General features: G+C 42.6%; 1 long non-coding RNA gene across 2 annotated transcripts; it reads right to left on the bottom strand.

Annotated features, from left to right (window-relative positions):
• Positions 1-35,993: 35,993 nt before the first annotated feature.
• On the bottom strand, positions 35,994-60,866 carry LOC128327653 (uncharacterized). Of its 2 annotated transcripts, none has more exons than XR_008308723.1 (3): positions 60,802-60,866; positions 37,061-37,163; positions 35,994-36,207 (listed from the first exon to the last, which is right to left on the bottom strand). It is a non-coding gene; the product is annotated as an uncharacterized LOC128327653 (long non-coding RNA). The 2 variants fall into 2 exon arrangements; XR_008308722.1 differs by lacking the exon at positions 60,802-60,866 and adding an exon at positions 38,342-38,450.
• Between the last annotated feature and the right edge of the window lie 11,223 nt (positions 60,867-72,089).

Below are 72,089 nucleotides of genomic sequence, written 5' to 3'. Positions count from 1 at the left end.
TTTGAATCAAGCAGCACTACAATGCCAGTGTCTTTTGATAAGAATGATGAAGTTCAACCCAATAGTTGGATATGTTCCAGGGGGAAAGCTGGTACTTGCAGATGCCTTATCACGTAGTCCCATACTGCAGGGAAACTCCTATGACCGAGATGAGGAAGTACAAGCTATGTTGATGCAATACACATCTTCACAGAAGCATTTGACAAGCGGCTTCTTCAGATCAGAACAGCTACTAAACATGATTCAGAACTTCAAGAGATCTTACAGTATATCAGAAATGGGTGGCCTGAATATATCAATGACACTTCAGAGCTATCTAAGTGATACTTTGGTGAATGTGGCCAACTTAGTGAATCAGATGGACTAATAACAAAAGGAAATTGTATTGTTGTGCTGCAAACAATGAGGAAAGAAATCCTAGACCATATTCACCAAGAGCATCAGGACTTAACCAAATGTCTGAGTGTGCCAAGCAGACAGTATGGTGGCCCAGTATTGGAAAGAACTTAAAGACCAAGGTCTCATCTTGTGATCATTGCAGAAAGAATAGACCAACTCAATGAAAAGAGCCTTTAATTACCTACCACACCCTTGCCTACTAGACCTTGGAAGAGACTTGCAGCAAACCTGTGTGAATTTCAAGGCCTTGGTCATCATAGACTATTTTTCCAGATATATTGAGATACTTTCCTGGTCCATAATCACATGTCACAACATAATTATACAACTGAAGAACACCTTTGTCCATTTTGGCATCCCAGAAGATCTCATGACAGACAATGCACTTCAGTTTACAGCAGCGCAATTCAAACTCTTTAGCGTGTTATATAACTTTAACCATATTACTACAAGTCCTCACTACCCTCAGGAAAATGGGGAAGCAGAGAGGGAAGTACAGACTGCTAAGAAAATTTTGCACCAGGATGATCCACATCTTGCTTTCCTGAGCTACAGATCCACACCATTGATAGTTACTGGATATAGCCCCGCAGAACTGTCAATGGGCAGACAAATCAGAATACCTGTTCCAAACCTAGAGAAAAATCTAACCTCTACCCAGCTCTGGTCACACACATAATGGAGGGAAGCACTTCAATCTGTGACTGTAATTTTAATAAGTATATTATGGTGGAGCATCATTACTGTACTATGTAAATTCCTTTGATTTTTTAAAAATGAAAATGAAGATAAAGGATAAGGCAGTTGGTAACTACCTGTTCATCAATTGCTTTGAATTGCAATCACATTTAAGATATAGAGTTGTATGGACATAAATTTGATTCAACATTCTGAATGGTGCGTTCAAAAGCCACACTTAACAGACAGAAAATACACATCCTTTATTTATTATTTCTAAGATCTGAAAGGGGAATGTTGTGTATGACTGAAATTTACGTCCCAAGTCATCTACAAATTCACTTGCCAACTCATTAGTGGTGAGTGTCCCCAACCCTCTGGGAAGCAGCACACCCAGCACCAACAGATCTCCTCACCAGAGGTCCTATTTCTGCTGCCAATTTTTGAGAAAGTAAGAAACACAGGACTCCTTTCTGAGCAGTAGAAGAGGGCTCCCACTCTTTCTTACCACCTCCATATCCCAGTGCAAAAGACCCACCTCTGTCCCAACATTTCTCCCTGTGTTACAGAAAAGGATCTGAGCGGGGTTGGTGGTGACCACAAATAATGGCTGGCTGGTGAACAAAGCCTAACTTTGTCAATCCCTGTCCCAAATCCACCGAAGTATGATGAATTTCTTTACTGTTGAAAACATTAACTGATTCAGGAACACATTTCTGAGAGTTGTACAATGTACTCTACATAAAATTTGCAACAAAGCTGGGGGGGAAAGCTTTAGCCAGACTATTAAGAAGCAAAACATATTTGTATTTAAAGCCTTATTTGTGCTCAAAATACCAGAGGAAATTTGAAAACAGAGATGAAAGTAGCATCAATGTAGAACTGGCAGTCATATTCATGGCAAGGTGATTTGCACCGAGTTTAATAAAGTGTTTAACAATGAGTGATCAACACTGTTTGACAGTGAAATCCATTCTATTATGGAGCTGAAGGTAATGTTAGTTCAGAGAGAATGAATACTGACTGAATTGTATTAGCTAAATGGGAAAAGATGATCCCAATATATTAGTGTCAAAAACAATCACCTCAGAAAATGAGTGACTGTGGCTAGGTTCAGCCAATTTGCTTAGCCTATCACCAGGGGGAAAACTCAGCTTTGATAAGAGGTTGTACCACTCAGCCCAAGCAGTGAGGGCTAGATTCTATGGGAGATTGCTGGTAGTATGTTGGCAAAATATGGCCTGAAAATGAGTGATAAGAGACTGAGACATTTACTTATAACTCAGGATACTGATTGTCCATATATAAGCCATGGGGTTTGGGCCAAATATCCTCTGTAGTCTTCTGAAAGAATTGGAGCAGACAAATAGAGGCAAATGCCACATTCAAGTATTTTCTCCACTTTTCTTGGTTGCCTGAAGGCTGTGACTCTTCCAACCACCTGTGTTCTTTTGTGGTGTATGTTGCTTTCCTTAACTTTCACCCTCAATTGCTTTGCTCAGTAACAGCATTTAGAGGCCACCTTCAATAGAAAGGATAAGCATATATTTCTGCTGTCAGGAAATTGGTGAGTCTTGAGACAACGTGATCATGCACAATTCATTTTCTGGGGTGAAGGTAGGGGTGGATTGCAGTACAGTGGAGCTTTAACTCTTTCCCCCAACAAAAATCCCCTCTCAAGCCACCATTTTTTCCCAGAAGGAAGGCTTTCCCCCTCCAAGGTAAATGGTTTCAGAGGGGGGCAATTTTCATTGGGATCACAGTTCTGCGGGGAGGATTAAAATGTCATCCCCTATACTGGGGGTCCTGATCCAGACTGAGGCACCTCACTGTTGCTATTTTTAAAAAACCAAGATGATGGAAATTAGGAATGGCGCATCTGATGTCACATCTAGTTTGATGTTCACTCTTCAGAGCATCAGGGATGTTAAGAAGTGGACACAGGCTGAAAGAAATGAATGCACCACCACAACAAACATGGCAGGGAGCATTAGTATCAGGACATATGAAGTAGTGGAGAGAATGTGGCCATACAGAGTACCAAGGGCTCTGAATCTGCTTGGAGAACAGGTTTCAGACCAGATAGACAAAGTGACCCAATTTGGTTTGATTACAGATATTATCTGATCCTTCTAATATGACAACAGACACATATATCCTGAGGTTTAATGTATCTAGAAGCTCGTGATATTTTTTTTGAAAAATAAGAATTTTTATTAAGAAGTAAACCAAAGAAGACAGAGACAAATCACCATAAAGACAATATAAAACCAATCATTTTTCATAATGAAAAATCTCATTTTTCTAATTAATTACATCAGTAAAGAGAAAATATCTAGAACAAGATAAAGCAAAAGAAATTCAGACTCTTAAAATTGTAAAATCTAATCTTATCAGTATCTTGTAAGTTACATATCAAAAACACTATAAGTCAAATCCAGAAAATGGGAACAAAGTTTGACCATAATGGATATTATAATTTATAAAGGGTTCCCAAACAGACATGAATGATTCAGTAGACATACCATGTACATAAGCCGAGACTTTTGAGATTGAAGCATAGTCCCACACTTTCAAAAACCAATTGTTTAAGGAAGGGATTTCCAAAATACGCCAATTAGATGCATATATAATCCTAGCCTCTGTAATCATATATAAACACAATTCGTTTGATTTGGCAGGAGAAGCTCGTGATATTTAAAGTTGTGAAGTGCCAGTATTAGTTACCGTAAAAGAAAAGAGCTGAAAGCACCAAATTAACAGTGTAAAAGATCTGGACTATAGTACATAAAATAAAAGAGATCCAATAACGTAACACCAAAAAACCAAAGAACCAACTAATAATACAATTTAATACAATTAATTTAATTTAATTTAATTTAATACAATTTAATGAATTGTATTAAATGTGAAACAAAAAATGTATATAGTGATATGGATTGTTTTATGAGATTGTTTTTATTGTGATTTGTGGATTTTTTGTTTTTACTTTTTAATATTTTAAATTTTCACCACCTAGAGATGTACATATCAAGCAGTATAAAAATTTGACAAATAAATAAAATAAACAAGATTAGCAATTGTTTAACATATCAGAAGCATCCTACCTTTTCCTTTTTTGTTCTGTTCCTGCCTAAATATATCCAATCCCCTTTACCTTTCTTTATATGTTTTCTCTCCAGTGTCCCACCAAATAGCATTAATTGTTGTCCTTAGTTGGAACATCAGACTTTACTCTGAAGCAAGCTCTTGTGTTTCAGAGTGTAGATGCTAGCCATCAGGGGCGTTACCATTATTGGGTGGATGTGTTCTAAGAACATGGGCCCAGAGGCATATCTAGGGAAAATAGCACCTAGGGCAAGCACTGAAATTATGCCCCCTAGCCAAACATCTGACACCCAACTTTCAGATAACTTTACCATAATATCAGCTGAAAAATACAAGTCAAGCTCATTAATCTTTTAATATTTCAAGAACTATTTAGCAGTGGATGTAACCAGACCAAAAAATGCTAGAAAACTACAAATTTCAGTATGCTAGGGCTTATGAAATACCGAAATACTAAGTGGAGGTGTACTTGGAAAACTAAACAGAAGTGCCTGTCTAATTCTCTACTATGCATTGTAGCATCACTATTACATACGTTTTAAAAATAAATGGAGAATTGGAATATATTCTAATATTTCAGAAAGACAGTTAAAATGAGAGAAAGATAGCAAGAAACTCCAAGTAGGCCTTAATACTAAGGATTTCACACTGATTCAAAGACCAACTCACTGTTAACAGCCATATTATTAAGACATCAAATTTAACTCACTTATCACAAGAAGCAAACTAAGAGCAAATGAATACAATCCTAGTTCATAAGCTTCAGCTCAGTATTCACAAGCCCTAATTCTCTGTACATAGTGCCAAACTGAATATGTGTACAGTGACATATTATATTAAATTTTTTACCTGTAGCCCCTTCGGGCGGCTTCCTAAAGGCTGGGGGGGGGATCTGCAAAGGTTCCCCCTCCCCCTGCTTGCCTCTAGGCCCTCACAGGGACCATTTGAGCCTGTGCAGTGACCATTTTTAAATTTTTTTAAAGGGCCACTGAAAACAAAATGACCTCCGTGCATGCTCAAATAGCCTCTGTGAGGCCTGGCATGGCCTAGGGCCTCACAGAAGCCATTTGAGCATGCGCGGTGGCCATTTTGTTTTCAGTGGCCATTTTTTAATTTTAAAAAATGGTGCCCCCCCTTCAAGTGGCGCCCGGGGCACATGCCCTGCCTGCCCGACCCCAGATACACCCCCTGTATGGGCCACCCCAAGAAGAGGGTCCACCAAGGTCCTCTCTCCTGTCACCCCTCCTCCTCCTCCTGCTGCTGCTCACCTGCTGCCATTTGTAGCTGTCTCATACAGTGGTAAGAGGCTGAACAGGCTCTTTCCTCTTTTGAGTGAATGAGACATGAAAGAGGCCAACCAACCCCTTTCTGCCCAATGGCAGTAAGTGACTGTGGGGGGAGGGCACCAAAAGGTAAGCCTCAATAAATTTCAGCAGAACCTATGGTACGGCAAAACAAAGGGGGGGGGCAGGAGGGCAATATTCATTATACAGAACTCAGGGCCCTTTTGACCTTCTACTCTACTATTACCCATTCTTATTAAAGCTCTTTTCTGAATCTCCTTCAGCTTCTCCATATACTCTTGAAATATAGTGTCTTGGACACAGTATGCCAGTAGTAGATTTATGTAGTAGTAGCCTCTGTTCACTCACCATAACCACATAAGGGTCACCTCTAGCCTCCAGTTATATGGTTAATCCCAGCATTATGGTTAATCATTCATTGAAACTCAGAAATCTGGGGACATGATTTGTGAACCGCCCAGAGACATGAGTGTGGGGTGGAATAAAAGTGTCATGAATGAATGAATGAATGAATGAATGAATGAATGAATAAATAAATAAATGATGATGTCGAAAAACCACATGGGTAGAGGCTATAGCAACAATGATCTCCCTGCATGGTCATGGAAGCTTTTAAGCAACCCCTGTTGTTTTGTGATCATCTTAATCCATGTTTGCTGTAAAATTGTACTATTTGAGATTCCATCAATGCTGCTGTGATGGTTCCTGAATCTGCAGCCACCATTTATCATCAACAGTCTTCTTCCATAATATTTACTGCTCTTGACAGTAATGGAATGCTATAGAGCCAGCATGGTGTAGTGGAGACCTGAGTTTGAATTCCCATTCAGCCATGAAACTCACAGGTTACTCTGGGCCAGTCATGTATCTCTCAGCCTAACCTACCTCACATAGGTTAGGCTGAGTGTTGTTGTGAGGGTACACATAACCATGTACACCATTCTGGGCACCTTGGAGGAAGAGCGGGATAGGAATGCAAAATAGGCGAAATAGCATTCTTTGTAATGCCAGTTCAGTCCAAAACAAACCAGTGATCATCCATGATTTGATTTTGGATGAAGGAGTTGACGTGCTATGCAGTGTGGAGACCAGTTTGGTCTCAGCTTCTCCCAGCAGGATACTCTGTGCTGGAACAGGTGAGAGGCTATGGGCAGAGAGGTGGTGAGGCTGTGGTCTATAAGGGTACTATCTCCTTATACTACAGAGAGGAGGGGAGAATGGCTGTGCAGGCTTCCTTCATCCATGAAGGACAGCCTGTGGTTCTGAATTCAGACAACATGCAGGCTGTGTCTAATCTTGGGTTGCGGTGACTAAACTCACAACTACCCAAGGGTTCAGATGAGTTCCAAATCTGAACCCTTGGTTTCATCACTGTGCCAAATTATATTTCCCCGCATTCGGATGTAACACCCACAGAACCTCTGGCCCATTCACGTGTGATTCTGAATTACATGTGAATGTGGCCAGCGAGAATTGTTTTCAGTCAATTGTCTTCCCATCTTATGGTAGTTTCTTCTAAACTTCATATTACAAGCTGTTTTTGCAGAGTGCCATGTGAATTAAGCAAAAAGCCTAGTTGACAACTATACCTGTTACATGACCCATCTATGATATATATCATTGTCCATTAATCCCATTACTCTATTAAAGAAAAACCTAGGACAGTCACACATAATGTTCCTTAATAAAACCACAGTTATCACTGTTGATCACTGAATTTTTCCAGTCTAAATGTAAAGATTTATTACTTTAATTTATTATGTATGGCATCCTGCAAACAATTAACATTGATAGAAAATTTGCCATTGAGTTTTGTGAAATCAGGATTTAATTTTGATTGAATTAATCAACTTTCACAATTAATTAATCACAATTAGGAAGGGGGGGAAATCCCTCTGTTTTATGGAGACAAGATCAGTCTGGAAGCTATACAGCTGAATAACAGAGAAGCTGTGGGTAAAAACATGCTTTTCTGCTGCCTTTACTTCAGCACACTTGAGCACAGACTATTCAGATGTACTTTCTTATTGCTGTTCTGCTGGGAATTGGTTCTGTTCATTTGAAGTGTGTTTTAATTAGCAATATAATTAAAATAATGAGCATTCTGACAGCTTCCTGATGCCGTTTTGAAAAGGCAAGAAACAAAAACAACCATTGCTGCCACAGTGTAAGGTATAAAACTCCTACACACCTCTTCTATTTCGCACTTCTCTTGTTCTCTTGCTCTCTCTTTCATATTGATGAAACAGCTCAACATTTGTGATTAGGCCAATTACTTCTTAGCAGTATCTATTTTAGATTATCCACCACTTTCCCTTAAGCCCCCATTAATTACAGAAAAGGAAATGAAGATAAACAAAAATGGCTTTTGGATAATAAACTGAAGTGGGTATTGTAATTTGTAGTTGTGTCAAGGTCAGAGGTGGGCAACCTACAGCCAATATGTAGCCTTTGATCACTTTGATCACTAGGTGCAAAGATGAATCACCACAGATCTTTCCCATGTATTGTAATGACTCACAGGAGTAGTTTGAGGGGGAGATGGGACTTGGGAATCTCATTATTGCCAATGAGTCTCTAGTGTCCTAGTTCACCTGTAATTAATAATCTTGTAAAATATTTCACATGAGCATTAAAACCCATCTGTATTAAATCAAATCCTTGTTGCAATGCATTACATGGTCATTATGGCTCATGCATGGTATTCCTAAGTGAGAAAGAGTCAGAATGAAATCTATCGCTCTTTCAGAGCTGATTTTGGAAGTTGTTCAGTTAGCAAGTTATTTACAAAATATGGATTGAAGCTAAAGAACTGGGAGAATAATAGCTGCTCATATTATTCTACAAAAGCATGCACAAGACTACAGATAGTGCTTGTACAGGTAAATTCTAAGCAGTTCTTATGTTTCTGCTTGTACAACAGGTTGAAGAAGCTATTCTGCAAACTCTTGTGGAAGAACATTTGGATGTAGACTCCTTTTTCATACACAGCACTGATAAAACAGCTCTTCTGTGCTTGGAGGACACCTTCTTTATTTGTCTATCTATCCATAATATCCGCCCACCTTCTATGTGAGACAAATCTCCAAGGCAACTAACAACATGATTAAAAACAACGTCTTAAAACAACTAAAAAGTAGACAGATAAAAGTCAATCACCAATATATAAAGAGAACAATGGAGATGCTAGTCAATCAAATAAAATCAGACCAAATGCTGCCAAAAGCCTGAATACACTGAAAGGTTTTTAACACATTCTTATTTTTCATTTGTTACTATTTTCAAATATTGGAGGTTGTCAGGAATAAAGAGGCAAGTTTGAGGTTCACAATAATCCCTCATGCTTCTGGGGGTTGAGAAAGACCCTATGATTTAAATGCTATCACTTCTCTTTTACCAAGCAAATCCTCTTATTTGGATTTTGGGACTAGTTTAGCAAAGATATTTTAGGTTATTTCTGGCATCTTCTTTTATGACAAGTGCCTATTAACATGTGTACTGGTTGGGGAAAACATTCAGATGCACAGGTGCTTTGCTGGAAATAGTGATCCTCAGTCCTGATTTGTGATATGAAAAAGAGATTGGGTTCAGATACAATAGCTATAGAAGTATTATTGGGATTATCATTCTAATTCTGTACTTCCATTTCATCCATGTTTTGCACACCTGGCATAATTTTTGTGCAAAATAAGTATGTAATAGTAGCACCGTTACTAGCATGGCAAAGGAGAAAGACAAGGCTCTATACTTTATCCTTATTTATTCAACTTATATGCGGAACATATCCAGAGAGAAGCTGGATTGGAAGATGAGTGTGGTTTTAAAGTTGGAGGAAATAACCTGTCCTATGCTGATGACATCACTCTGATAGCTGAGAATGCGGATGATCTGCAAGCTCTAGTAATGAAGGTCAAGGAGCATGGTCTAAAAATGGGACTACAACTAAATGTAAAGAAGACTAAACTAATGACAACTGGTACAGCAACCAGCCTCAGAACTGATAATGAAGACACTGAAGTGGTGGATAGTTTCTGCCTTTTAGGATAGACCATCAACAGTAAAGGATCCAACAATCAAGAAATACACCACAGACTAGCACTTGGTAGGGTTGCAATGAAGGCCTTGGAAAGGATATTTAGATGCCATGATGTGTTTATACCTACAAAGATTAGAATCGTTCAGACAATGGTTTTCCCTTTAACACTCTACGGATGCGAAAGCTGGACTTTGAAGAAGCAAGATAGAAAAAGCATTGAACGCTTTTGAACTTTGGTGCTGGAGAAGACTTTTGAAGAATACCATGGACAGCCAGGAAAACAAACAAATGGATCATAGAACAAATCAATCCAGAATTTTCATTCAAGGCACAAATGACCAGGCTCAAACTATCATATTTTGGACACATTATACAAAAACTCAGCTCCCTTGAGAAGTCTATAATGCTGGGAAAAGTTGAAGGAAAGAGAAGAAGAGGACAACCAACAGCAAGGTGGGTGGACTTGATTATGACAGCAATGAATGCACCACTGAGAGATCTTAAAGGCCAAGTTGAAGACAGATCACCCTGGAGAGATTCTATCTATGTGGTCACTAAGAGTCAACACCGACTTGCCGGCACTTAATCAATCAATCAGTAGCACAGTTCTCTCTATCTCTGTCTCTATCTCTGAAGCTGCTTGGACAAGAATGTCCCAGACCAAACCACATAAGATAAAAACATGTGGTTTTCACAGTTAGGTTCCAGACCTCATACAAATAACCAGAAAAATAAAAATCCCAGAACAAGTTTTAATTTCCCAGAAAATGCGGGTGGGAAATCTCTCCTGTTTGAAAGGCATGGGAAATGATACCTTCTGATGAACTTTGTTAGTTTTCTCAGGTGTTTTTAGAGAAAGAGAGTCTGAACGTTCACAGAATTATGAAGAAATGTTAAGGCTGTTCAAACAAGCAGCCCTTCCTGGGTAGGGCTGCCCATGTCAAGTGCCAAGATCGAGGTTGATTCTGCTGCTGCCCTGCCAGATAGCCCTGGGGTTTTCCTCAGGCTTTTACCCAGGTAAAAGGGCACAAGTGTGCCCTTCTCCCTGGGCTCCCAATCATGTGTCTGCTCAGGCTGCAGGTAGCCTGAGCAGATGTAGAGCTAGGAACCTAGAGTGCCCAGCTTGGGGGGGAATCCTTGTGTGCTGCATTGAGAGATATCTAGAGGCCAGTCTGCATTCACCCGGCCTCCAGAACGCCCTGTTGCTGGAAGCAGTGCTGCTCATGTGGGCATGTGATCTTCATGTCCCACAAAAGAAGGAAGATCGTCTGGGGGGAAGGTAGGTTGTGTGAACGACCTTGCTATGTCCCCCCCCCCCCGTTCTCTGCATTTCAATCTGTGCTGGATTTCCACAAAAATGCTTAAGAAAACCCCCCCACAAAAAATATTGCAACAAAATTATATCCTCAAAACAAAGTACCTCTTCTACCATCAACTAGCAAGGAGTGAAGGGAGAGTGCCTAGTCATTTTATGGTACAGAATGAATGTTTGCAAGATGCAAGCCGTTTTACTAGTATTAAACTACAGCCTCTTAATTACATCTTTTACCAAGTGCCTATATTTGCCAGACAAATTCCATCCTTCAAACTGAACTAGGAACAACAGAAAGAAAAGAACCTCAAAATGCTGAAGTTGTGGTGGTGAAGATGGGGAAATATATTAGCATTTAACTGTAATTGATTGTTCTACTGAGATTAGAATGGTAAAATTCTGAATTCAAGCCTCCATTTATCAGACAAAAAGCTAGTGGGATGGAAAGGAGCCAAGTAATTACCTCAGCAACTCATCTGTCAAACCTTTCACAGTACTTCAACAAGGGTTTACTGAAAGAAGAATCCATTGCACAGCAACAAATAATTCCAGCATGGGAGAGGTAAAGCTTATTTGGGTGAAACTACAATTTACATGGTTGCATTTAAAAAAAACAACAACCCCAAAACCTTTATTCCTATCATATATCTCAATTTAATCATGACATAAATTGTGAATGAAATATTCACTATATTACCAAATTTATCTCTAGTCACATAATGAGGCTATTCACATGCGTGGGCGAAACCGGGCCATGGTGGCAAACTCGCTTGTGGAACCTCCCTCAAAAATGAGGTTAGGAGAGTGAGGGGCTATTCTCACGATCGGCAAAAATTGGGCTAGGAGAGCCTAGACCGATTTTTGCTGATGGTGTAAACCACCGGGCTCGCAGGTGAGCCCGGTGGTTTACACGCGGGTCACCTGCTTCTGTAGCCCTCCCCTTAGCCCGGGTTTGTGGAGCGAGTGCATGAGTAGCCACGGTTCAGATCTGATCATGAGTAGCCATGGTTCAGCTCTGCACCCTGGCTACTCGTGAGTAGACCCCCAGAGGGGAGGCGAAAAGCCACCTCCCTGCTCTGGAGGTCTCCCCAGTATGCCCTGAGCACTCGCGAGGGCATACTGGAGCTTCCCCAGCCCCCGCCGGCTCCATCTTGGAGCTGGCAATCGTGTGGGTGGCTGATCCGGCTGCCCAGGGGTCTCTCCCCACTCATGTGCGGAGAAAGCGGGCTTAGCCCGTTCTCCCCGCTCACAGTTCTAAACTGGGTCTCACTGATCATGAGACCCAGCTCTGAGAGTTCTCCTAGCCTCGATTTTTGGATGGTCTATCAGCCGCGGCTGCTTGTAGCTGTGGCTGACAGACTCATGCTCTCATGGTGGGGGGGATCCCCATAATGTACTGTACATTTGTGTGGTGTATTATTGGTGCTCCCGGGGACGAGGTGACATGGGGCAATGCGCCCCAACACCCTAACCCTCAGAGCTACCAGCAGCAGCCAGTGATTGTCTGGGTGGGTGATCCACCTGCCCAGAGGCACGGACCTGCTCGTCTGCAGGGGATGTAAGCTTTTCGAGGCTTCCTCCCCTCGCCCTGTTGGGACCCTTTCTCTGCTCATGAGAAAGGGCTCATTAGCTGCAAGACGGGATAGAACTTGCTGTTCTGGATGAGGAACACTCCCCCAGAAAGAACACATTTCTAGCCTATGAGTGCTCTTGTGCCCGGGTCTCACCCTGGTGCCTCAGGATGAGGCTGTGGCCAGGAGCGCTTTTTACCAACTGCGATTGATTCGACAACTATGCCCATTCCTTGAGAAGAATGAGTTGAAAAGAGTGGTACACCAGCTGGTAACCTCCAGGTTGGACTACTGCAATGCACTCTATGTAGAGCTGCCTTTGTACACAGTTTGGAAACTTCAGTTAGTTCAAAATGCGGCAGCCAGATTGGTCTCTAGAGTATTCCAGAGAGACCACATTATGCCTGTTCTTACAGTTTCACTGGCTGATGAAATGTGTCCAGGCAAAGAAGTGCTGGTTATTACCTTTAAAGCCCTTGATAGCTTAGGTCCGGGTTACCTAAGAGAGCGCCTTCTCTATAAGACCCCCACCACTCATCAAGATCATCAGGAGGGGGTCCATCTTCAGTTGCCACCGGTTTATCAGGTGGCGACCTGGGATCGGGCCTTCTCAGTTGTTGTCCCAGGTTGAGGAATGTGCTCCCCATGGATATGAGAAGATTATCTTCCTTGGAGGCCTTCAGGAGAGCCTGAAAGACCTTTTATTTATATCTAGTGTTAATCTGGTTTAAATGTGTTCTGATTTTTTCAAAATTGTAATTTAAACTGCCCTGGGCCACTGTAGAAGGGGTGGCATAGCATAGTGGTTAGAGTGTTGGACTAGGACTGGGAAGACTAAAGTTTGAATCCCCATTCAACCATGAAACTCACTGGGTGACTCTAGTCCAGTCATGTATGTCCCAGCCTAACCTAACTCACAGGGTTGCTGTGAAGACAAAAATAACCATGTAGTCCACTCTGAGCTCCTCGGAGGAAGAGCGGGATATAAATGTTAGATAGATAGATAGATAGATAGATAGATAGATAGATAGATAGATAGATAGATAGATAGATAGATAGATGTGCTCCAACTGTTCCTTTATACCAGGGATATTCCTTGTTTTGTAATAACTATCCTTGGTAAATTACTCGCTGTTTATTTGGCAATTTATAGCTCACTTCTCAACAGTTGTTCTCAAAGCAGATTGGAATTAAAAGAAGAATGAAATACTGATAAAATCACAGCAGCAACAATAAAACATAAAAGGGACAGATTAAAGCAAAGAGCCAGCAATAAAACAACATTTTTTGCTTTTTGAGGATGTCCTATTAAAAGGTTTTTGTGTCATGCACATATGCAGGGGCATAACTATAATAGGGCAAGGGGAGACAGTTGTCTGGGGCCCCACTGCCTTAGGGGGCCCCCTAGAGGCAAGTCACATGATGGACTCCCCCAGCCACACACCCACCCGGGCTTCCTTCAGTTGTATTCATCCTCCGAAACTGATGTGAGTGTTAAGACCTGGAGCTACCCGAACAGCATGTCTTTCTCTAGTACCATTAAATGACTTGTATCATCCACAATGTACAAAACCTTTTAAAAAATAATTTAGGATGATGTTCTATTGTGGCACATAGGTTATATATAGGATATATATAACTATGCTTTTTGTTACCACTATACCACTATTCAGCCTCATTTAAGATTTCTTTACTTCATGAGCTGAGCTTCAGTGAGGGGGGCCCATTTCAAAATCTTGTCTCTGGGCCCACTCCAACCTTGCTACGCCCCTGCACACATGTAAACACTGAGATGCTATGATAATGCCACTTGCCAATTCACATGTTGGCAAGACTCAGTGGCAGCCAGTGAGGGCTCCACCAGGGAGCCAGCAAGAGGCATCTTAAAGCATAAATTAGTAGGTGTTTACCTCCAGCACCACTACACCTGAAAGCTGCTCCAAGCAGTGGCATGCTGCCCACAACCCCCTCTGGTGGGGGATTGGCTCTGCCACTCACCTGGCCTCCGTGCATGCATGGAGGCTATTTGTGTGGCTAGCAACACTGTGCTGGCTGCTCACCTGGTCTCTGTGCATGCATAGAGAGGAGAGCTGGTCTTGTAGTAGCAAGCATGACTTGATGTCCCCTTAGCTAAGCCCAATCTGCCCTGGTTGCATATGAATGGGAGACTAGAAGTGTGAGCCCTGTAAGATATTCCCCTTAGGAGATGGAGCCTCTCTGGGAAGAGCAGAAGGTTCCAAGTTCCCTCCCTGGCATCTCCAAGATAGGGCTGAGAGAGATTCCTGCCTGCAACCTTGGAGAAGCCGTTGCCAGTCTGTGAAGACAATACTGAGCTAGATGGACTTACGGTCTGACTCAGTATAGGGCAGCTTCCTATGTTCCTATGAGTGGTGGAGCCAATACCACATCACTGGGCTGCTGGGTGGCACACCGCTGCTCGGAGCAGGTTTCACGTGGGATGGTACTGGACATAAACACCTACTAATTTATGCTTAAAAGTGCCTCTCGACACTCCACCCTCACAGCACCCTCACTGGCCGCCACTACATTGTAAGGGGGTTTTTTTAGGTGTGAGTGTACTTGTGTGTTAATTTTTAATCTGTTGTATACAGTGCTATTTTAACTGCTATTGCACACTGTAGAATGGCAAGATATAAATTTGACATCTTACTGCCATTCCAGCGCCCCTTACCTGGTAGGTGCGGAGGCAATTCCCCTGTTTAACAGAGCGCCCAAACAGCAACAGCAGTCAACCCCACCCACTGCCATACTGAGACATAGGATATGGCCTGGCTGCCTCAGCAGGAATGGTGAGTCCAGCAGGAAGAGGTGTGGAACTTTCCCTCACTACAGATGAAGATTCCTACAAGGGATATATAGGTAGTAGATATAGATACAGTGGTCCCTCGACTTACGAAGTTAATCCGTTCCGAATGCACATTCGTAGGTCGAAAAGTTCGTAAGTCAAAAAGCGGTTTCCCATAGGAATGCATTGGAAACGGTTTTATGTGCAAAACTCTTTATCAAGTGCACTTTAAAGGCATGCAAAATGCAAACTCCGCAAACTCTGCAAACTCCTGCGGAGCATTGCTCGCCATGGGGCAATGACCACATTATCAAAATTTGTAAGTCGAGGAAACCGCATCTAAAATTCGTAAGTCGAGGAAACCGCATCTAAAACCGCCAACGGTTTTCCGTTCGGATGTCGAAAAATTCGTAAGCGTGCGGCCACTTTTTCCTTTGGTAAGTCGAAAAATTCGGATGTCGAGTAGTTCGTAAGTCGAGGGACCACTGTAGTAGCTGGTGAAAGGGAGGAGCAACGGCCTAGCAGATGGGCAAAAGCCTTAACCTAAGTTTGGCATTCTAGCTTTCCATTTCCTGGGAAAGTACTTCCTCTTAAGTATGCATCTCACCTCCAGTCCTGAAGCTATCTGAGGCAAGGGCAGGCCAAATCTTCTTCTCTATGAAGCTCTCATTCCTTCCACTCCTTTTCTTAAAGCACAAGAAGACACACCCTGCTGGGAGCCACACAAAGGTCCTCACCATTGCCAGTGGGACCTGCAGCATTCAGCCCCACTGTAACCTCCAGGGGGATTCTGAACTTTGCCTCCCCTGCTCTGTGGGGCGTGTTCTCGGACATGGCACATCATGCACTTACACTAGGAAAGAACATCTTGACAGTAATAGTTGGCTAGAGGGGGCAGTTGCAGAGAAGCTACATTTTTGTTTTGTTTTTTGTTTGTTGAATTTTGTGATGGTGATATTGCCAAAAGACTGCAACGAGAGATCAATATCCCATGCTACCAGATACTTTTCAAAGACGTATCTCAGACATTATTTCCCTGCTGAGCTTTCACTCTTAAAAGGATAACAGTTTCAGTAAAGGCTCTGGAGGGATGTGATAACGGAAGCAAAATGGGAATTCTCATGTCTTGCCCAGAAACATTAAATGTCCCACATTGCTGTCAGAACAAAGTTAAGATGTAGACAGATATCCATGACTTTAAAATAGAGTATGAAATTAGAAGAGAGTGTGATAAGAATAGATCGTGTGTCTTGCTTCTTGTACAAATCCTCTCGTTCGATAGGAATCTAACAGCAGTGTACAATAATGCTGTTGTGATTGTGTGATTCACAACATATTTTCAAAGTATGCTTGAAAAATAATAAAGGGGTTTTTTTTTAATTCACAGAAGAAAAAGAGAGACTCTTCTATTAGATATTTTCCTCAGTCGTCATTCAGCATTTCATCCTGAAAAAGTCCCTTTCATGACTTGTCTGTACTGTGCAAGTAATATGAAAAATCACCTTAGGCCAGGCCTGCTCAGCTTAGGCCCCCCCAGCTGGTTTCAACTCCCATGATCCCCAGCCACAGTGGCCAATAGCCAGGGATGATGGGAGCTGTAGGCCAACATCTGCAGGAAGGCCGATGTAGAGCAGCCCTGCCTTAGGCTGAAGCTGGGTCCTTGAACTGTTGACGGGTTTCAGAACAGTGAACCTCAGAAACTAGTCATCAAACAGTTTAAAACCACAATTTTTGGCTTTATCAGTGTGTACATTGCAAGTTTTTCTCTCCTCCAATAGTAGAAGCCGAGTCCCTCCCATTCGTTGCTTACTGAACATTATTATTTATAGACTGTTTTTCAATGAAAAAGTTCCCCAAGTGGTTTACATAGAAAAATAATAACAAGAAGATGGTTTCCTGATCCCCAAAGAGCTCACTGTTTACAAAGAAACACAAGGTCAACACCAGCAACAGCCACTAGAGGGATGCTGTGCTGGGGGTGGACAGGACCAGTTGCTCTTCCAATGCCAATATAAGAGAATCACCACTTTGAAAGGTGCCTCTTTGCCTAGCTCCTGAAAGAAAGTTGGAGTTCCTGTCTTAGTGGAGTGGTCCCTTCTGTGGCCAGCACAGAGGTGCTGCTTGGGAAGGAGCTGTGCAGAGCACACTTGATTCATCTGTTTTCAGCAGGGGCATAGCAAGGTTGGAGTGGGCCCTGGGACAAAAAGTGAAGACAGGCTCCAGCCTTCCCACTTACCTTCTTCATTGGAGAGGAAAAGGGGTAGAGACAAAGAGCAAGCTGTTGCTCAGCTGGACATTTGTTCCCCCCTTATTCAATTATAGAGACACCCATGTTTTTCAGGTGCTTGCTCTTGTTGGGGGTTGTTAATTATTATGCCCAGTAGGTAAAACAGCAGAGCACTAAGGAATAAGCGCACACTCCAATTACTGAGTAGGTAGCAAAGAATGGTTTAGTTGTTGCAGCTATTTAGAGAAAACACATGGAGATCTTTGTAGAACTAAATTGGTTAAGTACACTTGGATAGGAAAGACATAAATCTAATCTAAAGGACTACATAATGAATAGGTAAGGAGTAAGAGAGATGTTTCCATCTTCTCTCTAGGAGGAAAGGAAGGATTGTGACTCAGTACAGGAAGTGCAGAAGAGTCAGATCAGGGGTCATAGAGTAGAGACAGGTGGAACAGTTAGGGAGACCCTTAGTCACTATCTCTACTCCCTATGCCCCTAGTGGTCGTTAGGATAGTTGGTACAAATGCACTGGAACTCCATCTCCATCAGGTGGGCCCCCTCAGGGGCCGCAGGACATTTGTCCCCATTCCCTTATTCAATTATAGAGAGACCCATAGTTTTCAGGTGCTTGCCCTCTCCCTGGCTGGCTGGCTATGGTTGGCCAGCCTATTGGGTTTGGAGGCAGAAACCCCAGGGGCCGTAACTATCATAGGGCAAGGGGAGACAGTTATCTGGGGGCCCTTGGGGAGCGCTTGGGGGCCCTTGCCCCCCCCAGAAGCAAGTCACATGGCTGACTCCCCCAGCTGCCCACCCGCTGGGGCTTTCTTCAGTTGTATTCATCCTCCAAAATGGATGTGAGTGTTAAGACCTGGAGCTACCAGAACAGCATGTCTTTCTCTAGTACCACTTGCATCGTCCACAATTTACAAAACCTTTTAAAAAATAATTTAAGATGATGTTCTATTGTGGCACATAGGTTCATGAGCTGAGCTTCAGTGAGGGGGTGCATTTTAAAATCTTGTCTCTGGGCCCAGTCCAACCTTGCTACGCCCCTGAGAAACCCAATAGGCTGGCCAACCATAATGAGAATGAGAACTTAGCCTCTAGTCTGTTCCTGGGCTATAGGTTCTAGTTCGTGCTCAGCTGCTGGTCAGACTTGCTTGTGCTTGGCTACCCACCCATTCTCACAGCTTGTGGCACCCCTCAGGGAATACCTGCTTTGTTTCAGTCACCAGATGATAAGGCTTTAAAGGAATTTTATCCATGATCCTAACTGGCCCTGGAGTTTTCTTTTTCTTATAGTAACTGATCTGTATATACAGCTTAATTTGCATTAAGTGCTTGATTGCACACCACAACACAGTGTGGTTACTGTCACTCAGGCATTAGGCATAATTAAAAGAGGTGCATGCTCTCCATATAACCTCATAGTTAGGGGCTCCATTTATAACATAGTTAGAACTCCCCTCATAGTTATAACTATTATATAACCTCATAATTAGAATCCCCCAGAGATTCTTAGGCCAGCCTACAACCATGGGGATGACAACCAAACTCCAGGTTAAAAAAAAATCTTCAATAGCTGGACTGAGGGTTTTGCCATTGACAGCAGGGAATTATCTGCACATGGCTTCATGCTGACGGGTAAATGTTGAGCGAAGCCACTTCAAATTACACTCGCGGCATTGAGAGAAGCAGCCCCTCCCCTCTGCTCTCGAGTTTTGTTTTGATGCAAGTTCACATAGTGTTTTCCTTCTAGCCAATAGGGGGTGGGTGGGTGGAGATTACTAAAGAGCTACATCTGCATTTGTAAAGAGAATATCTCTCTTATCATGCTAATGATTCTACACCAGTGCCTCTCCCTATTTGCTCCGGTGTATTCAGAAAAAGTATTTTAAAGCATTTAAAATACTAAAGCATTTTAAAAACCCGGAAATACCTCGAGATAAGCTAGAATTCACAAGACAAAGCCCAACTTGTGTATGCGGTAGGTCGAAGGATCTTGAAAGGACTTTGGGGTAAGTTTGGCTGGTGTGTGGATGCACACACTCTCTCCTGAAGGATATTCGGGGTAGAAGCCCTGTCTGTAAAGCCTCCAGGTAAGCCATCAGGAAATTGGCTCTTGCCATATAGATGATTTATTATCATCTGCCTCTGGATCTCTGGCTATGTACTTGTTATATTATTCCATTTATATCTCACTTTTGACCAATGGCCTATTTTGTCTGAATTCTGTTTCAGTTTATTCACCCTCACCCTATAGATATCTCAGTGCCACATCTGGATTCTACTAAAGACTGCACTGCCATTCTGACGCATACCAGCCACATGAACAGCTACCAATATCTTAAAAATATTTTTTCTCCAATTTTCTAAGTATATTTAATAAGCCAGAACCAAAATACAGCGGCATAATCCATTCCTTCTCATGTATGCAGTTCTTTGTGCACAAAAGGGGATCCTCAAAGAGTATATATAGTGTACCAACTCACAAATGAATACATGTTGTGCCAAACATACTGGCTGACATCCTGACTAACGAATCACCAATACAATGAAAGAAGCACTAGTGCTTCTGAAAATTTCAACTAATTCAGCTCCACTGCTGGCTCAGCAGCGGGGGCTAATTTAAATACCCGAAAATACATTCCTGAGGGTCACACAGCCCTTAGAGATATATTGTCAGGTAATGCAAATGCAAAGTATGGAGCTCTTCAGAAGCACTGGTGCTACAATGGTGCTTCTCCCATTGCACGGGTGCTTCCTTAGGATACCAGCCATGAATTTGACCATTAACCTGAATAGAAGGCTGTTCTGATCGAGAGAGAGAGAGAGAGAGCGCTTAGGTTTTACGCTTGGGTGGTACATGGCACATCTCCTGAGTGTTTGGAATTCCTTCTTGCGAGACTTCAATTGGATGGACTAACCCTAATCCCAATGGCCATTGGGGGTTTAATGCCAGTCAGAGCTGGAAGGAGAAGGTAGAACACCTGGGGGTGGTTAATGTTGACGGAGGTGGACTTGGCTTGCTGGGGCAGGGGGCTGGATTAGCCAGTGTGGGGTTAATGTTGCGGAACATGGTCCTGTGCTAGGTGGGCCAGGCCGAAATGAAGCCTGTAAGGAGCTGGTCAACTATCACTGCTGCTGCTGCTCCAGCAAAGAGAAGGAGAGAGGAGCAGGAGCAGGTCTCAGGTGAGGGTGGGAAGGTCTCCTGGGTGACCTGGCATGAATCAGGTTTGGGGGGGCGACAGTTGTGGGGGTACAGCCCAGAGCGTGTGAGGAGTGCTGATGAAAGGGAAAGAGGCAGGGAGAACTAGTGCACAGATACTCTGTGTGGGTCCAGCTAGTTCAAAATAAAGTAGGTTGAGCAATGGTATGTTCAGCTACAGTCTTGGCACATGATAACGCCATTTACCAAGAGCAAGCTGTGCTCCTCACCAACAGCCCTGTTCTATGCATGTGCCAACCAACAAGCTTATTAGAGCTTAAATGTTTGTAAAACAAAATCAGAATTTACTCCCTATATAAAATCCAACCACACTGCATTTGACAATTAAGAAATTAGGAAAGCTGAAGAGTCTGCATGTCTGTTTCTGAAACACTCTGAAAGCATTTCTTTTTGTTAATTCATGCGTACTTCATACACAACTCTTCCATTTATCCTTCTGCAGTTCACTTTTCTTCCCCTCCCCCTTCCAAAACTGATGCTAAAGCAGCTGCCTTGCTATTTTGTGCCTCCTCTGTGAGATTAAGTGTAAGTGCTAATACTGGCAAGCCCAGAGTCTGGTCTGTGTGTTTTTGCAACTGACCTTCACTTTCATATCTGAGCCCAGTTACGAAGTGACACTTGACACCACCAAGGTTTCTCATTTCCCATTAATCATAGTTGCTCAGAGTTGTAACACAGCAACATTTTTGTCTTCTCTTTCGTTGTCAGGAAAATGTCAAATTACTATTGATATGGCTGGTGTTACTTGTTTGAACAGAACAATAATAGAACTTGTTTACTAGATTTTGTGGAAGCTATGATCTGATGAATGATCAACATATTCAATGTTAAGACTCTTGGGATATGTCTGATCCACTTCATGCAATCTGACCTAAAATAAGTTGGAAGAAGCTTCTACCTGAACATACAATCATTTCTGAATAAGATGCCTTCTCTCACCTCCATTACTGCTCTTCAGTAGAATTAGTAACTCAGACAATATGTTCCTTGTATTGTATTGTATGAATGAATGAATGAATAGCTTTATTACGATCATTGATCAGATGTACATACAAACAATTAATACTACATTCTGATAAGAATTCAATCATACAAAGTACACCAACATAGAAGCCTCTTGTAGAAGTTAGCTGTTGGTGGATCTTAACAGCAGCTGCACAAAATTTGGCAACACTGTAGGTGATAAAGGGTTTCTTATCTGCAAGAAGGAGCGTGGCATAAAATTAAGTGGTTTGGCCAGGAAAGTGTTATAGCAGGGGAGAAATAAAACTATACTGACTGTCATTATAAAAAGAACAAAGCAGCAGCACATGGTGGACAGATTCAGCCTCACCTGAGCCACAAGGGCAAATCCAATTGGCCAAAGGAATTTTCAAAAACCTTCCAGATAAAACTGCTGAAGATAAGGCATCATATCTTGCTCTGAGAAACACCCTGTGATGGCTTGGTAGAGGTTAAAGTCACCAAGGCGCCCTCTTATGGTCTCTGAAATGGAGCTTAAATCATTCTGGTGTTCAATGTCCAAAATCCTCTGTTTGGAGATCTCCTTGGCTTGATTGTAATCTAGTAATGTCATCGCTTGGCTTTTCTACTGAATATTTGTCAATTTGCCCAATAATGCTTGTGTCCAGGTGGATTGAAACCTATCTGCCAGCATAAGAGGGATCAGCCACAGAGGGGATAAATGGATCTTGAGCCAGTAATTGAACGTTAAAATCCATGCTTTTGTTTCCACCCTCTGTAGGCCCGTTGCAACCTCAACGCTACATTGAGGGGCCCTAAGTACTGCTCCAATAAACTTAGATTGGATGATCTCCAATGGCCTATAATTAGGATAGAGACCAAATTGTGCTCCATATAAGTGTTGGGCCAATGATTTAGCAACAAATAGCTTTAACGCTGCAGGGATAACCTTTCCACCTTCAGAGCGAAAGAATCTTAATCTTGTACTGTATGTATTATCTGGTTGTAATCCTTACAACAACTCTGTGAGGTAAGTGAGTATTATTATCCCCATATTGCAGATGAAATGGCTAAGAGGAAGGAGTTGGTCAAAAGATACCTAGTGAGTTCATAGCAGAGGTGAGATTCAAACACAGAGACATAGGAAGTTGCCATATACCCATACAGACCATCGAGCTCAGTAGTGTCCACACTGACTGGCAGTGGCTCTCCAGAGTTTTAGACAGGAGTCTTTCCCAGCCTACCTGGGGATGCCAGGGATTGAACCTGAGACCTTTTGCATGCAAAGCAGATGCTCTACCACAGAGACTTGGTCCCATCCCCAAACCAAGGACTTCCTTATTCATTGCTCAGACTTTTAGTCACCACAATGCTACACCAGCTCTCCTAAATTAATGTCTTCAGAGACCACACCATCTTTGTAATATTGTGTTAATTCATGGACCATTGTTCATTTTTTCCTTAAAAAAAAAAAATCAGTTTGTGTTCTGCTACTTTATAATACTTGTCCTGTGAAAAGTCTGTAATGACAACTCCTGAATGTTTTACCATGAAAGAAAAGTTTAAGCCACCCAGCAGTTCTAGTTCCTGATATGAACAGACATAGAGGCACCATTTGAGCAATTCTGTGTGAATGGTTGAATATCTGTCACTGCGCTGCTGTTGTGCTCTGCTGAGCATTCCTGGGAAGGAACTAGCCTTTTCAGCTAAGCACCAGTAATGCAGCAGAATGCTGGAGGGAGTGTGCGAGGGCTTTTGAGGACCTCTGTTGAACTTTGAGAGTTGAGCAGAGTTGAACTTTGGGCTCTGTTAAGAAGAATATGAACTTCATTTTGAAGGAGGGAAAGATACATGTCCAGTTCTTGTCTTTTCAAAGATGGCCATAATAACCATATGAACTAACACAACACAGATGCTTAGAGTTTCTTAGCAGAAACACTGTGTGGCTCCAAGATGCCACTTTTGCCTGCTAAAGGTCCCAGGTTGGGAATGTGACATGGAATCTCCTGAGTCCACATGTTCCCCATTTCCTTACCTTCTCCAATGATGATGATGAGCAGGTGGAAGTTTTTTTAAAATATAAAATTTGCAAATGCTAAGATTTTGTGACTTAACAAGGATTAGGTGTTCTTGGAGGTCATTTCCATATAGATATAGATATAGAAATAGATATAGATACACACATTCATACACACACATTGTGTGTGTGTGTGTGTGTGTGTGTGTGTGTGTGTGTGTGTATTCCAGAAGAAAGAAGAGTTGTGGAAAGCAAGGGCACAGCAGTGGAGTAAAATCAGGAATATTAAAGGTTTATTAAAATAGATATTGTTGAAAAATAGCATTATATTAGTCTTGCTTTAAAATAGGGAAATAATTGAGGTACACCAGTTACCTGAAAGTTAATAATTAAATTTTGATTCCCAGAGCAATTGACAGTTTATTATGGCTTCATTTAAATTAGGGACATTGTTATAAAAAAAATTTCTGATTTTTTAGAATTCCCAATTAATTATAGCTTCTTTTTTCCATTGGAAAAAGCTTTTTACTTTTACTTTTCCCTTTCTTCTCTCCTTAATTGTTAAAATATATGAGTATATTTTCCAATAAAAGGTTCAGTTAAAGGGTAGGGACCCGTTGAAGCTGGAATTGTGGGGTTCAAACACCAAGAAAAGTAGTTATTTTACTATATTCTGTAATCTATTAATGTTCCTAATTGCCTCCAGAAAATGCTTCTTGCTGTTAAAAATGATTTGGAAATATATTGCATCAGTTTATGTGTTTTCTGAATAGCTATCATTAAGATGGATGAGATTTTTATCTTTGTATAATTTGAACTTTCTCATATATTCGTTGTAATTGATTGCTCAAGAGATGTAACTATCTTTATTCTTTCCTCTAAGAATAAAAAATTCTTAGAGGATATAAAACAGAGGAAATAAAATAAAAAATTCTAATATTAAAAAAAGAAGAAATAGATATTATTTACAGAGAGGCAACTGCTTTCAGTGCTCTTGCTGCTGGCTGTTAGCCCCAACTCTACTCCAGGACTGGAATAACAGTAACTAAAGCACCATTCAAAAGTTGGCCTGGATCGAGGAATGGATTAACCAAAAAACTCCGCAATATCTATAATATACAGTTGTTTGTGCTTCACTGACTGACTGAAACTCTCAAACCAAAGATTGAAACATGCGGTTTTCACAGGTAGGTTCCAGACCTTCCTTCCTTTATTCATTCATTCATTCAATTTTTATACCACTCTTCCAGAAAGGCTCAGGCTTTATCGGACTGCCAAAAAAATCCCAAACTCCAGTAAAATTCATTACTTCCCCAGAAAATCCAGAAAAACTCTCTCATTGCATGTGACTGCACCCTCTGTGTCTTTCAAATTCTGCTGCCACTGTAACCTGGGTTTTGTGTGCAAGCTCCTCCCACTGGGAGGCCAACTCTGAGCAGCCCAGAAATGTGTCAATTCTAGGGTGGCCGCATTTCTCTCTGGCTGCCGCTTGGGGCTGACGCCCTGCCCTCTGCCATCTCCTTCCTCTTCCTGCTGCTGCTTTGCAACAGGGACGCCATGTCCCTGCATTTAAAGGGAAAGAAACACATTGGCAAATGCCTGATTCCCCCTGCATCTTATGACTATCCTTGCCAAAAGGATGGGATGACAAGATGGGGATAGCAAGAGAGGTCTCCAGCCATTCAGGACAGCAGTAATTTGTGAACAAACACATGAAGCCTGAGTAACACACGAAATTGAACAAGTAGGTTTCCCCCCCCACAAAGGGCACATATGCCAGAGCATTGTGGGAGTGATACCATAGCACATCAGAAATACCAATGTGATTACTACATGTACAGCAGGGTTCCCATCAAAGTTACATCAGGAACATACCTGCAGAAACTCCAGCCATGACAACCTTCCTACTGTCCAGTCAATCAAAGAGACAATACATCACCCCACAAATCTGGAATCTGTCTCTGTCCATTGCATCTACTCATCAACAGTGGGACATGTGCTAGGAGGTGGTGGGAGGCTAGCAAGTCAGGTTTTCTGTGGCGCTTCTGTGCTGAAATATGGAAGGCAAAGGTTCCAAGGGTTTGGGTGGGAAAAGCCTGACTTGCTCCGAGGAAGTCAGGCTTTGCCTGACTTGGTTGGTTTGACTTTGGTTGGCTGACTTTGGTTGGTTTCTTGCACACTTGGCACCAAGAAGAATTGAGGCTTGGATTTGGACAATTGAGCAACCTGCAATGCACACCTTGGCATATTGCCTGGCATGCAGGATCTTTACTTAGAATTACCATAGAAAGTGTTTTGACAGCTTCCATCTGGGGAAGGAGAAGAGGCACATGTGCAAGGAACCCTTTCATTCACAAAATATCTAATCCAGTATGGCTGCTCAGCAAGGCATCCTTTTAAAGGTGGTGTGTGTGTTATCTGGTTGGGCAGCAGGACATTGGCTGCCTTGCATGCCTGAACATTGTCTGTATTTTTAAAGTTCCCATGGCACTACTGCTCCCTCAAACTATATAGAGGGATGTCTATAAATCTGTATATATATAGATGTGTATCTAGATGTTCAGGCTTGACTCCCCGGTTTGGATATACCCTAGAGGAAGGAAGAAGAAGATCTACCATGAACGGGATAACCCAAAGTTTGAGTTAAACGAATGCCCTTGGTTTTTTTCAGTGATCCTGTTCTATTGTTTGTACCAGTTTGTAGGGGAAGGGGGGCCCTGCCCCTTCCCCTGGGGTGAAGCATGAAGTCTCACCCATACCTCATGAACAGAGCCATCCAATGGAACAAAGGGATCAGGCGCAAAAGTCCTGTGTGATGATAGAACATACAATTGAGGCTTATGCCCTTCTCCCAAGGACTGCACTCTCATGAGAGTACCTGACCATGGAGACATGCAGGCAGGCAGACCGGAGGGCTATTGCCACCCAGCCTGGTTGCTAGTTCCATGCAAGCCCCAGGGAAGAGCCCCTCAGCACCACCTTTCCTGGTCCCGGAAACTGCCACAGATTAAGAGTGTGAGCATTCCCTCTGACAGTCTGGTCTCCCCTTAACACATATCCATCCTTTTTTAGCCAGGGAGCGCTTTGATCTGCACGTGCCCTGCCTTGGGATGCCCTGTGGCAGCCAATTTACATATGCCACAACGATGGTCCCAGCCTGGCCTGTTTACCTCTAGCAGTGGGATCCATCCACAGTCTTTTGTAACTCTGCCCACCTGAAACTGCTCAGACACATTAAGCAGTCTGGACTCCTTGGAAGTCTGGAAGTGTTGAGTGGAGAGGGGAAGGTATGGAGTATGAGTTCTATTATTAACTAGAAATACTGGGAGCCCCACATCAGTGGGGCCCCCCTATAGTTGGTTCTCCAACTCTATGCATGTTTACACCACATAATCAAGGCTGCATTGCAATATAAACACCATTGCAAACAATGCAAGCCACCAACCCACTGCCTCCTCAACCAAATTTCCCTGTTGCTGTTGTTCTCTCCCCACAAGACCTCATCACCATATGCAAGTGCCCCTCACCCCAGTATCAATAATTGTGCTTGTGTGAGACTGTATAGCTACAGAGCTCTTGTAAAGGCAGTGGTGAAAGCGGATTGATTGAAGGGTTAAAATGTCTTTTCCCTTCTGAGGATGGGCGATTGATGCCCAAAAGGCACTAAGCGCACCCCCTCAAAGGTTTTGGCCAATGGTTGCCGCTTTACTGATGTCCTGACACCTTGCCCACAGTCCAGCAGTGCAAGCGTTGTGGAGCTTGCTTGGATGCGGCCTTGGTGGACCGAAGAGGGAGGGGTCCCTCTGCCCAGAAGCCAGAGTTTGCTGAACCACAGTTGAGCAATTGTCTGTGGCATGTCTGTTGACTTTGCAGATCAGTCACAACTTAATCTCCCCAAAGTTTCACACTATGTCCAAACAGGCCCACAGTTTGGTTTGGTCCTGAATCAGGTACATATGGCAGTTACAGGGCAGCTTGAGAAAGCGCTGAATATCAGAGGACAGATAATCCTTGCTTTCTAATCAGTCATTACTGGAGGGTTAGCTCACCCCACCCATGTGATTTCAAGGGTGAAGTCCTTAAAGTCCAGGTTAGGAGAGAGAAAATCTCTCCAAACTGGCCTCCAACATGGATTTTAAGGGCTGTACCTCTGAAATCAGGGAGCAGGGGGCAACTTGGAGAGCAGAAGCAGCTGGTTCTTACAGGCACTCTTGCTTGTTTGCTGCCATAATTCATTCTTCTCAATTGGTCTAATTACTCAGGAGGATCTTTTGCTCAGAGCATGATCCCACCTGGTGGGAAACCATCAAAGACTGCTCACCTCATGGAGCTGAATAGGCAAATCTGGTAAACAAAGATTATCTGTCCTCTGCTATTCAAAGCTTTCTCAAGCTGCTCTGTAACTTCCATATGCACCTGATTCATGGCCAAAACAAACTTTATGTTAAATGTTTAAAGGAACAAGGTCAGGAATGGCCTGCTCTCTATTAATTTTATATTAATACAAATAAATTTTATTTATTTATTTTATTGTTAGACTTTTATACCACCTTTCATTAAGACAATCTCAAGGCGGTTTACAAACATTTAAACAATATAAAACAGTTACACAATAAAAATATTAAATTGGAATATAAATATACAAACCTAACTAAAAGTTTTCAAAACATACACAATGAGACCAATGAGGAACAAAAATCATATAAAAGCCTAGATAAACAGCAAAGATTTGGAATAAGCTTCCTGCTGATATAAAAGCATCTCCTTCTCTGTTTGTTTTTCAGGAAGAATCTCAAGTCCCTCCTGTTCTCTCAGTCTTGTAATTAGAATGAGTTTTAATAATTTTAAAAACTTGTTTTAATAATGTTATTGTTTGCATTGTCATGTATTTTAATTTGTGACTTTTAAATATTTTAAATTTTGTACAACTCCTAGATATATGCATATCAGGCGGTATAAAATATGATAAATAGAAAAATAGAAAAATAAATAAATAAAATAAAATAAAATAAAATAAAATAAAGATTTCACTTGCTTTCTAAAAACTGTGATGGAGACCAAGGAATGGATGCCCACTGAGAGAGCATTCCAAAGTCCAGGGGCAATAACTGAGAAGGCTCTGTTTCACCTGCATAACAGGCGAGCCTCCCTCATTGTCGGCACATGGAGCAGAGCCCCCTCCAATGACCTTGTTCCTAGGGAGCAGGTGGTCCTTCAGATATCGAGGCCCAACCCGTTAAGGGCTTTAAAGATAAAAAACAACACCTTAAATTGGACCCAGAAACAAATTGACTGCCAATGTATCTCCTCCAAAATGGGTGTAATATGATCCCAGTGGGCAGCTCCAGGTAAAATCCTAGCTGCCACATTTTGCACTAGCTACAGTTTCCCAGTAGTCTTCAAGGGGACCCCATGTAGAGCATGTTACAGTAATCCAGTTGTAACTTGACTAAGGTGTGTGTAACTGTGGCCAGAGCTTCCTTCTCAAGAAAGGGACTCAGCTCATGCACTAGCCAAAGTTGTGCAAAGGCACCCTTGGCCTCACCTGAGCTTCCAAAAGCAGACCCAGGTCCAGCAATACCCAAAAGCTGCACTCTTGCTCTTTCAAGGGGACTGCAACCCCATCCAGAACTGGTCGAATCCTCTCATCTTGATTAGCTCTCCAACTGACCAAAAGCACCTCCATTTTGCCTGGATTCAATCTCAGTTTATTAGCCTACATCCAACCCATCACTGCCTCCAGCCCCTGACTCAGAACATCCACTGCTTCTGCTTCTATGGTCCATGTATCCTCTAATTTCTTAATCTGCATATTGCTGACAACTCAGTCCAAGTCCACTGGATGACCTTTCCCAGTGGTTTCATGTAGATGTTAAACAGCATGGGGGACAAAACCAAACGTTGTGGGACCCCACAGGCCAGTTACCAAGGGACTGGGCAGTAGTGCCCCAGCACCACCTTCTGGACCCTTCCCCCCGAGAAAAGACTGAAGCCACTCCAAAGCAGTACCTCCTATCCCTATACTAGAGAGACAGTCCAAAAGAATACCATGGTTAATGGTACTGAATGCCGCTGAGAGGTCCAGCAGAACCAACAGGGATGTACTCCCCCTGTCAAGCTTCTGGCGATGGTCATCACTAGAGCGACCAAGGCAACTTCAGTCCCATATCCAGGATGGAAGCCAGATTGAAAGGGGTCCAGATAATCCATATCATTCAAGTTATTTTGAAGCTGGGGCACCACCACATGACCTATCATCTTGCCCCAAAAGGGAAGGTTAGAAACAGGTCTATAGTTGTCCTGTTTGGAGGGATCATGGGATGACTTTTTTAAATAATGCTCTTACCATCACCTCCTTGTGGCATGGTGGTATCTTGACCTCCCTTAATGAAGCATTGATTATAGCCTTCAACTATCTGCCCATAACCTGCCTGGCAGATTTTATTAGCCATGGAGGGCAAAGGTAAAGAGTACATTATGTTGCCTTCACACTGCCAGGATCTTGTCTATATTCTCAGGCTGCACTAACTAAAAACAATCCAACACAATAGGACCAGATGGAACCCGAGGCACGTCTGCTAGAACTACCAAAATCCTGGAGTCCAAATCAGCACAGATGTGAGTGACTTTGTCTGCAAAGTGACATGCAAACTGATTACAATGTGCTGTAGATGGTTCCTCCCCCATTACCTGGGGGGATGAATGAAACAATGCCTTTGGTACATGGAATAGCCCCGCTGGTCTGGCCTGAGCAGATGCAATGGAGGCAAAGAAAAATGTTTCTTTGCTGCCCTCACCACTACAGAGTAGTCCCTAAAATGGGCTCTAGCCCCTGTTCAGTTGGATTTATCATGACTCTTCCTCCAGTATCATTTCAGCAGTCATCTGAGTTGTTTCATTGCCCTACGCTCTGAGGGAAACCAAGAGCAAAATGGTCTCCAGCAAGCCAGAGATCCATTTAGGAATAATAGCCAGGGCTATCTCCATACTCCAGATATTCACGAGGGCCTCAACAGCGTTGCCAGCTCTGGACACTGGAAACTCCTCAAGTGCTGTCTAGAAACTGAGCAGGCCCTGCCTCTGGAGGCACACCATTCTAATTGGTCCACCACTCCTGCAGAGGCTAGACGGAGCAGTCAAACTAAACCCCATCTGATGATGTTCTGTCCATGACAAGGGAGTTATCTCAAACTCCCCCATCTCCAGATCATTCATTCCCTGGTCCACAAAAACCAAATCCGAAGTATGTCCTGCCACATGTGTAGGGCCCAATACCTATTGATATAGGCCCATGATTGCCATGACAGCCATGAAGTCCTGAGCTGCCCCTACTAGAGAGGTCTCAGTGTGGACATTGAAGTCCCACAAGACAATAAGTCTGGGGGAACCCAAAGCTACCTCCAAGACCACTCCTGCCAGCTCTTGTAGGAAGACTAAGTGCAGCAGGGTGGTCAGTACACCAGCAGAATCCCCAGCCTATCTCGGAAGCCAACCTCAAGGTCAAATACTCAGAATTCTGAGATTGCCTAACCAGATGCCTGGAAAAAGGAAATATCTCACAATAGGTGACTGCAACGCCCTCTCCCCAGTCATCAAGGCAGGGCTGCTGCAGGATCAGAAAACCTGGAGTACAGAGCTGAGAGAAACCAACCTGATCCAGCTCATGCAATCAAGTCTCCATCTCATATACGAGGTCAGCATGCTCATCCACAATCAGATGAGAGATGTTTTAGCATTTACTGACCTGGCATTCAACATCAGCACCCTAATCCTAGATGGAGTGTTTCCAGAGCTCCTTTGGGGCTGCAGGGTTCGGAGAAGACCTAAAAAAAAGTAACAGGCCTCAGTTGCCTGAACCATTTCCCTCTGTAGGTCTACCCAACTCCCACCGCCATATCTCCCTCTGCCCCCAGACCATGCCCACTCTTCTGCTCTCTCAGACACATCTCCACAGACCTCCTAGATCCTCTGTTTCAGAAACACCAGGCCACAACTTCCTCAGTCATGCACAAGACCAGCAACTGTATGGCAAGCCCACCCACACCCAGGAATGATCGCAACCCTCCTAGGCTGAGTGATCGCCCCAATAATCAACACTCCAATTTGTATGTTACCTTCACACATAAAATACCACTCCCTAGAGTTGAAAGGAGGGAGATTTTTTAAAATTAAGGCTTCCAACATGGACAAGAGCTGTTCTGGCCAGTTCCCATCCAGCCCTCTCCCTACTCCAGAAGCAATCATAGATGCCCCCCGATCCCTTCAAAGTAAATGGTCCCTCTATTTTCTTCTGTCTAAAGAACATGCAATCTAAGAGGGGCTGATGCAGGGGGGGCATGGCACAGGGGGAGGAGGAGTTTAACTTTTCTCCTTGCACAGTTTTTCCTCACCAAAAATTATCCCTCAGAGTTTGCTACTAAAGTTTGTTGCTACTATTCACTACTAAAGCTGCTGTTTGCAGTAAAGAAAACAGCCTTGGGGGGTATTTTTGATGGGAAAACTGTGTCCTCCCCACATGCCTGTTGGTGCTAGGACCCTGGCAACATCAGCTCTCACCTGCAATGTCTCATAGTGACCACTGGTGGTTTTTACGGTCATGGATAAAAGTGTTTTGTTCTTCCAGTGTTAGTCTGCATTTTGTCTCTCCAGGGATGGCTGGGTGTTTTTTTTGGTCTCTCTCTTCAGCCATGAGCTACAGCTGAAGTTAAGCTGCAGGCTTTTTTCACATTTTTGTAACCTTTTCTTTACATAAATCCTCGTAGTTCTTCAATACTTAAGAACTGTCTCAAGACCGGTTGCTTTGCTGCTTTCTCACCAAACTGATATTGCTTTGCTACTTGTGGACTGAACTGCCATTCTTCCCCTACAATGCCATGGTTCCATTCTGGACTGGGGCTCCCTCACATGCACTTTCTTTAGGAAGAGAGCAGGGCTGTCCTAAGCACTTTATTTTAAAACATATATAACATAATGTGTCATTTGGCCCTCAACCACCACTGTCAAGATATAAAAGGCTTTGTTTTTATTTCTTCTTTTTTCTCCCCTGACCCCACCATATGTCATGGAGGATGTACTCATGTGCACCCTAACGCAGGCTAGGGAAGCTGCATTAGGCTGCATGTGAGAACCACCAGGTTTGGGCCCTATCCCGGCAGGGCAGCATAGACTAGTCCAGCTTTTCAACCCGGCTCTTAGCCAGGGTTAAAAGCATGAACAAGCCTTTAACCCAGGCTCCAGGATTGTGTGTTCGCTGCGGCTACGTTCAGCCCCAACAGACACAGAGACGGGTGTCTAGGAGATGGGTATCTCCTGGAGGAATCCCCCAATACACTGCGCATGTTGCAACATGCATTGTGGGATATCCAGAGACTGGGACACATTTTCTCAGCCTCTGTGCTCCATTTGGGAGCACAGTTTGCACTCGTCTGCAGTCCACAGTCACACAGTCCACAGCTCATTGGGGGAAAGGTGAGTTGAACCAGCCTTCCCCCTGCCCCACCTGCCCTCTGTCCCACTTGTCCAGTTGTGTGAATGGTCTGCTGGCCTTTCAGCACAAGGAATATATCACAATTTCCATGTGCAAAAAGGTATTCCATGGAGCATCTTTCTGTACCACTAAGACAGAACATACCCTGATATTTCCATTGTGGGGTGTTACACATGTCATAACCAGATGTTATATGCATGGTGGATGAGTTTGACATTAGTAGACATTAGGGGTATTCACACATGCAGTCTAACCCAGGCTAGGGCAGCTGAGCCTGGGTTAGGCTGTGCATGTGAAGTGCCGGGAGCGATGTAGTGCCTTGTGCTGCCCCCACACCAGACCCCACTTTTAAACCCGAGGAACCCTGGGATTTGGGAGGGGGAAGTCCTCTCACTCCCAGAGTCTTCCCTTGCTGTAGCACTGCTCATGTGGGCACGTGGTGCAGTGGAGGGAAAATGGTGGCTCCTCCTCTGCCACGGAAGGCAGTTGAGCTCCAACCACCCTCCCTGGCAAGGTTGAGTGCACAGCCTCATTATTTGAAATGTGTTGTGGAATCCTGTGCTTTGGACTCCCCAGGTTTTTTCTTTTACCCAAAGCAGCTATGCAAGCTTCAATCAGGATTGGAACAGCAGAGCGATAAAGGCATCACCCTTTCCCTCCTACTTGTATTGGCTTCATCCTGGACTTGCTTTGTGATGGTTTTACCACAGGTTCTGTGGTTATATTTGTTTCCTCATTAGAAAATAAATTAAAAGGCAAAGCACATAGGCATTTGTTTTCACCTTCAGTTCTACAGGCTAGAAAGAACCATATGGCCCTCAAGTGATGAGATCAGAGAAATCATATCCAAGTGATAGATAGTAAGCACTCTAGCAGACAAATGTATGACTTTCAATTAAATACCAAGGTCACATTAAGAAGCAGAGATGGGTTCACAGCTGAAAACTGAGCTGAGATAATATTTCTATTAAAGTATTGCTGACTGCTAACAGGGCATGTGGATAGACACATAGCCATTAAGGGGGGCATTGGGAGGGATTACAAGGCATGCCCCAAAATGTTAGTTTTGGGGGAAAGACTGGACTTCCCCCACAGAACCAGAAACCAGACCTGAAGAAGCAGAAAACACCTTTGATTTGTAGCCATGGAATGCTCAAAGGTTCCAAAAGGAGGTTCTTCTCTAAAGCCTAGAAAATCACTTTGGAAGTCTGTGGGGAGAAGAGTGAGAAACAACTGAGAGAACTGGTTATGAGAGAGGGGGAACAAGAAAAACCATTCATAGTGGGTGACAGTTGGTGTTAGCAGCTGCACAAAATAAAGGCTATTTATAAAAAAACAAATGGGGAGAAAATACCAAACACAAAAAGAGAGGGCATTCTAAAAGCAAACGGAAACAAATCTTAACAAACAAAAAGGTGGGTGGAACCATAGTGAAAGCAACAAACAAGAAAGCAAATAGAACTGTTCTGACAAGACCCTCCCAACCCAACGTTTCACCTTCCTGTTGCCTGTCAATGCATCGTTCTGCCCCTTCCTCACCAAGATAACACATGAGATTTCAGGTTTGATGGGACATTTGTGTTGCAGGCTTCACTTGTATAGCGATATTAACGATCTGATTTGTATCTAGACTACATATAGATTTCGGCCTGCATTTGGCCTGTCATTGTTTGACAATCCCTTTTTGCAAGCCTTGATAAGATTTGGTGAAGGGTTCATTCAAATATTTCCTCTTTTCAAAGTAGCATATTTCAAACAGTAATGCTACAGAAAATATTTTTTAAAAAACGTTTTATATCCTGCTCTTCCTCCAAGGAGCCCAGAGCGGTGTACTACATACTTAAGCTTCTCCTTGCAACAACCCTGTGAAGTATGTTAGGCTGAAAGAGAAGTGACTGGCCAGAGTCACCCAGCTAGTATCATGGCTGAATGGGGATTTGAACTTGGGTCTCCCAGGTCCCAGTCCAGCACTCTAACCACTACACCATGCTGGTTCCATGCAGTATGTCCATCCATTGCTGTTCGGGTTTTTCCAGGGTCATAGAAATTAATTATGTTCCATGGACCATAAATGCAGCTAAAATGAGCATTTGAGCTATATGCATATGATCAATTTCTAAAGTAGCACCCCTTTTTCTAAACAATTTTTCACAGTTTAAACGAACAATTGGCATATAAGACAACTTTTTAAACTAAGAACAGTAAAGTAAAGTTGTGTGTGTGTGTGTCCGCGCAAGCATGCACGCATAACAGAAGTTTCATTAAGAAACAAATGTGCATCAAGGTCAAAGATTCAACATTTGGTTTGAAGTCAAGTTAGTGTAATCAAAGACCATGCAATCATTTACCTTTAGGCATATGCTTAAAGCTGCTTTGACTATAAAGATTTGCATTTTTTTACCCAGCCTTTGAAATACTGCAGCAATTCTGTCCATGCATTTTTGCAGCAGATATTATGACTGCAGCTACATGCCCAGTTTGCATTTTCCTGTTGGCATGCTCAACTCACACATTAGGCTTGGATTATATCACCATTTGGGGCCTGAACAATTGACAACAATTTAAAAGACTGGCTTCAGCTCTCTTAGAATTTTAGACAGAAACGTTCAAGTTCTAAATCAATACTTTCCACAGCCATTTTTACTACTTCAGTGTTCATTTGATGCTTTGTTATGCAAACCTTTCACGAACACTTCATGAGTTCCTTTATGTATATTCAAACTGACAGCAGCCACAAGCTACTGTTTATAAGCATTTCACTTCTTCTGAGTTTGTATTCCAGTGCCCTCTGCAGGAAGAAATAAGGTAACACAAAGATGATTGGCAAAACGAAGTTTCTCATTATGCCTTTTATTTGGTAAGAATTTGTTTGTGTGTACATAAACATATTACACTTCTTCCAGCAGCCATGTTTTAGAAATTCCTGGTTGCTGGGTGAGACTTCTGTAAAATGTACCAAAAATTTCAATAAGGGTCCCTTGACCTTTTCCTATACTTTACAACAACTCTGTACCATGGATGCAGAATAATTCTTTATTTGGAAAAGAGGGAGGAAGAGAAACTGGAACTGAACATAAGAAAAAAAAATTAAACGAAATTTGCATCAATGTCATTAACTCATTAAACAGTACATATCCAATGCAATTAATACATCAGTTAAAGTCCTATCATGTAAATACACAGCATGTAGAATAGATAGCATGCAGATACATTGTGAGGCTGTTCTCATGCAGAGGCAAAACCGGGCTAACAGGGCCAAGCCTGGTTTTGCCTGCATGTGAGTTTGCCTCAGTGGCAAACCAGCCTCTGAAGCCACTCTCTTAAATGGGGTTAAGAGAACGAGTGCTCTCTTAACCCCATTTTTCGGATCATCTGCCAGCCAGGGCTGGCAGACTATGGGGCTCCCAGTGGGCTTTGGGGAGAGGGGTCCCCATAATGTGCCATACACAGTGCATTATGGGAATTCCGGAGCTGAGGTGACCTGGGGCAACATATCCTGGCATCCCCAACCCTCCAAGTTGCTGAGAGCAGCCAGTAATGATCTGGGAGGACGATCTGCTCGTCAAACAAATAGAAGTAGATCATCTGTGGGGAGGTAAGCTTTTTTAGGCTTCCTCCCCACTGACCCTGTAGCCCTTTCTCATTGATTGTGAGAAGGGCCTCATAGAACATTAATTAAATACATATCGAAAATATGGATTATCTAAATATGTATTTAGATAATACATATCTAAAATTGCATACCAATTAAAAACATATCTCCAAGTAAGCCATTTTGGGTTAATTTCATTGTGATGCATTAATATGAAACTGAAATTAATTCAGATGAAATTTTCTTTCCACTGAATCTCTTCAAGCAAAATCAAATATATGCAAAGGAATTTTCCATAGACATTGCAAGGTCCCCCTGCACACCCTACCTGCTTGTTTACTTTTCTAAGAAAGCAGGACATTATTTTGAAGTAAGCAAGAAGTCTTCATTTTCTTCTGTAATATTGTGGTGAGGGAGGGAAAGTGGTAGTACTAGAAATAAAAGAAGTCATAGTTAAGTAGTAGTAGTAGTAGTAGTAGTAGTAGTAGTAGTAGTAGTAGTACAAGAAGACAATTTAATCATTGAAGAATATCTTGGGATTAGGTAATCCTATCAGACCTTTTGTCCAAATGCATAAAATATTTTTTAAAATTTATTTACTTATATTTTTATGCCACCTGATATGTGCCTCTCTAGGTGGTGTACAGAATTTAAAACACAACAAATATAAAACAGAGTAAAATCAGTTAAAATTTCACAAAATAAAAACAATTTTCACAGAATGAAAACGAAAACAATCTCATAAAGATAAAAAGAAATTAAACTGTTTAAAATTTATTTCAGTGAATAAAAGCCTGAGAAAACAAGTGCATCTTGAGGGTCTTCCTACAAGCAAACAGAGAAGGAGATACTCTTATTTCAACAGGAAGCATATTCCAAAGGCCCGGGGCAGCCACAGAAAAGGCCTGGTCCAGAACAGGAAGAGGTGGCAACTGTAGTCGGACCTCTCAAGATGAGCTTAATAGGTGACAAGGTTCATTTCAAAGAAGGCGATCTCTTAAGTCAGGCCTGCTCAACTTAGGCCCATCCAGCTGTTTTTGATCTACAACGGCGTGCACTGCAATGGGAACCACGGGGCTCCCAGCAGCAAGCCCGTATAATTGCCCCCACTTAAAGGAGGTTAGTGGAGTATGCCCTCTGCTAACCCCGTTTACCTGGCTGTGTGCCGCCACAGTGCAGCTCTGCGCCACAGAAACTCATGAGGAGACCTCCAACGGGAAGGCACCAACAAGCCTCCAGAAGACACCAACAAGCCTCCAGAATGCCACACACACTCATGCGGCGTATTCTGGGACTTCCAGGGACCAGGATGCCCCCAATCCCCACCGCCCCAACTGGCTCTGCAACAGAGCCGGTAATCATGAGAGCAGCCAATCTGGCCACCCAGGGCTAGCCACCTGATCATCTGCGGGTAGAGCAGGTCAAGCCTGCTCTCCCCACAAAACCCCTTAATGTCTTTCCACCCTGCTTGGGTGGAGAGCCCCGCTGTGTATCCAGGAGCAATGCCGGATCCAGGAACACACCAGATGGCAATTGAATATTGAGCCCTTTCTCACAATCTGTGAGAAAGGCTTGAAGGGCTGAGGGGAGGAAGCCTCAAAAATCTTACCTCCCCCTCCGACTATCCTCTCCTAATTGCTGGGTGGGCAGATTGGCTGCCTAAATGATTGCTGTCTTCTGCCGGCAACAGGGAGGTTTAGGGGCCAGGAGGCCCCCAGAACACCCATAATGCACCGTGTGATTTCACAGTGCATTATGGGGAATTCCTGGTTGCTGGCCGGGAGGCTGCTGGTGTGTGGATGCCGTACTCATGATCAGTTAGCCTGGGCTAATGGCATGTCTGTGCCCTTAACCCTGGCTAACAGCCAGAGCTCCCTTGTGGGTTTGCCACAACGCTGCTGCCAGGAGCTGCGCAACTTCCAGCAGTTCTCACGCGCAGGCAAAACTGGGCTGAGCTTCTCTAGCCTGGTTTTGCCTACACATGAGAACAGCCTCATTGCCAAAGCTGAGGGTCTTTATTATTGCTTATATTGACATATAGCCCAAGTCTTCTTAGAATCCATGGAGGTCATTCACACAATCAAAAACTGTGTTCAACCCAGGTTTGGGAGATGTGTGTGTTCCCAATTTTTGGTTGAGTAGAAAGAAGATAGGAGGAAAACCTGGGTAGAAGTGATGGTGTGGAAGCAAGGTCGGAGGAAAAGCTAGGTTTTCCTCCTATCTTGATTCTACACCATCACTTCTACCCAGGTTTTCCACTTTCCTTGCTTCCACACAACCAAAAGTTGGGAGCACACACGGCTCCCAAACCCGTGTAGAATACAGTTTTTGATTGTGTGAATGACATCATGGGATTGTTAACAGACAACCTGTACCCTAACACTGGCATTTGGCTATGTCCAGACTGTGAGCCATTTGTTATGCACACTTGCAAACTCACCTTTGCGCTAAATTCTCCCAAGTCAGTTTTAAAACATCAATACACACATGGGTGTGTGAGCAAGTGTAGTAACAAGATAATAGTAAAAGTGGCCCATTTGACTAACACATTTCGGTTTAAGGGATGAATAACAAGGTTTCAATTAAGCCAGGTGCAAAAATATATTTTTACTGTGAAACCATTTCCTGATTATGACTTTGGTGAAACACAATGAGGTGGGTCTCAAAATCATAGAAACCCGCCTGGGGAGGGTGAGTGGGGAGAGCGGGCTTAGCCCGCTCTCCCTGCACACGAGCAGACAATCTGCTGTGGGCAGCCGAAGTGGCCTGCCGGGGCTGAGGATTTCGGGGGCTGCACAGCCCCTGGAAGCTCCAGTATGCCCTGTGCGAGCAGGTAACTGGAGAGACCCCCAAGCCGGGAGACTGCTTTTAAGCCTCCTGGCTGGGGGTCTACTTATGAGTAGCCACAGCACGGAGCCGCAGCGCAGCAACTCAAGAGCACAATACCCGGGTTTGCGGAGCGCTCACTCTGCAAACCCGGTTTAAGGGTAGGGCTAGTTTGGCAGGTTAACTGCCTGGAAGCCACCGGGAATAGCCACCGTGGGCATAGCCCCAGTATTTCACTTGATCTGCTTGAATCTACACTGGTTTCATCAAAGTGTACTTGCATGTGCTAAGTATAGTGTTCAGTCATATGGAAAGGGATTATCATGGCTTCAACTGGCATCAATAAAGGATGCTGGGGCAAGACAATGGGAAGCAGCCTGGCATTCTCACCTGCCTGAAATTAGATGCCATCGACAAATATTGCATATCAATAGTCAATACTGTGATCTATTTCCCATGTCAGCCTATGCCTTCTAAAGTCTGACTGTAGCTAGTGAGATGGATAGCCTTTAGACATTCTGCCTTATGAATATTATTTATAATGCCTGTAAGGTAAAATATCTCAATTTTTTATTGCCCACTTTCAGATAAATAGGTCAAGACTCCAGGCTACTTTAATGCAGTCGCTGGAATTCATTCTGCATTCTGTCAAATTTCTGGTTGTTTTCTCTTCAGCATAACCACCAACTGTTGGAATTCTTATAAGATTTATCTCAAAAGACATACCGTATTTAAAGACATACCGTATTTGTTGTCCTTTTATTGTATAGCATGTAACTTTTACTGGCTTTACATTTACCTCCAGTAATCGAACATTCAATCACCAGTGGTGTAATCCCTGCTTTGAATACTACATTATCATTTATAATGTTTGTGGTCTCTTTTTGTAACATAGTGGGACCATTCACACAACCGGGTGGGCAGGGAAGCAGGCAGGTGGTGGTGAGGAAGGTTGAATAAATCTTACCTTCCCCCAAGATGATCCATTAAACATTGCTGGAAGCGTGGACCATACTCCCAAATGATCTGCTGTTGCACCAGGCAGCATAGAGCTCCGGAGACTGCGACAACGCATCCTGGCCTCCGGATATCCCACTATGCACCAAGCACGGTGCATTGGAGGATTCCCCCAGGAGACGGGCTCTCTAGATGCCCATCTCTGTGTCTCCAGGGGCTAACTGCAGCTTGAGGAGACACGTGATCACAGCACTGGCACCATTAACCCAGGCTAAAAAGCCGGGTTAGGTCGCACTGCCCCGCCGGGATCAGGCCCTATCCTGGTGGTTCTCACATGCGGCCTATCCAGGCTGAGCTTCCCTATCCTGGATTAGGCTGCACATGAGAACAGCCTCAGTGTAGTGTGTCACTAATTATATTTATTTGTTACCCTTGTATCTGATTCTTCTGTCAGAGGCACAGAGTGAGGTACATGGGTTCTTGGGTAGTCTCCCATCCAGGTACTAGCCAAGCCTACACCAACTCTGTTTTAGAGATGGAACTATAACTATGATGCCCCCAAAGTTGAACCAAACCTGGACCCGAGCCCAAAAATCAGTTCTTTTCCCCAGTGAACCAGTATGTATCTAAACTCTCTTAGTTGTCTTGAACCTGAACCAAACTTCTAAACAAAAACAACTGGTTCAAATGAAGCATTTCAATAATTAGGTGCACTGCTTGCAATTGTATTGTTTTGTTTTCCTGATTTTTATCCTGCAGTATGTATTTTGTTGCAAAAACCCTTTACAAATTCAAAAATGAACAGTACGTTTCTCTCTCAAGTTACATAGTAATAATCATTGTATTTGTTTTATAGAGTTATATTGCAAGCAAAAGAGTTTGATATTACAGTATTCTGCATGAAATTATCTAAACTGGTTAAAACTGTTTGAATTTGTTGCTTTTTAAAGTTAGTGGGCAGCATCCAGACAAAGTTAGTCATGACTGAGCGCCATCAAAATTAATGGGGCTTTAGTCATGACTAATTTAAGCCTCATTAATTCCAATGGGACTTAATCATGACTAACTAAAGTCAGTAACCAACATTAGCATGATTGTGTGAACCCATACTAAGATTATCAATGTTGGTTTGTGTCTGAGATTCCCACCTTGGCATGGGTTTACATGGCCATGCTAATGTTGCTTACTGACTTTAAACCTAGATTCAAACAATTGTGTGAACCAGGCCCTTGTCTGGATGTTGCCCAGGGTCTGAATTGGAACTGAAATTGAGATTTTTTTTAAAAATAAATACTAATGAACCTGAACTGAAATCACATTTTTATTGATTTGAGTCCCTAATTATGCAAACATTGCAATGATGAAACCACTGCATATTATCACACTACCCATTCAAAATATTTGAATTAGTTAATACTTTCTACCAGCTTCGGCTGATTCAATAGCTGCATCCATTCCTTGAAGAGGACAACCTCAAAACAGTGGTGCATCAGCTGGTAACCTCAAGGCTTAACTATTGCAATGTGCTCTATGTGGGGCTTCCATGGTACATAGTTCGGAAACTTCAGAATGTGGCAGCCAGACTGGTCTCTGGGGTAACCCGGAGAGACCATACTATGCCTGTTTTAAAACAGTTGCACAGGGGCTGCCCATATGTTTCCAGGCAAAATGCAAATTGCTGGTTATCACCTTTAAAGCCCGGAATGGCTTAGGTCCAAGTTACCTTAGAGACAGTGTTCCCTCTAACAGGGATTCGCAGATGTTGCTGACTACAACTCCCAGAATTCCCAGCTGCAACGGCTTTTGCTTGGGGATTCTGGGATTTGTAGTCAACAACATCTGGGAATCCCTGTTAGAGGGATTAAAGAGCACTTTCTTTTCTTTCATGACCACCACCACCACACGTTAAGGTCATCTGAGGAGGTCCGTTTCCAGTTACCACTAGTCCAAAGGCAGGCTGGTTGATGGCTCAAAGGCAGGCCTTCTCTGTAGCTGCTCCTGGGCTGTGGAATGCACTCCCGTCCCAGCAAAAATCCACAGAAATCTGTAGTTTGGGTTCATTGTTGGCTTTCAGGAGAACCCTTAAACCTATCTGTTTGGCCTGGCCTTCCAGGGTTTTTACTGTTTAAAATGTTTTAATTATTAATGGTGTTGTGCTGTTTTTAAATGTTCTGTAATGAATGTTTTTTAAAAGGAGTGATTTGTGGGATTTATTTTTGTTGTTGTGCACCGCCCAGAGCCATTTGGATGGGGCGGTATATAAACAAACAAACAAACAAAAGCTGAAATTCCCCATATTCAGTGATTCTACAGCTACAATTACATAGAAGAAGCAATGTATGAGCTGACAGGACTGTGCAAAATCCCCATGTGGAAGCACCTGAGCGCAGCAGGTAAGGAATGTGCTGCCATGCTTACAGGAATTGCTGCTGAAAAGCTGCATATGCTGCATCAGGTCATGCATTACTTTATCCACATGGCTGCAACCAGGGACCTGAGCTGCATGGGGGATCGTAACACATATGAACTGGACCTAACTTCTTGGGTATGCAAACAAATGTCATAGGATGTGCTTTACAGTGACTTGAAAATCAACAGGAGTGTGTACAAGTAAATTGGCATCATGTTAGGCAAGTAATAAACTAAGTAAGACGTATTAACAGAACAAAGGGCATACATTAGGAAAAAATTGTATTAATCTAGTTTCAGGGCCAACCCCCCCCCCCCCCCCCGCAAAAACAAAAACAAAAAAACCCCACCCTGGCAAATAGCTATGAGACTTGAATCAAAGGGAAGAAAGATAGGGAAATGTTTTGGCTGGAAATCTGAAATGTAGCCCATTTTACTGTTGATGTGGAAAACAGTTGGAAAAAATTCAGCAGAGAGCTGACTTCCATTTTGAGAGAGACTCCTGGTGAGTCTAAATACCCAGAGTAAAATAATTCCACTATTTCTGCTAAACAGTTTTGGCATTGCTATAAGAGGCAATGTGTCTATCCCACTCTGCCTAATAGACATGCCATGTCACCCATGCATATAAACCAGTTAAAAGTCAATATCCTCCCCCTCCCACACCACACTCTCTCTCAGAAATTATCTAATTCAGACCACAGGAGGTCCCCAGAGAGCAGCAGAAACAAACTGCTAAAGTATCTTAGGGTTTCATATTGATAGGGTCAGCATCAATGTGTCAGTTCACATGCAGAAATGGCACATGTTTTAAAGGCAAGTGCTGTGGCTTCCAGTGATTTTATACATTATGTGGGCTTATTTATGAATAACTATATCAACAGTTTGTGAGCAATGCCAAGCCAATTTAATGAAATGAGTCTATGTACATTTGATCAGATTAGAAAACCCATTGTGGTGCTTTTCACACCTTGGAATGCTTCCTACAGCCATCAAAATCTCCATGGCAATCCTGTTTTGTATTGCATATTTTGAGCTCTTTTCCTGTTTATAGGCCTTGTTGTAATAAAAGAATACATTGCCCACCAGGGCTCATTGAAATGCATCTCATTATTCCAATCAGCCCCCTGAGTCACTGTTTTATTGTATTACATTCTCTTCCTACTGTATTTGAACTTTCTTATAATATGAAAGCTTATTCCAAGCCCATTACAACCAGTTGCAAATTAGCTTTTATTCCACCCTGACTGTTGAAGTGCGTTTTAATAAATTCATGCCAATAATTTTATAACCTAATATTCAAGCACTTTATCTTCTAATTACCATGCCCTAAATTAATCTAGTTATGCCTCTGATTTATGACATACAGTTCCTTGATCTCCTTGTGGCAAGCATATTTCTTGTTCTTGTCAATGAGAAAGCCCCACTGTAACATGTTATTCCAGGCTCAGTTTTACGGTGAATGTTGCTGGCTTTTAAAACAAATCAAACCACCTTTTATTGCTTATACTACTTGCTTGTATGTAAATCTTTGTGCGAGACAGAATTATTTAGTTGCGATGTTTCATGAGTGCAAAATAAATGAACTATACATCAGTATAGAGAGCTGTTGCCATATTGATTCAAAATAAATAAATAAATAAATAAATAAATAAAGATACACAAATTAGATGAGGCAAAATCTGGCCAAAGTTAAAATGTCAAAAGGCTATTGAATCCCATCTGAAATCCAAACGTGTGCTTAAATCTCTCTAATTGAGTTTTGTGCTTGATTTTGGTTGGATTGTGCCCTTGAGTTGTTACTTTTGACTGACTCCATTTCAAAAGCCTTTTGGGGAAAGGCGTTAAAGATATATTGACTTGATCAAAGTGAAGACCTTACATATTTTCTTTATTTTCTTTTTATTTCCACAAATATATGCATCTTTCCACTCACTGGCATGCATGTCTGGGATGCTTACCTGCAACCGTGATTATTACATTTTTGCAATGCAGAGCTGCAGCATTGTTGGAAATGATTGCCCTTTATGGCTCTACACACGCTCAGTGTGCAGAGCCGAAAGAGGTTCTGCAGGGAGAGTGGGCTTCACCCGCTCTCCCTGCAGATGACCACACACTCCTCCTCATGGGGGCGAATCACCTGCCCAGACGAGCAGCAGCTTGGTTCCAGTGCTCCCATGCCTGACCGTGGCTTGCTCGGTCGCTCCAGGGGTCAGGCGAAGGGAGGTGCTCCTGCATGGTGCCCCGCCTCCTGGATCGCCAGTAATGCACCCTGCGAGCGCACAGTGCATTTCTGGGATCCCCCCCCCGAGTGTGTCCATCGCAGCTGCAAGGAGCTGCAGCAGACACACAATCAGTTAGCCCATTTGTGGGGTGCACTCGCACCCAAAACCTGGATTAAGTGGTGGGATCCATAAGCGGGCTTGCCGCTGAGCTGCCACCAGGAGACGTGCAGCTCCCATTGCTGCCCCTGAGCAGCAGAAACTGGGCTGGGCTCCCTTAGTCCAGTTTCTGCTGCTTGTGAGAATCACCTCCATATTTTATTTATTTATTCATTCATTTTTGCATTTATATCCCGCTCTTCCTCCAAGGAGCCCAGAGCAGTATCCATGGTTATGTTTATCCTCACAACAATCCTGTGAGGTAGGTTAGGCTGAGAGATACATGACTGGCCCAGAATCACGCAGTGAGATTCATGGCTGAATAGGGATCTGGACTCAGGTCTTCCCAGTCCTAGTCCAACACTCTAACCACTCATTGTTTAGCAATAGCAATAGCAATACCAATAGCAATTGCACTTACATTTATATACCGCTCTATAGCTGGAAGTTCTCTAAGCGGTTTACAATGATTTAGCATATTGCCTCCCAACATTCTGGGTACTCATTTTACCGACCTCGGAAGGATGGAAGGCTGAGTCAACCTTGAGCCCCTGGTCAGGATCGAACTTGTAACCTTCTGGTTACAGGGCAGCAGTTTTACCACTGCGCCACCAGGGTTGTTTTAAATAGTTTTAATGTTTTAATCTGTGTTTTTTTTAATTGTATACTACCCAGAGATGTGGATGTGGAATATAAATATGCTAAATAAAACAAATAAATAAAACATCATATCTGTATCAATATTATGCATAATAGGCTGAACTGGACATCATATTCTCCATTCAAAATCACAAGCATTTCACTAGTCCTATTGCAATACATTTTGCTTCAGAAGTTTTGGCCAGAAAGAATCCTCAGAATTTTGCTACTGGTGAAATTTGATGGTAATTTGCAGAAGAGCCCCCTTTAAGAGATTTTGCTAGTATTTTGCTGACATTCCTCAGATGTTTAGCTTAAGCAGGAACTTCCAAATTTGCCTTGAAATGTTCTTTTAGAAGAATTTTTGTGGCAACTCTATAGCACTTGTCACACACAATTAGAGACATGGCTAGGGGAGAGGGGACCCATGTTCGCCTCTCTCCCCTGAGGCTCCTTAGACTGAGGGATAAAATGAAGAAAATAGGGAGGGGTGGAGCTGGAGGTCCCTCAGGAGCTGCTCCCCCCCCGCCCCGGATTCTTTGAACTCATCTGCTCAATTATAGCTGCACCCCTGCACACAATGAACATGTAGACAGTGAATGCAGAGTGCAGAAAACAGGATCGTGCTAGTACACCCTGCTCCCTACCTAATTTGTATGTAGCTGTAGGTACATAAGCTTGGAGTCTGCACACATCAGGGACCTCTGTATTGTATGCACATCCAGTGCACAGAGCAAATGCATAGACAGTCTAATGAACACAGATAGCCTAGAGGTGGGGCTTGCCGCCATGGTTCCATCCTTGCCATGCTCACTCACTATATGCATGCTGATTATGTTTAAAATGCTCTTTAAGCACCAGAACGTACATCTGAATCCTAATTCTGCTCTAGATGCTTATGTTATTCACAATTAGCTTAGTTGCTCACTATCTTGCATATCCAGCCACAACTTTTTAAATTCATATATCAGAGGATCATCTTCTCAAGCTTTATTATTATTATTATTATTATTATTATTATTATTATTATTATTATTATTATTTTCACATTTATATCCCGCTCTTCCTCCAAGGAGCCCAGAGCGGTGTACTACATACTTGAGTTTCTCTTTCACAACAATCCTGTTAAGTAGGTTAGGCTGAGAGAGAAGTGACTGGCCCAGAGTCACCCAGCTAGTTTCATGGCTGAATGGGGATTTGAACTAGTCCAGCACTCTAACCACTACACCACGATGCCTGTTCAAGATGATTACCTACCATAGAGAACATCATTCAATCCAAGCAAGTAGAGAACATCATTCAATCCAAGCAAGTATTTATCATTCCTAAGCTTCAAAAGTTTATACTCATTGTATACAGTATATTACCTGTATGGGTCAATCTGTTTATGTGTTCATGTATACTTCTAAATCTAAACAATTATAGTAACATTTATATATACTGCAGTATCCACCCAGGCCAAGCTGCCTTAGCATCTAAGGGAAAGATGTCACCCCGACTCCTGGGATGTGCATAGTATGCTGATCAATGCCCCCCCATCCACCCTGAGCCCCTATCCATAATGGAGTGTCAAACATGCCATGAGCCCATTTTCCCACATTCCAATTTTCCTCACCAACCTTGCTGATCTCCACCTTGACCAATTTCCCCCACCAGTTTCGGCCTCCATCTTCTTCGCCACCCTTGCTGGTCTTCATCCCCAACTTTTCTGATTTCTATCCCAAGCACCTTCTACATCCACACTTGCCAATCCCTGACTCCAGCCCCTCTTCCCATCCACCCCTGTCAATCTTTGTCCCCCAGACTCTTTTCACCTGGAGCTTTCCCAGACAGCAGGTTTTACTGCGGGTTTACTCTGAGGTTTTACTGCGAGTTTGAAGTTGTCCCAAAAACTCCATGCAAAAAGTGGATTTTTCTTTCTTTCCTCGTATAGAAGTTGGGCTACACTCTAATGTGCAATGAAAAGCATGAATTGTGTGTGAAGTGCTCCCCGATAGCTTGCAGGAACTTTACGGTAAATTTGGCCGATATGTGGACACACACCTCCATTCCAGAGGAGATGCAAACTAAAAGATGGGTGTGAAAACCATCGTGGCAGCAGCAGTTGCTATCCTGATTTCACTGCCTTTTCAAAATGACACAGAGTAGAAAGAAGTGTGTGTGGAGGACCCCACCCTTCTGCAGGAGGAAAAAGACTGGCAATAGTGGCAAGGACATTGCCACTGCCACTGCGTCAGGTATGGCAGCTACTGGCTCACTCACTAGCAGGGTGATTGATGAGGCAGTAGGCCAGAGACAGCAGGCTGGTGGAGATGGCTAATCCACTGCCTTTGCCAATTTGCCACCTGAGGTGCATTAGCGGAGGTCTCAACAGATCTCATTAGCGGGCTGTTCATGGTATCAATGCATATTATAGTGTTAACAATCTACACATAGTTTTCTTATAACATTATATAACAATTGCAAAAAGAAGTGCCAATGGTGACTTTTGGCAGTGTAATTACTATCAAAATTGTCTGGGGGGCAGGTTGGGGGGACTTTTTTTTTGTATTTAAAAAAATTAGTCTTATATCACACAAGACTTTCAAGATTTTTCTGTTCTGATTGTGTCATAGAACAAAAGTATATCACACACAATTTATAATAGCAGGATGTCAAATAAAAATTAGCTTGCTAAAAAGTGTCATGTTTTATATTGGTGTCTGTGAAGAGAGAGAAAATGTATTTTGACAGAAATTGGAACATCATGTAAAAAAGATTTGCAATTGTTCGGATGATATCTTATACCAAACCATCTATGTTAGAAGGGGAGGATAGCAAGAAGTTCAGTTCATCTAACATATTTCAGTAGCCTAAAGTATATACCCATAATATCAATGACATGTATAGAATAATAGAAATATAAAGCCCTTTCTAGAACAGGGAAGTGTTGTATCCTATCCGATTATATTTTGCAGTTGGTTTGTTTGGACATTTGTCCTAAGGGGAATCCTGTAGAGAGTGTGGGGGAGGAGTCAGAAAGGAAAAGAAAGAAAAAGTAGAAGGAGAAAATGGAGTTGTTGCTCAATGAACCTTTGAATCTACATTCAAATGAATCTACATAAGATTGCCTTGCATGTATGAGGGAAGCAGCTATGAAACAGAAAGTCATTGCCCCCACACCCCAGTCCCAAGGAATATGCAGATGCAATAAGCCCCCTTCGTCCCCTTCCTTGTCGACCCGTCAGGGTGAGGGCAACTCGTAGGGCTTCACTCCTCCCAAAGCCACAAAGCCTTTGAGGTGTATGAAGCCCTGAAGCAGGTTTCCTGGCTAATCTAAGTCCCTGAGCCGCCAAGCCTCTAGGGACCGATTGCCCAATCCATCTTTTTCCAAACTGCCCAAGCGTACTCAACAATTTCAAACCCATGTGCAACTCCACCCAGCCCGCACTGTACCTGCCTGGTTGGCCTAAGTAACTAAGAACTAGGAAACGCAGAACGGAGTAGGCAAAAAAGACCTCCCTGCCTGGCCAATACGCCAAGGGGCAAAAAATTCCTACTCAGCCCCCATACATACTTTATATATGGTCTTTGACCAAAAGAAAAAGAAAAATCTTTACATAGTTAAAAAGAAAAATATAAATAGAAAATCAATTACACATAAATGAATAACGGCTTTGGAATAATTACACATAAAAAAATAACAGCTTAGGAAAGGCATAAATGTATATACATAATTTAAAGTTAACACTAAGGAGCCCAAAACTGTATTCTATTATTTTGAAGTTTGTAACCTGGTGACCACATAACAAAATTTAGCTACAACATATGAAACAGTTGCATCTTTATCTGCTAATAAATATGCTACAACAAGATCCTCAGGTTGTCCCCTCATATCTTTTATCAGTGGACTAATTACTTGAAACCTCAAATATTGATATATTGAACACTTTAAAAGTATATGGGCCATGGTTTCCATCACCTTTCCACAGGGGAATTTCCGTTCTTCATATAATAGTTTCAAATATTTCCCATAAAGCATTGCAGATGGGAAAGTGTTGAACCTGGCCCTGGAGAAGGCCCATCTGAATTTTCTCAAAGTGATCGTAAATAAATATGTTGCTGGGGCAAGATCCATCTTAGCATATACTTGTTTATAAAAAGGTGGTAAACAAGCTTTTTCTTCCTGAATGTCTATGTCAATCAATCTCTGTTGTACTAAACTGCGGGTTGTATCTCACCAGTCTCTAGTAATAGAGTGGGTGATAGGCCGCATTGGAAAAGTTTATCTATCATTTTGCGAGACCAAGATGCCTGAGGCTCAGCCACAAGAAGCTTTGGAATTAGCCCTAACTGATGCAGATGAAATTTAATCCAATAAAATATCCTTAGGAGCCAAGCCTTGGTTTCTAATTTAAGTATGCCCGCCTCCATGCGGATCACCGAATTGGAAACGCAGTTGGGTACACCAAATATAGTTCTTTAAAAAACAGTTTGAATTTTTTTCCAAATCTTTAAAGTTGATGTACGGTCCCAGTTGTGTCCCGTGAAGGAGTTGGGGAATCACTTTAGCCTTATAAAGTTTAATGGCTGCGGGAATGTAATTCCCTCCCTGGGACCAAAAGAATTTCAGAATGGCTATAATACTACGTTTAGCTGTATCTACTACCGATCTAATATGGGCCATTTTGTGGCCATTGTATTGAAACACTATCCCAAGGTATTTAATTTGCTTTACTTGGTCTACTTTATGATCTTCAACTGACCAGTTAAAAGACTGATGTTTAGGACTAAAACAGAGAATTTTTGTCTTAGAATAATTTATTACTAATTGTTCCTTCTTACAGTAGCTTGCCAGAACACCCAAAGCTCTTTGTGAACCTATTCTAGAGTTTGTGATAGGATTACAGTGTCATCGGCATACATAAGTACAGGCAGACGTTTGTCTGACAGTTTAGGTGTATGTATGTATGAACCTTGCAACCGCTGGATTAGACCATTCACATAAAAATTGAATAGGAAGGGAGCTAAGATGCAACCCTGTCTAACTCCCTTATTTGTGGGTATCTTCTTTGAAAGCTGACCTGCAGTTAAGACTTACAAAGGGTTGAGTTCTCATATAATTTATAAATTAATAACAATAGTCTTTTGTCAATTGAGGCTTTAGATAACTTGGCCCAGAGAATTCCTCTAGATATAGAGTCAAAAGCCATTCGGAAGTCGATGAAGGCTGCATAGAGGGGTGTTTTCCTCTCATACATGTATCTTTCTATTAAGTGTTGTAGCACAATGCAATGATCCATTACTGATCTACCTGCAGTAAACCCCACCTGTTCCAGTTCTATGATGCCTTCTTGATCCATCCACTCACACAGCTTGATACATAAGTGCTTTGCGTACAATTTACTTATTACACTGATCAAACTTATCGGTCTATAGTTGCCTGGGTCATCCCGCATTCCTTTTTTATATATTGAGACAACAATGGCAAGACCCCAGTCATCAGGGATGTGAGCTGTTCAATCTATATATGTAAATAATGATGCCAGAATAGGGGCCCTCCATTCTGTATTAGATAACTAGAGATCAGAGGGATAGACAGTAATCATAGCCTTTACACCCAGGATGGCCACTTCTGCTTGAGGTAACTCAAATCTATTTCTTAAATTTCAGCAATTCATATGTATATTCAAAGCTATAGAGAACAGCTTTTCTTCATCTTCCTTATGTTTCATCTTCCTTAGTATTTCTTATCGTTTTGAATAGTTAGAAGACTAGAACCATTGGGAATGATATTTTCAGAGAATTACAATGACACAAGACACAATAAGGAACTTGGTTTCCAGTTACAGAGCTTCTATAATATAGACACAGATCGTTTTTATTTTGAAAACAAAACAAATTTTCAACAATGAGACCATAATGGGGCTAAATATCTTAATTCTACTGACTCTGGAACAGAAACTGGCAGACCTATAGGGCCTTGGGCTTTGATGCAATGCTCTGGCATAGTCTCCAGTTCATCCTCTTGCACAAATCATGCCTTTTAGTTACCTTTGTTTTATTCTTGCCCTTTAGGCACTCAAAGTCTGGGGAACCAGCTTCTTCCATAGACCTTGCTTTGTCTTTGTCTTGCATTTCATCAAGTACTGTCATGCCCTGAAGTCAACTTTTTGAATCTCTCCATTGTTTATTCAATTCCGGAAGGCTCTTCTATTTTTATATACTACCTACTAGCTTTCCTCTTGGGCTTCCCCTTTGGACTTGAATGCTCCCTGGTCTCCAGATTTTAAGTTTGCCCTTGTATGTGGTCAACAAGCAGTTAGACGCCCAGGAGGAACAGTGTATTAGGGCGGACAGAGAGGCAGGCAGAGGATGAGTAAGCAGACGGTAATCAGACAGGCAGTAGGCACTAGCCAGTCAGGTAAAAGTAGCCGGAAATGTGATGTCATTAGTCTGGCAGTGCAGAGGGATAGCTGAGTGGCCTCCCTCAACAACAGGTTTCCCAGACTCAGGGGGTGCAGTAAAGTTGAGAAAGGTTTTCTAGCAGATGGGCATAGGAGTTGCTCTCTAGTATCGTTTGATTTCACAGAGCAGATTGAAGACGGGCTGTTAGCAGTGCCAGATTTAGGCACATTATGAGGATCTCTGAATTTTTTTAAAAAAGGAATAAATTTAAGTTTTATATAATTGGTTGAAAAATAAAGGAGAAAGGATAATACTGGATCAGAAATTTGATTCAGGATCAATTTGATTCTGTCATTCCATGATCGTGAGATCAGTTGTGATCTGATCTCAGTTTTTCAATGGGTTTCTCTTACATGATCCCATGATCCTAGAATCAAGAGTAATTTTCAGTCTTTAGGCTAGAAAATATTGTGATCTTTTGGTGATGTGCAAACAGATTCTTGTTTCAATTTCATAATGCTGAATTGTGTAACAGCTCTTGTGTTTCTGTACATTACAAGTTTTCATAAATTGTAAGTAAGAAATCATAATTTATTTTCATGTAAAGGTATTTATAGCATTGCAAGATGTTTTTGTTAGCTTATTAGTTTTTTATTACATCTTTGCCAAGTATAGTTATTTTAAAAGAAAGTATTATTCTTTCTATTTTCATTGTCCTTTTTAATTAGAATTTTTTTTTTTTTGGGCAATGTTATGGGGCCTTTTAAGTTTGACATAGCTTAGGGCCCAGCATGTCACAATCTAGCCACCAGTGACTGGCTTCCAAATGGATCCAGCAATAGTACTGGGGTGGGGTGGGGTGGAAGGGTGATTTTCACTGATCTCCCCCTCCCTCTGAAACTCACTGAGGTCATTCACACAATCAAAAACTGTGTTCTACCCCAGTTTGGGAGCTGTGTGTGCTCCCAATTTTTGGTTGTGTGGAAGGTAGGTAAGGGGGAAACCTGGGTAGAAATGATTCTGTGGAAGCAAGGTAGGAGGAAAACCTGGGTAACATTTCCTCCTACCTTGCTTCCATACAATCACTTCTACCAGGTGATAACCTTGCTTTCACACAACCAAAAATTGGGAGCACACAGAGCTCCCAAGCCTGGGTAGAACACAGGTTTTGATTGTGTAAATGACCTCAGTGTGTCACCCCAAAATTGTACCTCACAAAATTATGTCACACACACACACACACACACACACACACACACACACACACACACAGTATTCCCAGTGGTGCAGTGAGCATGAGATCACTTCTTGATCATCAGAACCTCTGTTTGGGTATCTGGCAGTGGTTTGTATGTTAAGCCTTCATCTTAGTACTGATCCTGCCAAGGCTGCCAACACTTCAGCTTCTGAACAGCTGGAGCTACTGAAAACATGATTTCAGGTGAATTTAAAATATGTGTTGGGAAATGGAAGTAGCTAAGCCTCTTGCCTAAACAAATGATCTTCCAGATTATTTGAAGCTTTGTAGCCTAGAACTCTACATAAGATGGCCAAGGGACCTACCCAGACAAAGTTTCCCCCATAAGAGCATGTTTTATGTCAGTTTTGGAGCCTGGAAGAAAGCTGCTCTGCTGTTGATGGATTAGCGCTATGCACAGCAATAAATTAAAAGACCTTCTGGAGAAACTGTCAGTGCCTGGCTGTACAACTAGAGGTTTGAAGTTTGGCTCACTAAAGAGTATGGCAGCAGCACAAGCATTATTTTCAGAAGAAACACTCCTGGCATCTAGTCAGTTTATCTCTGGAGATAATATAGTGTGGACCCTTGCAGACTGAAGAGGCAGCACGGACAGAATGGGGTAATACATTTTTAAAATGCCAGGTGTGACCTCCCATAGCACAGCAAGGAGTACCTTAGTTTTGAGAAGAGCTGCAACCAAGTCTTAAATATGTATGTCTTGCTTAATGGGAAGAAAGGAGAGAGAAACAAATCATAACAAATAATGTTGAGCAAAAGAAAGAAAAAACAGAGATCATAGGATTCTTACAGTAGGGGGTTTCAGGTTTGTCAGAGCAAGCGGCCTTCAGGCCAAGACTCAAGCAGTTCTGAGCCTCCCCAAAGACAATTAAGACAAAACAAAGCATATTTGACTGAGAGCTCCATCCATCACACATTCCCAGTTTTCCTATGCAGAAAGAATCTCCATGGTGGAAAATATTCATGTACTGAAACTGTGAAGCTTTTTTTGTTTTGTTTTAGCACTGCAAGTACATCAAACTGGCAGCTGTTAAGGGGAGCAGTTGCTTAATCCACATACTCATGTTGTGAAAAACACTCACGAAGCACTTCACACATTATGGAAAACATATTTTCCTCCATGGAGAGTCTTGGTGTAGGGCTGTTCCAACAGGCTCCTGACTAATTACAATTTCCAGGTTTCCTATAGGGATAATCTTGATGGATAAAGATGTATATTTATCACTTGTAGGAATGCAACCAGAAAATAGTCAGATATGTAAGTCTGTATCATGTCATGTAACTGACATGTAATGTCAGAATGATCAGATGTATGAGACATATGAACTGCAGAGGATTTAGGAAGCTTTACAAAAGGCATTTGTATTCATGTGTCACCATTCCAAAGTTACAAAAGAGCCTATCTTTGGCACTGTTTTGTAGCTACTTCCTATGCAATTTATTAAAAGGGGAGTCAAGAAATGAAATGTTGTGGATCTGACAATGAGGTACGCACTGCACACAGTGACTTACAGCTTTTCTTTGTTAAAGCCAAGTGAGGCCAATACATACATGACAACATGAGACATGTCTTTCTTGCCATATGTATAGGGGTGGGGAAGCCTCCTCCTTAATTGAACTTCCTAATGCATGTACATAGGATAAAATAGTCTGATTCACATCATGAGGATCAATCGTGTCAAATATGGCTGAATAATTAAATGGATACATATTTAAAATCAATTTCAAAGCAAAGATCACCAGCCAATGCTACATAAGACCCTTAAGTGCCATAATTCACCAGCAGTTATTCAAGAAACCAACAATGTCAGAAATCACATATCCCCAAAATTACATTGCGCTCCCTACATTGAATATACATGGATTCCCTAAATGGAAGTGGTATCTGTGTATGAAGTTCTTGTGTGAAGTAGGCAGCCTTGAGCCCTGCTTTTAATTGAAGGGCACTCCTGATCACAGCTGCCTTTCTTTGGCCTTTAGAGCATTGGCCTTTATTTCTGGATCACTTAATCACACTTGTAAAATTGAGTCAAAACTACAGCTGGCAAATCAGCACTTCTGTTAGATATTTATTTATATCAACAGATTATCTTACCAAAGAATAAATCATTCTAACCAGTGTATTTAATATAATATAACTGATTTATGTTCATGTTTCCATAACAAAATAATTTGTTAACACAGAGCCAGTTCAAATAAACCCAAGCTTCTTCACATGATCACACGAGGGCCACGGTGAGAACGTTCTTGCCCCGATGTCACCTGGCAGACATGCTCATGCACTCTCTGCGTGTCCTCTAATCACACATGAGGGGTATTCATCCAAACCACCCCTCAGCACATGATTAAAGGATGTGCTGAAAGAACTCTGCCATCATGTCCACTGGTAACACTGGGGCAAGCGCATTCTCACCATGGCCCCAACATGATCACACAAAAATGCTGGTTGTCATCTGAACTGGCTCAGAAAATATAGTCCTTTTAAAAATTTCCAGGCATATTTCCTGTTAGTCATGTGTTGTTTCCAAGCATTGTATTCATTTTATTTGCCAATGCACATATTTTTAATAATTTCTTGTGCTATATTTTAAATTCAATTGGGGGGACCCATTTAGTTTACAGGGAATAGTTATGGGTGTGGCAGCTCCAACTGAGCTCCAAAAATTAAGGAAATTCAATGGCCCATGATGTTCATGGCATTACAGCATGAGATCTGATGTCCATTCTGAGATATTGTATGGGCCTACAAAATCATAACCATAGAAACACAATTTGGCTAGGTCCTCCATGCTCCACTGCACCACCTGCGTAGGCTGGTGGCAATAGCAAAAGCTGGGGATTAGTGTTACAGCAATGTTTAAGGAGAATTTATTTATTATTTATTTTATTTATTACATTTCTAGACCACCCCATCCAAAGGCTCTAAGCAGTTCACAACAAGTTTAAAACACATAAAAACAAACACCATTTAAAGTGCACTGCTTAAAGCAATATAAAAACAAATTTAAAACAATTCAGAACCAATTAAAACCAATTAAAATACTTGAAAACAATTTAAAACCTTGGAAGGCCAAACAAGTAAGTTTTTAGGGTTCTATTAAAGGCCAACTACGGGCCTAAACTGCGGATATCTGCCAGGAGTGCATTCCATAGGTCAGGAGCAGCTACAGAGAAGGGGTTCCAAGTCGCTACCAGATGTACCGATGGTAACTGAAGATGGACCTCTCCAGATTACCTCAGCGTGTGATGAGGATCATACAGAAGAAAGTGCTCTCTAAGTTAGCCCAGACCTAAGCCGTTCAGGGCTTTAAAAAGTAATAACCATCACTTTGTATTTTGCCTGGAAACATATCGGCAGCCAGTGTAACTGTTTTAAAACAGGCATGAAATGTTCTCTCCGAGTTACCCCAGAGACTAGTCTGGCTGCTGCATTTTGAACTAACTGAAATTTCCAAACTACGTACAAAGGCAGCCCCATGTGGAGCGCGTTGCAGTAGTCGAGCTGGAGGTTACCAGCTGATGCACCACTGTTTTGAGATCATTCTCATCAAGGAATAGACGCAGCTGTCAAATCAGCCAAAGTTGATGGAAAGTGTTCCTGGCCATAGCCTCCACCTGAGATACTGGGATGAGACCTGGATCCAAGAGCACTCCCAAGCTGCGTACCTGTTCCTTCTGGGGAAGTGTAACTCCATCTAGCACAGGAAGATCTAACTCATCGCTCAAATTCCGATCTCCCACAATAAGCACCTCCATCTTGTTTGGATTAAGCTTCAATTTGTTATCCTTCATCCAGCCCATTACTGACCACAGACAGGCATTTAGGGAGTGAATGCTATTTCATGATGATGATGATGATGATGATGATGATGATAATGATGATGATGGCAATGATAGATAAACAGATTTGGGTGTTGTCAGCATGCTGATAACACCCTGCTCCAATCTCCTGATGATCTCACCTAGCAGTTTCATGTAGATGTTAAAAAGCATTGGTGACAGAATTGAGCCTTGAGGGACTCCATATAATAGCTCCCATTTTGAAGAGCAAATGTCACCAAGCTCCACTATCTGGAATCTGCCTGAGAGATAGGAGCAGAACCATTGCAGAACAGTGCCTCCTATCCCCAGCTCCCCCAGGCAATCCAGAAGGATACCATGGTTGATGGTATCGAATACCGCTGAGAGATCCAAAAGAAACAACAAAGTCACACTCCCTCTGTTGATTCCCTGGTAAAGGTCATCCAACAGGCCAACAAAGGCCGACTCAACTCTATAGCCTACTCTAAAACCAGTTTGAAATTGGTCTAGATAATCAGTTTCCTCCAGAAGTGCCTGGAGCTGATTAGCCACCACTCTCTCAATCACCTTGCCTAACCATGGGAGATTTTAGAGACTGGCCTATAACTTTACATTACTAGGAAAGGCTACTTAAGAAGTGGTATAATCATAATCATTCTACTCCCCCCCCCACCCAGTGATGAGTTAATGATATTAACTAGGCCATCTCCAACAATTGCTCTCTAACAATTTCCCCTCCAATTTCCCCTCCAACTATTGCCCAGCCAAGTTGGACAAGGATCCAAAGAACAAATGGTAGGCCGCACTGCCTGAAGCAGCTTGTCCACATCCTCAGACATCACAGATTGAAACTAATCCAATCTAATACTGCAAGAGGGATTGCTGGACACCACCTTAATAGACTCTGCAAAAACAGTGGAGCCCAAGTCAGCCCGAATACAAGAGATTTTGTCCACAAAGAACCCATTAAAAGCATCACAGCAGAACAAATTCTCCAGAGACTGGTTCGAAATGGAAGGCGCCTGAATCAAACTCCTCACAACCTGGGACAGCTCTGCTAAATAGGGATGTGCAAGGAAACATGCGGGAGAGGCTTGGAGGCAGCAGGGATGCTGCTTTAAGAGCGGGGGAGGGTGCACTTATGCTCCCGTTGCTTCCCCACCCCCGACTTCCATTTTTTTCAAAGCCAACCGGGGCAGCAGCATATATCCCTGCCTCCCTGTTGCCCCCGTTGTCCGGATATAATGGGAAGTCTCCAGTGCACCTGTGTGCACCAGCACAGGCACACATATATTGTGCCCCCTGCACGCTCATGCCGGTGTGTGCAGGTGCGTCAGAGACTTCCGGTCATATCTGGACAACAGGGGCAACAGGGAAGCAGGGAGGTAAATTGCTGTCCTGGTGGGCTTTGGGGGGGGGGGGAATGGACACTGGCAGGGGGAAAGTGGCAGGAGGGGTAAGTGCACCCTCCCCCACTCTTAATGTTAGACACCCCCGCTGTCAATCCGATGGAACCGCTGGTTCTTCGAACTGGTTCAGTGCACTTCCCTACTGCTGAACGCAAACCTGCAGAAGCAATACGCGCAGGCCAGAATGGGTTTTTTGCTGCATGCAAAGCTTCCACAAAAACCTTCAGGGCTCTATGCTGTGTCCTGTCCATTTTGAGCTGAGTTCTCCTCCACTTGCACTCCAGTTGCCTACCTTGCTATTTCAGACCCCCAACTTCTCTATATACCAAGGGACCACTTTTAAAGTAGGTCGGAAGGGATGCTTAGGAGCATTTGTGCCTACTGCCCTGGTAAGTTCCCCATTCCAGGTTCCCACCAGGGCATCAACAGAATCACTGGCAGCACTAACATTAAAACCCTCCAAGCCTTTTTGGAATCCTGATGGGTCTAGCAGCCATTTTATTTATTTTATTTATTGTTGAATTTATATACCACCTTTCATTAAAAACAATCTCAAGGCGGTTTACAAAAGTTAAAAAACATACAATAAAATGACAATTAAAATATTATGCTAAAAATATAAAAACAAACCAAATTTAAAATTTATAAAATACAGGCATAAAAACTATACACGGGTAAAAACACACAGAAGCAGCAATAAAAACAATCATGTAAAAGCCTGGATAAAAAGCCAAAATTTAACATCTCGGGCAGACCATCTTAATAGGTCCTCCACCCCTAAAGGGCTGGGTTATGGCCGTGAAACCAACCTTAACCAGGTAGTGGTCTGTCCATGACAATGGGAAAACCACAGAATTCCCACCCATGGACACCCCCCCGATCCAAACAAAAGACCAAATCAAGTGTGTGGCCTGTAACATGAGTTGGTCCTGAAACTAGTTGGGATAGGCCCATATTTGACATGGTTGCTATGAACTCCTGAGCCGCACCAGGCAAGTCAGCCTCACAATGGATATTGAAGTCCCCCAGCATTAAGAGTCTGGGTGACTCCAACACCAATTCCCAGACCAGCTCCATCAGCTCAGTTAGGGAGTCAGCTGGGCGGTGGGGTGGACGGTACACCAACAGAATCCTCAATCTATCCCTAGTTCCCAGCTTCAAAAATACACTCTCAGTTTAAGTCAACTGTCTCACAGGGGGCCTGGCAAGGGAGATGGTATTCTTATGGACCACAGTCACTCCACACAAACACACCCCACCACTTCCTCTAGCCTACTCCACAGCAGAGTAGCCTGGTGGGAGAACCTGGGCCCAAACTGGGCCACTAGCCTCTCCCATCCAGGTCTCAGTTATACAAGCCAGGTCGGCCCTCATCCATTATCAAGTCATGGATGATTTCGGTCTTATTCTGAACCGACCTGGCATTGCAAAGGAACAAGGCTAGGTTCTGTTGGTAGTTGAAACTGCTCCCTGAGGCCAGAGAGCTGACAGGGCAGCTGGAAGTGGAAACAGTTACTAAATTACTGGTTTCCCTTCCCCTGTAATGGCCAGCTGCTTAGCCAGCGGCAGTTCTTCTATTCTCCACCACAACAGTAAGAGCTGCCCCAGAGCTGCCGGACGCACCCTCTGAATCACCTCCTCTCCTCACTCACTCCCTCCAGCCTCCCAGATGCTTTTGGTGTGCCTTCTTCCAATTTCTGCTCCCAAGGACTCCAGAAATCTTCCCTCTCATGAGAGATTGCTGGTCCTCAGGGACAACATGTCCCTGAGGACATGGCAACATGTGCCAATGTAGGCAAAAGAGCCACACACCCAAAGACACATTTCAGGAACCACAAAGCTGCCATCTTAAAAAAATTGTAACAACCTTTGGACAGACATTTCATCTCAGGCAACCAAAGTCTCACTGATTTGAAAATATTTCCAGTTGAGCAACGTACACATTGCAAAATACTGGGCAAACAAGATATTTTGGGGATATATAGACTCAAGACTCTCATACCTCATGGACTGAACTTGGAGGATAACATATGAAACCACCTCATATCCATCTGCAACATCTGTCCATCATTCTTTTCTTGTCACCTGCCTAGGAACTCTGCTAACACAGCATTCTTAACTGTCACCTTGTAAGCTGTATTTGCTCACACAGCCTTTTTAAAAAATCCAACTGTTGCTGATGAAGGCAAAAGCCAAAACATTCAACTAAAATGTGGTTTCCTCTAACTATTTCTGTTGTCAGTCATCTTATTGTACTGGATAGATAGACAGACAGACAGACAGACAGACAGACAGACAGACAGATGCTCTTCAACATATAAACTCACAAAGGTGTGTGTGTGTGTGTGTGTGTGTGTGTGTGTGTGTGTGTGTGTGAAATATATATATATATATATATATATATATATATATATATATATATATATAGTTGTAGATTGCCACTGTAAGATAGCTTTCACCCTGTCAACCACTGTGGGTGGTGAGGGTGAGAAAATACCACTCTAAACAGTGGCAAACATACCCACCACTGGTACCCGGAATGCTCTGCAAGGCAGAGGTGCATCCTGCAGGGAAACTGCCCCCCCGCCACATGCTCAATTGTCCTCTATGCATGTGCAGAGGCCAACTGAGCAGTGGGGGCAGGGCAGCATGGTGGGACGCCAGCTGCTACTGTTGTCAGCATTTAGATTAGCATTAAGCTATTTCAGCAAGAGGGTGTGTAAAGCTCTAATCAGAAAATGTGTTATGGACGGTCCATAACATAATTCAGAACCAGAGGTACCAACTCAGAAGTATGTGAAATATAGGCCTGTGTCTGATTTCATTTTATATTAAGAAATGAAATAATACCTGAACTCAAGGTGAACTGGCATACTAGATCTCAAACTGCTCTGTGAAGCAGGAGACAATCCAGCATTGTGTTGTGAAATGGCTGCTCAAAGGAATACAAAAGCCAGGCCTGAATGCTGATTGCTATATTCAAATGCAAAAATATGACTCATAATGTCTGTGGAGAGGCCAGAGGCTGCTCTCTCCTGTTGCAAGAAATCCATGCTAATTCTTGCCAAAGATTAACTCAATCGCTCTCTATAGAGATTCAACATAGGTAGATGCATACAGAGATCCGCCTGTAGACTTTAATTCTTACCTCACTGATGCTTCTGCCCTAGCCATGTTACTTTAAATATTCTCTTGTTATAATTACACACTAGATAGAGGTACACAAGAAATAATGTAATTGCTGTCTCACACAAATAGAACTAATTCTCTCAATAACTCCTGACTTTTAACACCTTTTGGGGTCAAACTGGCAATTGGGGGAAGATGCAATTTGTAGCTCTGAGATGCAGATTTGCTTTGGGCAATGTCCGCCCCCTCCTTCCTAAGCGCACAGTTTACAGGAGAATGAGATCTCTCTGGACTGGCCAATATCCTGAATAATTAAAAGACATTGTCCAGAAGGTAGCAGCAAGTTGTCACCTTTTGAGGACCCAGGAAAAGATGAGATCTGAATAGACTCTATGAGAGAGAAAGATCAAAGAAAAATTACACTATAAAGAAGCCGGCTACTGGACAGAGAGTTTAGCAATCTTGTGCCTACAGCAAGATTTGCTCACAGCAATGCCAGAGTTTGCTGCTAAGCCGCGGGGCTAGAGGCAGGAACTCTGTCCATGGACAGGAACTGTCTCCTACAAGCAGTTTTGTGCCTACGGGCAATCTTTTGCCTAGAGCTGCTCAACAAGGATCCCAGAGTTTGCTGCTAAGCCGCGGGGCAAAGCAGGAACTCTGTCCATGGACAGGAGCTGTCTGTGACTTCTACTACGCAGTGAGAAGTCAAGACTTCCCCAGCCATGGTGCTCTGGCTCTCAGCCGTGATCTGAGCAACTGCAAACACTCCTGTCTCCCGCAAAGCGCCTCACTCCTTCAAGCTGAAAAGGTCTCCGCTCTCAAGTCTCTGATCCTGGTAAATATGCTGCCCCTACGAGCCTGGAATCCCCTCATCCCTTCCCCTTCTCCTGCTCCCTTCCCCTCTCCCCCTACTAATTCCTGATCTCCCCCAAACCATGCCAGCCCTCAGCCTTCCTCCCCCTCCCCTTTTTCCATCTATATCTGGATTGTATTAGGCTCTAGGAAGATTTAATGCACACACATATGTTAGTTAGGAACACGGTTGAATATTGGTACTGGCTAGGATGTTCTATTTAAATACTGTTGGTAATATTGACAGAGTATTCTGCTTTCTGCTTTGATGTTGTTATTCTTTTTTATACTCAATAAAGCCCATTGAATCTTTGAGGATTGGTTTGATCTCCTTTCTTCCATGTGCCCAGATCCTACATGGTCACCATATAAAAGAACTTGGTCACTTGGTGACACTATGAGCCAGGCCTAATTTGGTATGCTAGCTATTGAGCATATTTAGTATATAAATCAGGCCTGGACGGTAACAAATGCATCACTTCATGAGTGTGAGAGGAAATGTTTCTACAAAAATACTTGTTTACTTATTTAACTTCTAGCAAAGCATACACAGTACATAAAAAAGGGACGAAGCATAAAGCATCAGAACAGAATAGATTACAAAGGGCATAAAGCATCAGAATAGAATAGATTACAAAAATTAAAAAGGAAATTTTTCATTTTTATGAGAAAAATAATTTCTAGGCACTCAGTCTTAATTCAGGAAGTGCTCTAAAAACTTATTGTTTCGGCTGATTATTGATAGGTGGGGAAAGAGAGTTAATATCTACATTTTCTGATTTGGGCATGAAGGTATCTTGTTCTTCTAATATCTCTGTTTCTGTTTTTAAGGTCTTTTATTGGGGAGGCATTTTTAGATTTATATACTGCAATAAATATCTGGGAAAGAGTGGAAAGAAAACTCCAAGTGGGACTAGACAGTGCAACTAGACTAGAAAGAGAAGAAGAGGACAAACAGCACTAAGGTGGATGGACTTGATTACGACAGCAATGAATGCACCACTGAGAGACCTTAAAGGCCAAGCTGAAGACAGATCATCCTGGAGAGAATCTATGTGGTCGCTAAGAGTCGACACCGACTTGACAGCACTTAATCAATCGCTCAATCAATGGTGGAACAGCTCTGCTGGGTTTGAAAGTAAGGATTATTAAATCTTTCTGTGACTTTTACAACCTCACTGCTTTAAGCCCTTCTGGGAGAAAATGATACATAAATCCAACAAACAAACAAACAAACAACCTTGATTTCTGGAATCTACCTGCACTTCCTGCTGGTCAAACATGGGATACAGCCCAACACAAGATTAAGCAGACTTAAGCCTATTGATTTTAATGGGCTTTAGTGCATTTAACTCCCTGTTGGAGAGCAGCCTCTGAGTTAAATTTGTATCACACTAAATATAGCAACTCCAGTCTTTCATTTCTCACCCTAAGCTCCAATGGAATTAGTGAAAGTTGGGCACACATCCAGTTCAGAGTCTGAAGCCCATGACCAGATTCCACAGGGTCCATGACACTTACCTTCTGCCTGACATTTTCCCACATGGAAAAAAATAAAGGTTGAAAAAGATTTACACTTAAGAACCTCTTACTGACACAACCATTTACCATTTGGATCAGCTGATATTTGTGCTATCTGTCTTATAATTCTCAAAGATTTGAAAACTTGTGTCTCATTGCACTTGCCAATGGAATGTGTGCTTTGAAAAATAAAAGCACAACAATTGCAGTAGGTTGCACTAACTAAGCCTAAATTTGTGTTTACAGCTCCTGCTTCGAAATAGGCTCCTCTGCAAGGGAATGTGACTGTTTTACAAGACCATGATATTAGTGTTGGGGGTAATTACTTATATAGCAGAATATTCCAGGAGCTCACTCACTACCATTACAGCAGAAATTAACAGAGTCTCAGGGGCAACAGCTTGTAAATGATAAGCATGGGGATTCACGTAATGTTAAACTAAAGTAGATTCGTTAAACTAAAGAAGATCAGAAGCACATGATGATAGGAAAGACCTATATCTATCTAACCACTGGCTACATGGTGGTCAGAGAAAGACCTATAGGAGCACGGTGCTCAGATAGAGATAGCTAGAAGCATTCTGGGAAGAAGAAGGAAGGAAGGAAGGAAGTCACTCCCAGGAGGTTCCTGCATATATTCTATCAATAGAGGGTTCATAGAGGCAGAGATAAATAGGAAAAGAGAAGGAGACCCTAACTATCTATCTCTACTCCCAATGCCCCTAGTGGTCATTAGGGTTACTGGTGCAAAAGGTCGATGCCATCTGGAGCTGGATCTCCAACAATTAGTGGGTTGTAGGACCATAGATTTAGACTCAGCAGTCCCTCATTAAGAATGCCTTAAAGGCTATCTTTTATAGAAAATGCTTAACACACAATTATAAGAGAGTCAGGTGTCATCCCAGTCAGGGCTTTCTTATGTTAGTTATACTCTGTATCAGATTTGTTATGTGGATTCCATATTATTGGCCATATAAATTCAACCCATTGACCACAAAAACAATGCCGCTGATATTCTTTATACAATGTACATAATGTTGACTTGCCATCCACTATAGCTTTATTCATATGCCTCGCATGTTCTGCTTAAGAATGTAACAAAAGCAGAGGTGCTGCTAGGTAATTTTGGACTCTGAACCTAATGAGCTTACAGGAGTGGGGGCTGTAAAATATGCATCCTTTCTGTATATACACATTTCACCAGAAACCCATAGGTCTGGGCCAGAGTGCATTGGGGAGGAAAGGACTACACAACCCCGCAAAGGATCCATTCATCTTCTTGATCATTCACCACAAACCCTCAAATCTGGGTCAGAATGCATTTGCCAAAAACAAACAACAACAACAACAACAACAACAACAACAATTCAATTTCTATACCGCCCTTCCAAAAATGGCTCAGGGCAGTTTACACAGAGAAATAACAAACAAATAAGATGGAACCCTGTCTCCAAAGGGCTCACATTCTAAAAAGAAACATAAGATAGACACCAGCAACAGTCACTGGAAGTACTGTGCTGGGGGTGGATAGAGCCAGTTACTCTCCCCCTGTTAAATAAAGAGAATCACCACGGTAAAAGGTGCCTCTTTGCCCAGTAAACAGGGGTTACAACAAAACAAACAAAAAAACCTACAATGGTTCCCCACAGCTTCTTGACCATTCACATAGTAACTGGGACAATACACATGTCCCTTGCTCCACAGTTCAAACACAAAACCAACTTGAAAATATTGCATTCGTAAGTGGGGAGGAGGGATTAAAACCACAATATGTGCCTCATACTTCACAGTTCTCATGCAGACTGTTTGAATAACAAACTAACTTGAGCATAGTGCATTTGTTTTTAAAAAAATGTTTCTTTATTCAGATGTAACAGTTACTTCCACATTCACTGGATGTGAAGAACTCTGTGGATAGATGCAACTCTTTCTGGCAGCATAACTGCCAGTAGGGAAATATTTGTTAAAAATCACAGGATTGACCAATATCCTTGAAATAAAAATACACACAGTCTTGCGATCTTGGACAACATATGTGCCCAATTTAAGAACCCTAAACCTAAACATTCTGGAAATGTAAAGGATTAAGCATGGGGGGTGGGGCATGTTGCATTTTATATAAAGGCAAAGAGTAGACTCCTTCACATAGGTGTGGAATGATGGTCCAAAGTGTGGGTAGGCACTTCAGTTCTAGAATTTTTTGTATTTTTCTGCCATGAAACAAGCTACTTTGACTTTTTGAAGTTTTTTAAAAATACAAAAAGTCATTAAAAACCAAAAGATTGACTGATCCACTTCAAAATCACTACTCCCTCCTGGTAACCTGTCCTGCATCTAGATCCAATGTCAGAACCCTAGGCAATGACATTCTGGAAATATGAAAGGGATAAAGGGGGGGGGTGATGTTTACCCTTTTTATGAAGGCAATGGGCAGATTCCTCCTTGTGGGGGATGGAATGATGGTCTAAGGAGGGGACTTCAGTTCCAGAAATTTTTGTAATTTTCTGCCATGAAATAAACCACTTTTTAAAAATAAAAAATCATCAAACATTAACAGATTGACTGATCTGATTCAAAACCAACATACACAGTCCTGATAACCTGTCCTACATCTGTGCCAAATTTCAGAACTCTAGACCAAGCCATTCCAGAAATCTTAAAGGGACCCTCTTTTTCCCTGGGGAAAATCATGGAGCCCTCTAGGAGAGTGGACACATGGACCTGGGCCCCTAGGTCTGTGCCTAACAGTGCCCAGGGCAAAATATTAGGGATGAGCCTTAAGTGTTCCAGTGCCTTTTTGGAGAGGTGCTGAAACACTTTGGCTCCCTGGTGCTGAGACCTTTTGGTATGGGGAGTGGGGTTCTCTTAAGAGGAGGTGGGCAGGTCCTACAAGCCCATCTTCCAAACCCCCACCAGCCTGCCACGGCACTATTGTTACAGAAAGACTTCTGTGCAAGCGGCAACTTGTGCCGCTTACCCCTCTAAAATGCTGCGCCGCAGTGATGGGATGCATCCCCAGCATCCCTTGCACAGCGCACATAAATGGCATCAATGCACCGACGCCATTTACGTGCCAAAGCTGTGCAAGGGATGCCGGAGACACATCTCATCACCACAGCATTTTAGAGGGGCAAGCGGAACAAGATGCTGCTTGAACGGAAGTCTTTCCATAACAATAGCGTTGCAGCGGGCCAATGGGGACTTGGAGGACAGGCAGGTAGGACCTGCCTGCCTCCTCTTAAGGGAACCTCTCGCTGCCCTTGGATGTGCACTGAAGCAATTTAGTGCTCATCCCTACAAAATATACAATTTAAAGGCTCTGCTGTGCTGATGGCAATGGAACCACAAGAGTCAAACCATACAGGTAGTTCTGGGGAAAGTGTTTATGGCTACAGTGCTGTAGGAAGAGAAATTCCATGATCCTATGGATATTTTAGTCAGAAGTTTCAGAATGGTGATTTAGTCAGCAGTAAAAGATGGATGATTAAGCCCCATTAGGTGAGCAAGTTTGTGGTAGGTTTAATTTAAAGGGGATGCACAAACCAGCATGAAACCATTTTATTTCCAAGTCAGTCAAGATGAGTTTATTGTATGAAATGGGCATAAATCCTGCAGATGCATCATATGTATATGCCTCATCTTCAATGTCTGCAGGAATGCTTCCAAGAAAAGAGGTTATTTATTTATTTACTTGACTTCCATCATCCCTTCTCCAAAATTCACAGTGATGTTGGGAAGCCCAGGTGAACTGCTTTTTCCTCTCTATCCCCTTGCCATAGATTTTATATTTTTAAATTACATTGTCCCATATTTATACAGCTTGCAAGAGCGGTGCATTTTTGTTAAAATGAATTATGCTATCCCATATCACTTGAGATTGCAGCAATTAGGCTATACTGTGAAGAATTTTGAACATTTTTCATTCACCATATTAAATAATTTACTAGCAACAATTGTAACATTATCTCAGGGTGGTAGAGTGAATTTTGCAATACATAATTATGGATTGTACCCAGAGGTTTCCTTTCTCCAACCGAAGGAACATCTTGCAGAGGTAGGCACTATCTTCCTTCATCGGAAAACTCCTTTCATCAGAGGAAGGAAACTTCAATGAATGCAAACATATCTCATTTTCAGACTAACCATATGTCTAGCTTTTTCAGCTACTCCATCAAGGTTGGTACAATGTGGACATTTATTTTCACTTTTATTTAAAAGATTGGTTATAACCTAATACTGTACTATATATACACTTTCAGCTGGATGTTGCATTGGCTGTTTTGTGATCATTCATTGGGCATAATCCAGAAAAAGTTAGTAATAGCTGAAATGTAGTTCTCGCTGAGGTACTCAATCTGTCTGGGCTTTGTCATTTTGTACTGCAGTGGGGAGAGACTCACACATGATATAATGCTCCTCCATATAAAAACTACCGCTCACAAAGGAAACTAGATGTCAAGGAGAAGACATCTACCCTAGTCCCCAATGTGCTAGTTTTCTGTGTGTTCAGATCTTTTATTATTGTTCTTGGAAATCATGTACTTGGATAGACAAGTGGGGGTCAACCGAGATGATGTTTACTGAGTGCTTAGGAAGCTCCCATTGCCCTCTGTGAGAGCTTCACTCCCTCATTGCAATGTGCAATCCAGATCAATCTGGCTCAATCCAGATCTGGATTGGGGCGCAATCCAGATCAGGACCGCAGTAGGAGAAAGGAGTTAAAGCCCTTCCTGATTGTGGTCTTGATCTCTGAACCAGATCCTGATCTGTTTTCTCTTTACAAAGGAAAATATAAGGAGCCAGGTCTCATGATCAGTGAGACCCGGTTTTGGAGAGTGAGCAGAGAGAGCAGGCTAAACCCACTCTCCATGCACACGAGCAGGCAGGAGCCCTAGGTGGCTGGATCAGCCTCCAACATGATTGCCGGCTCTGTGATGGAGCCGGCAGGGGCTGGGGGGAGCGGGGGCTGATTGGCCCCTGGAAGCTCCAGCATGCCCTGCGCGGGCACTCAAGGCATGCTGGTGAGACCACCGGAGCCGGAAGGCAGCTTTTCGCGTCCTTCTGGGGGTCTCCTTGTGAGTAGCCATGGCGTGGAGCCATGCCGCAGCTACTCACCATTTTAAAAATGGGTTTGCAGAGTGCTTGCTCCACAAACCCGGTTTTAGGGCAGGGATACTTCGGCGGGTTAAGTGCCTGGGAGCCACCGGGCTCGCCTGTGAGCCCGGTGGCTCCCACGATCAGGCAAAATTGGGCTAGGCTCCCCTAACTCGATTTTGGCGTGATCATGGGAATAGACCCAAGATGTACAAGTGTTAAGCATACAGTGAGGCAATTCTCACAACCGCAGGAAAGCGGGCTAAGGGAGCCTAGCTCGCTTTTCTGCAGTCGTATGCTGCAACAGGAGCTGCGTGGCTCCCAGCAGCAAAATGTAGAAAGTACCCCCACCCTTATATCAGGTTAGCAGAGCAAGCACTCCGCTAACCCCGTATATCCGATCATTAGTCACCATGGCACAGCTCCGCATTGCAGCGATTCACTAATAGATCCCCAACTGGGAAGCTACAGCAAGCCTCCCAGCACAGGGGGGGGGTCTTCCCAGCATGCCCCGCACACTCATGTGGGGCATGCTGGAACTTCCGGGGTCCAGGCGGCCACTGATCCCCACCGCCCCTACCGGCTCCATGACGGAGACCCCACCGCTCCATGACCGGCTCCATGACGGCTCCAGTAGTCATGTGGGTGGCTGATCTGGCCGCCCGGGGCTCAGCACAAGATCGTCTGCGGGGAGAGCAGGTCAAGCTTGCTCTCCCCGCAGAAGCCCTGCCTGCTCTACACACAGGTCATGTGTAGAGCCTCAGTGTCTCATCTACTTTGGCCCTGACTCACTTTCCACCCTGCTTTAGTCTTTCTTCTGTTTAAATTTAAGGTTTTAGTTTGTAGGTGATTTTTAAATTGTTAAATTGTTTTAAGTTTTTGTATATATTTTAACTTGTTTTATGCTATTGTTAACTGCCCTGAGATGAAAGTTTGGGGCGGTGTACAAATTTAATTAATTAATTAATTAATTTGATAAATAAATAGATAAATAAAATAATAGTATGGATGAGGCAACGTTTTCAATGAAGAGCAAAAGCACACAAAGGAAGAATGATTTTTTAAAATCACATTTCCTGCATTGGAGGTTGGACTAGAAAACTTCCAAGGTCCCTTCCAACTCTAACATTGTACAATTCTATGATTTGGAGAAATATTGTCTTTATATGAAATAAAATGGCACCTACATTGGTTATTGTAAAATGCATATGCATGAAACTGGATGGAACTACACATTATGAGACAAACAGGTCTAGTCCCATCTTTGTCTCATAATACTAATGTGGAGGTGGAGGATGGGTGGATTTGCCAAGGAGAATCTGTGACCATAAAAAGGATGCTCAGCTCCTCCCTCCCACCCCTATCTGATTCTCTTGTGCAAATTCTCCCAGCCTTTTTTAGCAAGGTTTTCCGCCAACCCCAGCAGTTGGAATTTGAGTCTAGAAGTAGACCTGGCGGAGAGAAACCTGGCCTTGAAATGCATTTGCAGGGGAGCATCAGCAAGTACAGGAAGACTAAGGCTGCTGTCCTATGCATACTGTTATGGGACTAAGCTACGTTGAACTCAGCAGGACTTCTAAGTACACATGCATAGAATTGCGCTCTTAAATAATCCATCCCACCTCCTAATTGTCCATTTCAGCTGCCCATTCTTGCACATATGTAGCCATGGCGAACACAGGTTTGGGAGCATGTGCTTGCCAAGGTCCCGTATAGTTTCTCCTATACTTTGGTCAAAATGGCAATGTTTTGAGATGTCCTTGTATTTCTTTAGTACAGCCTCTTCCAAAATGGGGAAATGAAGAAACAAATTCATTGGGAAGTTTGCGTGCAGAAGGGCTATGGAACTGGGATGCCTGCCTAATAAAACAGAAATTTGTAGAACCCTAAGAATGCCACAAGCGACAAAACCAAAGTGCATATTTAGTGACAAAGATCATCTTTGACATAGCCTACAGGACTGTTAGGCCAGTGAAGATCAAACACTTTCTTTAGTTCCTTATTTTAGAATCTCCTTACAATGCCTGTTTTTATTCTCTTTTATGATTTTTAGCAGATGTTTAATAGCAGGAAGTTTATGCACAAAATTTCTTTTCTTTAAATGCTGAAATTCTGTTAATTTATGGTTATATATCCTTTGGAGAGCTATTAATTTAGAAAGATGATGTCAAGTATTTTTGAAGAATAAAGTAATACAAGAATAAAGTAATACATTTTTTTCAGTATGCACACTAAGCAGCCTCATCCACAAAGGATCCATTTAAGCTGATTAAATTGTGACAAATGCTGACCTAAGGAAAAGTTACTTCAAGTAGTCCCATTGAAATTAAAAGGACAAGTTAGGCATAGCCTAACTTGTCCTTTTAATTTCAATAGGACTACTTGGAGTAATTTTCCTCATTATGTCAGTCATTGTTATTACATTTTTATTCTGTCCCTTTTTAAACAGTTCGGGGTGATGTACATACATTTATTTAATCTTATTTATTTATTTAAAATATTTATACTCCATCCCTCCAGAACACTACTGCTTGGGGCGGCTCACAACAGTTATAAAATGGTTACAATGTAAAATCAGACTAATTAAATCAACCAAATTAAACTAAATAAGTTAAAAATCAAAGCTAAAACCACAATCAGAATTATAGTTTTTAAAAATTCAAATTAAAAGTTATTTTAAAAAACTAAAAACTA

The sequence above is a fragment of the Hemicordylus capensis genome, chromosome 5 (assembly GCF_027244095.1).
Source record: "Hemicordylus capensis ecotype Gifberg chromosome 5, rHemCap1.1.pri, whole genome shotgun sequence".
Lineage (NCBI taxonomy): Eukaryota > Metazoa > Chordata > Lepidosauria > Squamata > Cordylidae > Hemicordylus > Hemicordylus capensis.
Note: the sequence above shows the minus strand (reverse complement) of the source record. Positions and strands in the feature narration are given on the sequence as shown.